We start from the raw sequence: 70,889 nt of genomic DNA on the forward strand, positions 1-70,889 counted from the left end.
CCAGGTAGGCAAGTTCAAATCAAATTTTATTTGAGAACAAGTTCTCATTTACAATTGCGACCTGGCCAAGACAAAGCAAAGCAGTTCGACACATACAACGACAAAGAGTTACACATGGAGTAAAACAAACATACAGTCAATAATACAGTATAAACAAGTCTAAATACGATGTGAGCAAATGAGGTGAGATAAGAGAGGTAAAGGCAAAAAAAAGGCCATGGTGGCAAAGTAAATACAATATAGCAAGTAAAACACTGGAATGGTAGATTTGCAGTGGAAAAATGTGCAAAGTAGAAATAAAAATAATGGGGTGCAAAGGAGCAAAATAAATAAATAAATAAATAAATACAGTAGGGAAAGAGGTAGTTGTTTGGGCTAAATTATAGGTGGGCTATGTACAGGTGCAGTAATCTGTGAGCTGCTCTGACAGCTGGTGCTTAAAGCTAGTAAGGGAGATAAGTGTTTCCAGTTTCAGAGATTTTTGTAGTTCGTTCCAGTCATTAGCAGCAGATAACTGGAAGGAGAGGCGGCCAAAGAAAGAATTGGTTTTGGGGGTGCCCAGAGAGATATACCTGCTGGAGCGCGTGCTACAGGTGGGTGATGCTATGGTGACCAGCGAGCTGAGATAAGGGGGGACTTTACCTAGCAAGGTCTTGTAGATGACATGGAGCCAGTGGGTTTGGCGACGAGTATGAAGCGAGGGCCAGCCAACAGGAACGTACAGGTCGCAATGGTGGGTAGTATATGGGGCTTTGGTGACAAAACGGATTGCACTGTGATAGACTGCATCCAGTTTGTTGAGTAGAGTGTTGGAGGCTATTTTATAGATGACATCACCGAAGTCGAGGATTGGTAGGATGGTCAGTTTTACAAGGGTATGTTTGGCAGCATGAGTGAAGGATGCTTTGTTGCGAAATAGGAAGCCAATTCTAGATTTAACTTTGGATTGGAGATGTTTGATGTGGGTCTGGAAGGAGAGTTTACAGTCTAGCCAGACACCTAGGTATTTGTAGTTGTCCACGTATTCTAAGTCAGAGCCGTCCAGAGTAGTGATGTTGGACAGGCGTGCAGGTGCAGGCAGCGATCGGTTGAAGAGCATGCATTTCGTTTTACTTGTATTTAAGAGCAATTGAAGGCCACGGAAGGAGAGTTGTATGTACATCAACACCATCATCCCAGAAAGCCTAGACCCACTCCAATTTGGATTCCGCCCTAACAGATCCACAGATGATGCAATCTCTATTGCACTTCACACTGCCCTTTTCCACCTGGACAAAAGGAACACGCTATTCATTGACAACAGCTCAGCGTTCAACACCATAGTGCCCTCAAAGTTCATCAATAAGTTAAGGACTAAACACCTCCCTCTGCAACTGGATCCTGGACTTCCCGACGGGCCGCCCCCACGTGGTAAGGATAGGTAACAACACATCCGCCACGCTGATCCTCAACACAGAGGCCCCTCAGGGGTGCGTGCTTAGCACCCTCCTGTACTCCCTGTTCACTCATGACTGCACGGCCAGGCACAACTCCAACACCATCATTAAATGTGCCAATGACACAACAGTGGTAGGCCTGATCACCGACATCAACGAGACAGCCTATAGGGACGAGGTCAGAGACCTGGCCGTGTGGTGCCAGGACAACAACCTTTCCTTCAACATGATTAAGACAAAGGAGATGATTGTGGACTACAGAAAAAAGAGGACGGAGTACTCCCCAATTCTCATCGACAGGGCTGCAGTGGAGCAGGTTGAGAGCTTTAAGTTCATTGGCGTCCACATCAACAACAAACTAACCTGGTCCAAGCACACCATGACAGTCATGAAGAGGGCACGACAAAACCTACTCCCCCTCAGGAGACTGAAAAGATTTGGCATGGGTTGTTACGTGTAAATGAGTGAAGAGGTGTGGAGTCAGGCGCAGAGAGCAAAGGATGTGGGAAAAACAACACGCTTTAATGTTCTGGAAACATAACATGTACAAAAGTGGAAACACAAATGAACAGAAATATAAACGGACAGCGTGAAACCCAAATGCCAACAAAATACACTCAAACAAAGAAACAGGAGAACAAGCCCGCACGAAACAGAAACGGGCTGAACAGACTATATATAACCCTATCCTAACAACCAAACAAGAAACAGGTGATACCAATTAGACAGAACTAAACGAACACAGAACAATGGATCAGCGATAGCTAGTAGACCGGCGACGACGACCGCTGAGCACCACCCGAACAAGAAGGGGAGTCACCTTCGGTAATATTCGTGACATGGGTCCTCAGATTCTCAAAAGGTTTCACATCTGCACCATCGAGAGCATCCTGACTGGTTGCATCACTGCCTGGTATGGCAATTGCTTGGCCTCCGGCCGCAAGGTACTACAGAGGGTAGTGCGTACGGTCCAGTACATCACTGGGGCCAAGCTTCCTGCCGTCCAGGACCTCTATACCAGGCGGCGTAGGCCCTAAAAATTGTCAAAGACTCCAGCCACCCATGTCATAGATGTACATACTACCTCAACTAACTGGTGCCCCCACAGATTGACTTTGTACCGACACCACCCTGTATATATTGTTATTTTTTTTACTGCTGCTCTTTAAATACTTGTGTTTTTTTAAACTGCACTGTTGGTTAGGGGCTCGTAAGTAAGCATTTCACTGTAAGGTCTACTACACCTGTTGTATTCAGCATTTCACTGTAAGGTCTACTACACCTGTTGTATTCAGCATTTCACTGTAAGGTCTACTACACCTGTTGTATTCAGCATTTCACTGTAAGGTCTACTACACCTGTTGTATTGATTTGAGTCTCCTGTGTAGATCCTGGGCTGGCCACGGGTCCCTGGTTTGGTCTGCCTCTCAGAGCCCTCCAAACAGTTGTCTGTGCTGCTGCCCCAGGGCTTGTCTTGCTGTCTGGGTGGTGCTGGTGATGGTGGTGGAATTAATCTCCTGTTGGTGGTAGACCTCCTACTTAGTCTGCTATTGGAGTCAGACATTGGCATTTTTATTAGAGATTCCAATATGATATGATAGAGTACGGCACAATGCTATTCAATAAAACACAAACTATATTTATCCACCTGTTACATCCATCTGCTCTGCCCTCAACCTCATTCATAAACAACACAAAAACACATATTTTGAGATTAGCACTTCAATTTCTTTGGTCTGGGGTAGTGTATGTATTCATTGTATGTATAACTAATCAGGAAGTCCAGATAAAAGTGCTTTACAGTTTACAATAACTTGTCTTTAATACAGTAACTCTCAAATAAAACACATTTCTTTCCTCAGAATCAGTATTCTATATATACAGTATTATACAGTATAACTAATACTGTATAATATATAAAATATATCCCTTTTTTTCCCCCTTTCAAACGAGAGCAACATTTACACACTGGGAATGCGAAAAGCCTCATATATTATTCATACTGTATATATTTGCGTTCGTTTAGCTTGGACTGATTCTGCTCTCGGCATTGGCTAGAGATCAGACTTATTTATCCTAGTCATTGTCATTGTAAATAAACCATTAGCAATGCAGCTGCAGCTGATTATTTTAATTACAGTGTAGAGATTTAATGTGATGCTCAGTGGTATGGGCTGTGGAGAATTATTGTCATGTCCGTGGGGACGAGTCATTAAGACCAAATCTGTTTCTGTGACCTTTCGTAAAAGAGGCCTGGAGTGGCATATGGAAGTGCACTGCCACATTTTGATAGCTTTATCCATGAGAGAGAGAGAGGGAGAAAGACTGTAGAATGTTGTTTTGACAGTATTATACAATAAAACATGTATTAATTATTTGCAGTATATGGCAATGCACTCTTGGTGATTTTTTTTTAATGCATAAACAGTAAGTTATACTGTAAATTCCAAATAAACTTTGGTTTAGCTGTACTTTACTGTAACCCCACAGCATTTGGGCCTCCCTACTGGCACTGCATCTTAGTGCAAGAGGTGTGTTCCTGGCTCCTTAACATATTTTCAGGCTAATAAAGAGGCTAAATTTGTGCCGCCCGTGAGCGAGAGTCCTGTGCCAATTAAACTGATTGGTCGTAGCAGTGTTTCCACACTTAAATGTGTATAGGGGACAGATTGGAGTGGTGGCAAGTGTCACTATTTGCCACGTCCTTTGGCCTGTTTTATCCTGTAATTCATTGCCAGTGTGGGAGCCTTTGTTAATTAAGGCCTCTTGAAGTGAAAGTGGTATTATACCTTTTATACCCCCTAAAATTACGGTAAACTACTGTAAAAAATAATAAAAAATCTCTTCTCCCCCTTAGTTGTTTGTAAGTTACAGTAAAAACAACTGGAAAGGTTTAATGGTGTAGCTAAAGACTCAAAAACAATGTGCTTTATACGATCTTCTTCTTCATTTATCTATAAGTACATATCCTCTTCTCTTCTCAAGTCAGGGGCAAAAAGCTGATTTCCATGGTGTTCATGTTGAGCTGCAGCTCTGCTCTATACTAAACAAAAATATAAACGCAACATGAGTAAAGTGTTGGTTCCATGTTTCATGTGCTGAAAAGAAAAATGAGCTGAAAATAAAAAAAAATTCTATACGCACAAATAGCTTATTTCTCTCCAATTTTGTGAACACATTTGTTTACATCCCTGTTAGTGAGCAATTTCCTTTGGCAAGATAATCCATCTACCTGACAGGTGTGGAATATTAAGAAGCTGTTTAAATAGCATGATCATTACACAGGTGTACCTTGTGCTGAGGACAATCTCTTTGTGAGACGCGATGTGGGTGAAGGTATAATCTCCACATGTCTATTTCCCACCGTGAAGCATGGAGGAGGTGTGATGGTGTGTGGTTCCCACTGTGAAGCATAGAGGAGGAGGTGTGATGGTGTGTGGTTCCCACTGTGAAGCATAGAGGAGGAGGTGTGATGGTGTGTGGTTCCCACTGTGAAGCATGGAGGAGGAGGTGTGATGGTGTGTGGTTCCCACTGTGAAGCATAGAGGAGGAGGTGTGATGATGTGTGGTTCCCACTGTGAAGCATAGAGGAGGTGGTGTGGGGGTGCTTTGCTGGTGACACTGTCTGTGATTTATTTAGAATTCAAGGCACACTTAACCAGCATGGCTACCACAGCATTCTGCAGCGATACACCATCCCATCTGGTTTGGGCTTAGTGGGACTGTCGTTTGTTTTTCAACAGGATAATGACCCAACACACCTCCAGGCTGTGTAAGGGCTATTTAACCAAGAAGGAGAGTGATGGTGCTGCCTCAGATGACCTGTCTTCCACAATCACTCGACCTCAACCCAATTGAGATGGTTTGGGATGAGTCGGACCGCAGAGTGAAGGATGTGTGAACTCCTTGAAGACTGTTGGAAAAGCATTCCAGGTGAAGCTGGTTGAGAGAATGCCAAGAGTGTGCAAAGCTGTCATCAAGGCAAAGGGTGGCTATTTGAAGAATCTCAAATACAAAATATATTTGGATTTGTTTAACACTTTTTTTGGTTACTACATGATTCCATATGTGTTATTTCGCAGTTTTGATGTCTTATCCTACCATGTAGAAAATAGTAAAACTAAAGAAAACCCCTTGAATGGGTAGTTGTTCTAAAACCTTTGACTGGTAGTGTAAATACTGTATTCGATTCTACTGTATTTTAGTCAATGCCACTCCGACATTGCTCATCCTAATATTTATATATTTCTTAATTCCATTATTTTACTTTTAGATGTGTGTGTATTGTTAGATACTAATGCACTGTTTGAGCTAGGAACACAAGCATTTCGCTACACCCACAATAAAATCTGCTAAATATGCATATGTGACCAATAAAATGTGATTTTATTTTATTTGGTAGTAAGTGCCAGGTGCACCGGTGTGATTGTGTCAAGAACTACAATGCTGCTGTTTTTTTTATGCTCAACAGTTTCCCGTGTGTATCAAAAATGGTCCAACACCCAAAGGACTTCCAGCCAACATGACACAACTGTGGGAAGCATTGGAGTCAACATGGGCCAGCATCCCTGTGAAACGCTTTAGACACCTTGTAGAGTCAACATGGGCCAGCATCCCTGTGGAACGCTTTAGACACCTTGTAGAGTCCTTGCCCCGACGAACCGAGGCTGTTCTGAGGGCAAAATGAGGTCCAACTCAATATTAGGATGGTGTTCCGAATGTTTTGTACACTCTAGTGTATATCCAAATTGATTGATATTGTACAGAGATGAGTTATTCTTCTAACAGACTACTTACACATGAAACATATTAGAATCTCATTAAACCAGAGCTCTTGTACATGTACTCTAACAGCACAACTGGCTGTAGGTAGTAGACATCTGCCTTAACTCTTTCTTTCTATTTTTACACCTGAATGACCTCGGCTCAAAATAATTCTGGCATCTCTTCTGCATACCCCCAAGGTTATGTGAGCTACCAGTAGGTATGGAGAGTGGGAGTGGACACACGGTTTGGTTTTTGTCGGCAAAATTAGAGCTACTGCTCGTGTCTTCTGTGTTGATATTTCTTTAACAGAATGTTCCTTCACTGTGTGGACACAGCCGTTGTCTGAGCTCTGTTTACCAATGACCTCGTTTGATGGCACTGCTGAAAATATACAACATCCATACATATGTTTATAATGCCAATAACAGTCTGCTCTTTCAAATGAATTATATAAATCCCCCAAAAATTTTGCAACATATTTTATTCAACATACTGTATGTAGGTGAGGTATACTTGTTTGTTTTAGGTAGTTTGTGCACTACAGAATCAAAGGTTTGGTCTGTTTTGGGGTTTGACAGAATCAGATTCATTCCCACTTGATTTGAAAATCAACAGGTTTGGTCTGTTTTGCTGGGTTCTGATCTTTCAAGTTTGCTGGGTTCTGTCTGTGCACTGATACAAATATTAAGATCTCTACAGAATCAGACAGGTTTGGTCTGTTTTGCTGGGTTCTGATCTCTACAGAATCAGACAGGTTTGGTCTGTTTTGCTGGGTTCTGATCTCTACAGAATCAGACAATCAGAATCAGACAGGTTTTGTGTTTTCAGACAGGTTTTGGGTTCTGATCTCTACAGAATGTTTTCTGTTTGCTGGGTTCTTCAGCTGAAGGTTTGGTCTGTTTTGCTGGGTTCTAGGTCCAGCAGCAGAGCCAGGAAGTTCCTGTTAGGGTAAATGGCTCTTTTCTGGATTACTTTCTGAAGAGCACAATGGAGGGGGATGTGACAATACATCATGAGGTACGCCAACACCAAGCTAGACGATCTGCTCATACCCATAATGCAATGGACGAGAATCTTCCCTGGAGAGGAGAGAAGAGGAGAGAGGAGAATTGTTTGTTTTATATATTTATCCTTTATTTATCCAGGCGGGTCAATTAAGAACTAATTGTTATTTAGAATGACGGCCTGAGAAGTGGCCAGAAAAGATGAAAAGAGAGAAGAAAGTGATGGAGAGGGATTAGTGAGTGGCCACCATGTTATTAATATCATACATGACTGCCTGCCTCAAACTGTGGCCTTTCTGTTCCTTTCAGAGATCTAAAAATAGTTTCCATAATTCATTGCCTTTGATCATTTAAGTTGCCTTTGCAGAGAGAGAGAGAGGCCTAGGCTGCTTGGCTGTCACATCATTCCAATGTTGCCTGTCCTCTGGTGGTGAGGCTCTCTGAGAGGATCCATGGTTAGACTTTATAAAGTTCTGCAAGGTAAGATTTCTTATTCTTCTTTGTGTGGATTGGAAGTAGTTACTGTATAACTAACTATTCAATGTGCTTTACAGGGACAGGCTTGGGTACTGTGGGAATGGGTTGAGGTCAGTGCTTTACAGGGACAGGCTTGGGTACTCTGGGAATGGGTTGAGGTCGGTGCTATACAGGGACAGAGTGGTGTACTGTGGGAATGGGTTGAGGTCAGTGCTTTACAGGGACAGGCTTGGGTACTGTGGGAATGGGTTGAGGTCGGTCCTATACAGGGACAGAGTGGTGTACTCTGGGAAGGAGTTGAGGTCAGTGCTATATAGGGACAGAGTGGTGTACTCTGGGAAGGAGTTGAGGTCAGTGCTATTCAGGGACAGAGTGGTGTACTGTGGGAATGGGTTGAGTCGGTGCTATACAGGGACAGAGTGGTGTACTCTGGGAAGGAGTTGAGGTCAGTGCTATATAGGGACAGAGTGGTGTACTGTGGGAATGGGTTGAGGTCAGTGCTATATAGGGACAGAGTGGTGTACTGTGGGAATGGGTTGAGTCGGTGCTATACAGGGACAGAGTGGTGTACTCTGGGAATGGGTTGAGGTCAGTGCTATATAGGGACAGAGTGGTGTACTGTGGGAAGGAGTTGAGGTCAGTGCTATATAGGGACAGAGTGGTGTACTGTGGGAAGGAGTTGAGGTCAGTGCTATATAGGGACAGAGTGGTGTATTCTGGGAAGGAGTTGAGGTCGGTGCTATACAGGGACAGAGTGGTGTACTCTGGGAAGGAGTTGAGGTCAGTGCTATACAGGGACAGAGTGGTGTACTGTGGGAATAGGTTGACGTCAGTGCTATACAGGGACAGAGTGGTGTACTGTGGGAAGGAGTTGAGGTCGGTGCTATACAGGGACAGAGTGTTGTACTGTGGGAATAAGTTGAGGTCAGTGCTATATAGGGACAGAGTGGTGTACTGTGGGAATAGGTTGAGGTCAGTGCTATATAGGGACAGAGTGGTGTACTGTGGGAAGGAGTTGAGGTCGGTGCTATACAGGGACAGAGTGGTGTACTGTGGGAATAGGTTGAGGTCAGTGCTATACAGGGACAGAGTGGTGTACTGTGGGAAGGAGTTGAGGTCGGTGCTATACAGGGACAGAGTGTTGTACTGTGGGAATGGGTTGAGGTCAGTGCTATATAGGGACAGAGTGGTGTATTCTGGGAATGGGTTGAGATCAGTGCTATATAGGGACAGAGTGGTGTACTGTGGGAAGGAGTTGAGGTCGGTGCTATACAGGGACAGAGTGTTGTACTGTGGGAAGGGGTTGAGGTCAGTGCTATATAGGGACAGAGTGGTGTACTGTGGGAAGGAGTTGAGGTCGGTGCTATACAGGGACAGAGTGGTGTACTCTGGGAAGGAGTTGAGGTTAGTGCTATACAGGGACAGAGTGTTGTACTGTGGGAATGGGTTGAGGTCAGTGCTATATAGGGACAGAGTGGTGTATTCTGGGAAGGAGTTGAGGTCGGTGCTATACAGGGACAGAGTGGTGTACTCTGGGAATGGGTTGAGGTCGGTGATACTGTATATAGGGACAGAGTGGTGTACTGTGGGAATGGGTTGAGGTCGGTCCTATACAGGGACAGAGTGGTGTACTCTGGGAATGAGTTAAGGTCGGTGATACTGTATTTAGGGACAGAGTGGTGTACTCTGGGAATGAGTTAAGGTCGGTGATACTGTATATAGGGACAGAGTGGTGTACTCTGGGAAGGAGTTGAGGTTGGTGCTTTTGTAAAGACCAAATGTCAGCCTAACAGATGAAATGTGTCAACTTCAAATTATCTTTTTTGCTGTTCATGCATGTAAAGATATTCTATATAAAATTACAGAACCCAAAATATAAGCTTGTTTAACACCAATGTTTGTAAACATTGGAAATGTAAACAAACAAACAGGGCCAGGCAAAACACTTTGTTATAGTTTCAACTGCTGATTGGCCCTACTTGACTTAGAATAGGAGTCTTACCATCTGGTTGTTTCAATGCTTTGTGAATGAAATCAGCTGCGGGCTTGAAGTAAACATCCAGATCAAAGTGAGTCGAGTCCTCTGCTGGAATACCATAATAAACAAAGCTGTTGCCATAAAATCTGTGGTCCCCTATGCTGCCTCGCTTGGCATGAGCAGCGTTTAAAACATGAGTGACGCCTAACTTCTGTAAGGTACTCCTGTTTTGGGCAATTGCCCTGGTAAGACAAAGAGAGAGAAGGTGGTGAGACTGAACTATTGTAAATGTAGTGCAGCACTAGCTATATTAGTTTGTCAAATCGTTTTCAACTCGTCAGAAACTGTACCAACGATAAACAATACTTCTGTTGAATTACATTAATGTTTGCAGTAGCCTGTGATATGACCTTGGGTTATACTTGATCTGTTTACTGTGACATCGACATAGAATTTATCATAACCGTATGAGTATTTGTATCTACAAATGCTTGAACTATAAACTAAGTGTAATGCGGTTTAGATGAATAATTATTCAAATGAATACTTACACATTTCCTATGAATATGTTCGGCCAAACCTCATTTATCTGGGTCAACCGCAACGTGCAAGAATCCAAAATCTTTTCCAAGTCCTTCACAGACAGGTACTCTTCTCTGGATTCTTTTTTGGTCTTCCGGAATGCCATTATTCCAATTCCAAATTCCCCTCAAATTACAAATGAATGACTAGGCTACTACTCAATGTTTTCAGTGTGTTAAAGCAGCAGTACACTCTATACTCCCACTTCAGCTGATAGGTGTGAGCTGGCGTTTGTTTACCCTCACTGGGACAGTTACCCAATATGGAGCGCTCAGGCTACGCGTGTAAGTCAGGCAGGATCACAAACTGGCGGCTGTGACTGTGTCCTTTCACACCACCCCGGGTGTGTGTCCGAGAATGGCACCCGATTGCCTATGACTACTTTTGATCAGAAACCTATGGGCCCTTGGGGCGGCAGCGTAGCCTAGTGGTTAGAGCGTTGGACTAGTAACCGGAAGGTTGCAAGTTCAAACCCCCGAGCTGACAAGGTACAAATCTGTCGTTCTGCCCCTGAACAGGCAAGTTAACCCACTGTTCCTAGGCCGTCATTGAAAATAAGAATTTGTTCTTAACTGACTTGCCTAGTTAAATAAAGGTTAAATAAAGGTCAAATAAATAAAAATTGGTCAGAAGTAAAGCAGTATACTTCTGGGTGTCGTTTGGGACAAAGATCCTTAATTCAATAAACCACAAACAGAGAGGGAGCACCTGACAGACATGTTAAGCATGTGTTTCTACAGTATACTGTAGAGTAGATTTTAAATAATTTTATTCGTCCACTTTCATGTCCAACCGAAATTTGACTTCCACTTGATCCCAACCTCTGAAAGACACACACATATTAGAGAGGTTGGAGCCGCCACACTGGGTGCCCGTGGAGCAGTTGTTGTGGGGGTTTTAAATGGCAATGGATTTTGATACCCCCCCTCCGGTTACAGTTTGCATCCAACCAGATTTTTCCCGTAAGATCCAGGATTCGAAATGGCAACTCTCCGTTTGCTGGCTCACGTCCTTATCCACTAGACTACCTGCTGCCAATCAATTTATAACATGTGTTTTTCTGGATTTTTTTGGTTGTTATTCTGTCTCTCACTGTTCAAATAAACCTACCATTAAAATTATAGACTGATCAATTCTTTGTCAGTGGGCAAACGTACAAAATCAGCAGGGGATCAAATACCTTTTTCCCCCTCACTGTACCTGCACAAGTTTGTCCACTTCAAAGTCATTCTAGCATCCAAATCCAATCCATTTGATGAATGGAAACACATCCGTTATAAAACACACACAAAAAATGACATTCGGCCATTGTCATTAGGCCTACACTCTTGTTGCCCAAATTAGTTGGTGCATCTTGCTGACAAATTGACCTTTTTGTAAAAAGAAAACACCTGAAAAGGGGCTGAAATATGGGACCGTCCCGGGTGCAATAAGTCCAAGTAACACATTGGAATAGTTTAGAAAAAGGTATGTTATTTATATTTAAGTAGCATTAGATTAATTAATTAATTAATGTACGTGCAAAAACATTGATATTGAAACAAACAATTCTAAAAATCAACGTGCAATAAAGTATGCTGGAAAATATGATAATGGTTCAACTCTGGTTATTAACCCCAACACTGAGGTTCTTTTACAACACTGAGTGTTAATGTAACATTTTACAGTGTTAATTTACCTATTGAATAACCTCTAGAAATGTTACACTGAAAACAATCTAGTTAACACTGGCCAATGTCCTGTGTGTTATGAAAGGGACACATCTGCAGGCTTCCGGAACCTTTCAAGAACCTAATAGAATGAAGAAGAATTCTAAACGGAACCCCACACGTTTAACTCAAAGGTTCTTTATCAGGCAAGAGTTCTCCACTATCAGGCAAGAGTTCTCCACTATCAGGCAAGAGTTCTCCACTATCAGGCAAGAGTTCTCCACTATCAGGCAAGAGTTCTCCACTATCAGGCAAGAGTTCTCTACTATCAGGCAAGAGTTCTCCACTATCAGGCAAGAGTTCTCTACTATCAGGCAAGAGTTCTCTACTATCAGGCAAGAGTTCTCCACTATCAGGCAAGAGTTCTCTACTATCAGGCAAGAGTTCTCTACTATCAGGCAAGAGTTCTCTACTATCAGGCAAGAGTTCTCTACTATCAGGCAAGAGCTCTCTACTATCAGGCAAGAGTTCTCTACTATCAGGCAAGAGTTCTCCACTATCAGGCAAGAGTTCTCTACTATCAGGCAAGAGTTCTCCACTATCAGGCAAGAGTTCTCCACTATCAGGCAAGAGTTCTCTACTATCAGGCAAGAGTTCTCCACTATCAGGCAAGAGTTCTCTACTATCAGGCAAGAGTTCTCCACTATCAGGCAAGAGTTCTCCACTATCAGGCAAGAGTTCTCTACTATCAGGCAAGAGTTCTCCACTATCAGGCAAGAGTTCTCTACTATCAGGCAAGAGTTCTCCACTATCAGGCAAGAGTTCTCCAAGGAACCATACGAGCTGAGGAAGAATCATTTAACAACTATGACTTTTTAAAGTGTACTTACGACATACAAATCAAATACAAGTGTATTTGTCATATGCACAGGATACAGTGTAGTGTAATATACAGTACAATGAAATGCTTACTTGCAGGCTCTTCTGTCAAACAATGCAACAGCTGTACATGATATTCAATAGAACACATTTAGAAAGACAAGAACACACATACAGTCTGGTATAAATGGTTCTCATGAGACATCAGCTATCTTTCCTTTTCATTTTCTGGTGTTGTAGGATGGTAATTAGCCTAGTTGAGGCTTTAGGCCTATGTATAGTAACAAGAACAGGTGCTGTTCCTTCGCCTCAGTCTAAAATTAAGATTACCTGATTGATGTCTGTTTGTGTAATTGAACTTAGACCTATGTCTTAAATCTTACATGTGTCTTGCAACTTTACATAGAGCTAATGTTGGCTACAGTGACTCACCTCATTTAAATCTATTCTACATTATGCAACCTGGACTCAGGCTTCGATGTAACAAAGTAAATGTAAATCCACCAAAGTTGGTATGTGATATGTTACATCTCGTATGGTATGTATTAATTTGTGGGTGTCATCAACCATTTTGTAAATGTTACAAATTACAATTAGTATATGTTACAAACTGCAATTCATTCAATATATTATGAATTGTAATTCTTACAAATAGTTACAAAATAGCTAATTCCAATTGGTTGTGGCTAATATTAGCCAGTTGGCTAACGTTAGCTAGGCTAGGGGTTAAGGTTAGGAGTTGGGTTAAAGAGTTAGGAGTAAAAAAAAGTAGTAAGTAGTTGCTAATTAGCTTAAATGCTAAAGTTTTCCGTGATGAGATTCAAACACCAAATACACAACCTTTGGGTTGCTCGACATATCTTTCTGTTTTATGTATACATACCAAACATAACATACTGTAGCAACCCGCACAGACAGCGAGCGGTGTGTTATGTGTTAGGCTATTAGTGGGTTGTGTTGTACTTACCAGTGTTCTTGGGTCCGACATGCCAATCAACCTGCTATCTGCCAATCACAGGAATGCCTGGAATGTTCTGATGCCGGGCATCCTGGTGGTTGGCGGAGTGGCGTGGAGGGGGTTGGGCAGGGTGAGGGAGCATTGGAAGTTAAGACCAGGTTTAGCCATTTATCTCTCTCTTATGTCTGAGTTTCACAAGAGAAGGTCACGGTTGGCTTATCTTTCATTTATTTGGCGTGGGCTACGGCCAAACAGTAGCCTGTGTAAAGTTGGGTTAATAAACCGTCAATTCGTAAACTCTGTATTTACTATGTTACGTCTAGTTTCTGAGACCAGGCTGACATGACGTTAGGTTACTTCACTGGTCATGAACAATACATTGTTTCAGTGTGAGTACATGCGGTGCTGTCTTTGCATACCGATACTGTCATTTCACCAGTAGAGGTCAGTGTAGTGGCTATAAATTCAGCAATGAGCGACGCTCGACTCAGTACGAGAAAACTACCTGGTGCTCGGCTCCTTCCAGTGTTGTCAACCGCAAAGCGGACGAAATGATTAGCTTCAATCGTCTTATCACACTAAATGTAAATATAGTTTCGTCAGACTCATGTGAGATGCCGTATAGTCATTTTTTACTCTCCGCGGCAACTCATTAAAAGTTGAGTCTGAATTCCGGTGAGTATTTTACTGTTATTATTGCTAACTAGCTAACATATCAGGCTAACGTTAGCATACCAGCAAGCTGATAACGTTATGACCGGAATGTACACGTTGTTGCTGATAGCTAATGTATTCTGAGCATTGAAATGTGTTTTTGTATAGTTAACTATCCACACAGCAAGATAATTGGGCTTTTGGTAGTATATATCAGTCAGATGTGTATGGCTAACTAGCTAGCTACTGTTAGCTAACTAACCCCTCTGCCTGGCCTGCTGGAGACAGACAGTAGGCTGTTGCCAGAAATGTCACCACCCTTCTCTGTCTGTCTGGTTGTTTTAGTATTAATGACCGACTGTGCTATTAGCACCCAATACTAGTTTTCTGTATTGCGTTTGAATGTTTTGCAAGGAGGTGAGTAGAGACATGACATTGAACAGTTTTTCTTGCCAGGGGACACTGACTTCTAAGTAGTCTGATTTTTAACTAGGCTTTACTACACAATTACTCGGTATATACAGAGGTTTGTCTGACAGTGTACTGTAGGCTAGACTTAAGGTTAGTCCTTAGAAGTTTCGGCCGAAAACTGCTTTGAATTACTACAATTTTAACCAGACTGGAAGAAATGGAGAAGATTGTTTTGAAACTGTGTGAAGTCAGTGCCTCGTGTAGAAATATTGTATACTAGACAGGGAACCAGACAGTATTGCTGAAATGCTGATTCAGTGAAAAATGGCGAATGCCTAGTTCTCTGTAGCTTGTGTAATGAGTGGCAGTGTTTTCTCTTTTGAAATGGTACTGGCTCCTCCAATCGATATGGGGACTTTGTCTATTCCACACACTGCATATCTTTTCATGTGATATGCATGTTACCTGTGACAGACTTAAAGAGCGACTGCCCTTTTTAAAAAGCTTTTCTCGTTTCGAAAATGGCCTATGTGGCATCGTTACGAGTTAGAAACATTTTATTCTAGTGTCAAAATGTACTACAAAGTGTAAAGTCAGTCTGGTCCAAAACAGAGATTTGCAAGATGATCGGGAATAGAATGTTATGTCACGGAATGAAGGGTACAGTACGTTTTCCTTGTGTTTATTTCAATCCAGCTGGAAGCACCCAAGTAATGAATTCAGAGCGCAGCTGCACTCGACCCGATCCTTTTTCATTTACATTTTAGTCATTTAGCGAGTTACAGGAGCAATTAGGGTTAAGTGCCTTGCTCAAGGGCACATCGACAGATCTTTTTTCCCCCCTCTCTCCACTTAGTCGATTCTATAGATGGGTTTGCTGAAACCGCCACGAACCCCATGCTTCAATGGGACAGACGTCCGTGTTGTGATTCTGCTATGCTAATATGGCAAAAAAAATCGCTAACTAACAACTGTAACATTTATATTTGATAAACAAGTGCTCATTGTGCAGCTGTATGTTGACGATGTTTATTGAATACAGTATAAATCAACCCGTCTGTTTTGTTCCATAGATGCATATGGCACGATTCCATAGATGGTCTTGTTGCTGAACAACCCAACCCGCATTGGGTTCAATAGCTCCAAATTTCAATGACTTAACCTCAAATTAACTATACATTTTAGAAATTCCTATACAAATATTGAAAGCCTTTAATGAGACAACTAAAAAATGTGCAACATTAAAATATTTCTTGTGTAATTTGAAGGTCCCGAAATATCCCCAGAGATGAGGTAACCAACTTTGCCAAGGTCAAACACCAGCCTGCTGAAGCTAATTGGTGAAATAATTTGTTTAGCTCATCCCACCTGTGAGAGACCCACATCAAACCACACCCCAGACACAAACTCATGTTTGAATTCAGTCACGGCCACTAGCATTTCTTAACGAATCAAATATAAAATGATGTTTGAATTCAGTCACGGCCACGAGCATTTCTTAACGAATCAAATATAAAATGAGGTTTGAATTCAGTCACGGCCACGAGCATTTCTTAACGAATCAAATATAAAATGAGGTTTGAATTCAGTCACGGCCACGAGCATTTCTTAACGAATCAAATATAAAATGAGGTTTGAATTCAGTCACGGCCACGAGCATTTCTTAACAAATCAAATATAAAATGAGGTCAAATCAGGAATGCAGTCGCCCTTTTTAAGATCATGTTTGATTTGGTTTTGGAGTCTAGATTAATCTTGTCGTTTTTTTTGTTGGTTTGTCTTCTACAGTTTACAGAGTGAAGGGGAGATGTCTAGTAGTACCCAGCTGAGCATCCAGCATTGGACCACCAAGCACGTAGCCAAGTGGCTGAAGGACGAGGGCTTCTGCCACTATGTAGACCTGCTGTGCAACAAGCACCGCCTGGATGGCATGTCTTTACTCACCCTGAGTGAATACGACCTCCGCTCTCCCCCTCTGGAACTCAAGGTGCTGGGGGACATCAAGAGGCTGATGGTGTCCCTCCGCAAGCTGCAGAAACACAACCTGGACATCCTGGAGGAGCTGGGGGTCCCGTTCGACGGACACTCTCCTCAGGGTGGGGACTGGCACTGCAACGGAGACTCCAGTAGAGAGTGCGATAACTCGAACACAGACACGGCACCGGTTGGAGAGCAGTATCTTCAGTATAGGAATGGGAAGTACAAGCACGGAGGGAGCGGGAGGCTGGACCCTGAGTACTGGAAGACTGCGCTTAGTGCCGTCTATGTGGTGTTTGTGTTCGGATTTACCTCTTTCGTTATGGTGATTGTGCACGAGAGGGTGCCGGACATGCGCACTTACCCGCCCTTGCCAGACATTTTCTTAGACAGGTGGGTTGCTCATGCTGTTCCCCCACATCCTAAGCATTGTATGTACATTTAGACTGACTTGATCTTGTGACTTCTCAGCAAACACCGATTTGTTAAACTTAACGGAGGATGCTTTGGTGACGACATGTTACAAGGAACCAAATACGAGCAAACGGACTGAAACCGGCAGGAACTCATCTGAATTTCATTAATATAAACTCTTTTTCATAGCAAAATGTTTTCAGTTTGGAGTAAATTCGCTTCCGTTGCTGAATGTATTCATTTAGTCTGTGTCTGACTAATGAATACAACCCTGACTAGGCTTTCAGAGCAACAGTGAAGGTTTGTCTTCATAATGAAGTTAAACATGATGGTGCACCTGCAGGGGAGGGGGGGGAATCAGTCTGGATGGACATTGTGATACTTGCCCTACTTTCTGATAGCAACTGTCTATTATAAGCCTGACATGGGGTGTGTCCCAAATTGCTCCCATGAAGTGTACTACTACTCTATGGGCCCTGGTTGAAAGTAGTGCACTATATAGGAATGTGGTGCCATTCGAGACGCAACTATTGCCTGTTCTGAATCTCGATGGCATGTCCTGCCATCAAGTGCTCTTGGATCGTCTGATCTTCTGTTCACAATGACTTCCAATTGGGACAGTAGTTAACGCTGTTCTGCCATAATGAATGTCTGGCTTGTTCTCACCGAGTGCTGAGTCTGACTTACTCATGGTGTGATAATGTGTCGGATTACTGTTGGAGAAATGACTAAGCAGTAATTAGGCTAAATGTAGCTCCGTATGTTTATGGTCGAGCAGGACTAGAGGTTGACGTCGAGACGCGGCATAGTGTGAAATAGCAAAAGGGTTAGCCTTTTGTGAGAACTTCATGCAGGTCTGTCAGGTATTATCCCAGTTGAGCTGGATGACGCTATGCATCCTTTAAGTGGGATATAAATCTACGAGGCTGTTACGTTTGTTCCAGTCAAGTAATGTTGAATATAGGTTAATACTGGTCATTAGGTTATTAGCGATTAGGCTTGAGTGACACTTTTAAAAAAAAGTGTCACTCAAAAAAAAAGAAAGTTTGCTAAGCCTGGGAGAATAACCCACAGTGCTCCGTAGCAGACAGCTTGAAGATCAGCCTATAACCATTTTTCTTTCTTTTTAACAGTGTACCTAGAATACCATGGGCCTTTGCCATGGCAGAGGCATGTGGAGTCATCCTGTGTAATATCTGGCTGCTAGTTCTGCTGCTGCACAAACACAGGTAGAGTACTGGTTACTGGTCCACAGGAAAACATGTTCATCGCACAGCCTAGACATTTTTTATTTTTTTATTTTAAGCTAGTATCTAGAATTTCTCCTCGACTAGAATAGAGGAATTATGTAGAATAGAAGTGTGTAGTCCAGCAGTTTAAGTTTCTCCTCCAAGGAACCTGTTTCGTGTATTCAATCTATTCCAGAGCTACCACACCTGATTCAACTTGTCAACTAATCATTAGGCTTTTATCTACTTGAATCAGGTGAGCTAGTTTTTAAGGCTACAGCAAAAGTGTGAAACTTCCAAGGGTCCCTGAGGAGAGGTTTGAAAACCTTTTGGCCTAGTTATTGAAGTTGTGGTAGTACGTGCTATGTTAATGTGTGTAATGTTTGCTCTGCTGAAGGTCCATTCTACTGCGGCGGCTGTGCAGCCTCATGGGGACCGTGTTCATGCTGCGTTGCGTCACCATGTTTGTGACCTCCCTGTCAGTACCAGGGCAGCACCTGCAGTGCTCAGGAAAGGTACCACCGCTCTACTAGCTAAACCAAAACTGTGTAGAAATGATGACGGAACTACATTTACAGTCTTTTCATTCTGTCCAGCTTGATAAGTCATCTATAGTCACTTTTCATTCTGTCCAGCTTGATAAGTCACCTATAGTCACTTTTCATTCTGTCCAGCTTGCTAACAGTAATCGAAATGAAAGCTAGACAGTCACAGAATCGCAAATTCTAAAAGTGATTTTGATGCTGAGCAAATGTAACCAATTTTAAGTTTGGCCCTCTGGAACCACCTCCCCCGCTGTCCACAGGCTATAGTTGGCAATTTACACTTCTCACAACAGGCTAGAATATCAATCGTGACTCTTTCCTTCTCTTTCCCCCTAGGTGTATGGTGATATGTGGGCCAAACTGCATCGAGCTCTGGTCATATGGAGTGGATTTGGAATGTCCCTCACAGGGGTCCATACATGTGGGGACTACATGTTCAGCGGTCACACGGTGGTCATCACCATGCTCAACTTCTTTGTGACAGAATGTAATTGTTCCATGTCATTTATTGTTACTGTCTCCTTGGTGCAGACTATAAGATGTCATTGACTGTAGTGGGAAGAACGTCTGTGTCCATCAGCTATAACTACATGAAGACCAGACCACTGACAGCTTTAAACTGTTGTAACAATCTACAGGATCACTTGAAGTTGTCATTCAATTCCTGATTGGAACAGAACTGAAACTGAAAACCATTCTAACACATTGTTCAATGTTCTGCTTGTATGTCTTCACTAACAGACACCCCGCGGGGCTGGAACTTCATCCACACCTTGTCCTGGGTCCTGAACTTGTTTGGCATCTTCTTTATCCTGGCGGCCCATGAACACTATTCCATCGACGTCTTCATCGCCTTCTACATCACAACCAGGCTGTTCCTGTACTACCACACGCTGGCTAACACCAGGGCCTACCAGCAGAGTCGCAGGGCCCGCATCTGGTTCCCCATGTTCTCCTTCTTCGAATGCAACGTCAACGGCCCCGTGCCCAACGAGTACGGCTGGCCCTTCTCTAAACCCGCCATGATCCGGAGCATGATTGGGTACTAGGTCGGTAGCGTACGCTGGTCCGCGATGCAGCCACGACGACGTTGATCTCTTCTAACACACTAACGCTGTTTACTCTGAGCCCCGTCGTGCTATTTTGCTGCTGTGCTGCCTTCAAGGAGTTGCCAACTGTGGTTGTGTGATATTGACTTTATATTCCAATAGCTGCAGAGACTGTAAACTGAGATGGCTTTGTAGGATCCTATCGGTGCCACAGTGAGACAGGGTACGGGGAGACTTGATTACTCCTATTCGGTGACTTGGTGGTTGGCTGGCGTTTGTCCCACGGCAGCCTGTTGAAAGGGATTAAACTAAGTATGTGTCCAAAATGACACCCTACTCATTTTATAGTGCATTACTTTAGACCAGAGCTCTATGGCCTCTCGTCAAAAATAATGCACTACATAGGGAATAGGGTGCCATTTAGGATAAATGCTAAAGACTAATCCTCTCCACTTCCTCTCATTTGAAAAGGGATTGAGATTTTTGAAGATATATCCCACACCTTTTGCCATGATCAATAACCAGGTTACAGATGTGATGTAAGTGCTTTAGTCACCTCCTCGTCTCTTGTTATGCCTTACTGTTTATGGCATGACAGCGAACTCCACAGAGGAGTTGGCTACAGCACAAACTGACCTGCTACTGCCAGGCTAGCATTTCCACGCTTTTAACGGCTCTTAACTTGCAGTCTTGAGTGAATGTCGAAGGTAATAGCAAGCTAGAGGTTTGGGGGGGAGAAACGTGAAAGCAGAATTCTCAGGCAGCCTATTGTAACCAAAAAATGTTTATTTTTTAAGTCTAATAGAATTTGTTAATCTAAAGTTCAACAGTATTATAGTAAAAAAAACATTTAGATATTCATTTAAAAAACATTCATTTAGATATCCTGAGAAATTAGGGTATATTATTGTGGTGTTCATCTGGACTTTGGCTCTAATACAGTTATGGCCCACCTTTTTTTTTTTTTTTTTTAAGCAATTTTCAAAATTTCAGATACTGTTCCTGAATTTCTGTGTAACAATATCTAAGTTCCAGATGTTGTTACTTGTTTATCTTTATTACTTTAGGTAGTGTGAAAAGCTTCTGCATTCCTTCACACTACTGTGGGGTTTGGCTGTACTACTGTATTATTGAATTCGTCATGTTGACATGAACTACACTACATGACCAAAAGTATGTGGACACCTACTTGTCGAACATCTCATTCCAAAATCATGGGTGTTAATATGGAGTTTTCTGCCCCTTTGCTGTCATAACAGCCTCTATTCTTCTCTGAAGGCTTTCCGCTAGATGTAGGAACATTGCTGCTGGGACTTACTTCCATTCAGCCACAAGCATTTAGAGGTCGGGCATTGATGTTAAGCAATTAAGCCGGGCTCGCCATTGGTGTTTCAGTTCATCCCAAAGCTGTTCGATGGGGTTGAGGTCAGGCCTCTGTGTAGGCCAGTCGAGATCTTCCACACCGATCTAAACAAACCATTTCTATATGGACGTCACTTTGTGGACGGGGGGGCAGTGTCATGCTGAAACAGGAAAGGGCCTTCCACAAACTGTTGCCACAAAGTTGGAAGAACAGAATTGTGTCTTATGTCATTGTATGCTGTAACGTTAAGATTTCCCTTCACTGGAACTAAGAGGCCTAGCCCGAACCATGAAAAACAGCCCCAGACCTCGGTAGTGAGTGTTGCAACCGAGGACAGATTTGTTATTTTTTTTGTACGCGCTTCAGCACTCGGCGGTCCCGTTCTGTGAGCTTGTGTGGCCTACCACTTTGCGGCTGAGCCGTTGTTGCTCCTAGATGTTTCCACTTCACAATAACAGCACTTACAGTTCACCAGGGCAGCTCTAGCAGGACAGAAATATAACGAACTGGCTTGTTGGGAAGGTGGCATCTGAGCTAATCAATAAGGCCAGTCCACTGCCAATGTTTGACTATGGAGTTTGCGTGGCTGTGTTCGATTAAATTTTTATACACCTGTCAGCAACGAGTGTTGAAGAGGTGTCCACATACGTGTGTGTGTAATGTATTTGGTTGTCTTTATAATATTTGTATTGTTCAGTTCTTACCTTTTTTCCGAACTACACCTTGCCGTAAACGGGGCTGTTACCAAGGAGATCGCAAAAAGCAGCCAAAACTATGGAATGGAAAATGGTGAACAATCGTTTTTAAATATCATTCCATTTGCCAATAACTTTAGGTGTTTATAGTAACATTGTCTTTTTATAAGAAATGCATATCTCAGATGTTGCGTACTTGCTTGTAATTTAGTAAATGCCTATGCTTCGCGATAACATACAAGGATGTAAATTCTTATAAAATAATAGTTTTACTTCTTCCACAGATCCCTTGGTCTGTCTTAATTTATTTAATTTTGTATATGTCAATAGAATTGTTTTGTTTTTATTAAATATTTGATATACATAGAGGATATTGCAATATACACTTGAACAGGAATATGTTTACAGTTGTGAGGAAATATATTTGTTTAAAACACAATGTGCTTTTATGTATAGGGTTGATTTTCAGAATCACCCTCTCACCCAAATCATTAAAACAAATTCGAACCAACACAAACCCCCGCCCCACACAGTCACTCAAACAGATCTGAAACGACCATTAATGGTATTGGTTACTACAACCCACTTTTGTAAGACAATTTAAGTATTACTTTACTGGGCAAAGATGTCAGTTCAACATCTAATTTTTAAATGTATCATACATTTTATTAAATTCACGCAAGTTGACAACTCAATGTAAAAAAATATATAGAGATTTGAACCATGCCATTGGATATCAGTGAAAAAAAGGACACATTTTCCAAATTATTTTTTTTGTTGAGAATCGAATCAATTTTCCACCATGCTTCATCGTCATCACATTTGTTTCTACGTCATAGATTGTTTTTTTTAAACATATTTTTGTAAGTAATACTTATGTTTATTCAACCGGTTTGTGTCCAGTGGGTTAAGTCTCATCTCCATCCCATGTTTTATTTGGAATTTCAGCTGTGGAATAGTTACTAGATCCCTTACATGCTGTGAGTCTGTTTATTTCCCCCCCCCCCCCCCCCCTAATAAAGTGATGCATTGAACTTCTGGCTTGACTAATGCCAGCTTGTCCTAACTGCAAAACTATCATTTGCTGCTAAGATGTGTTTTTTTTTTTGAGAGAGATATGTACAGGAGAATTGTGGCTTTTCTCTTATGTATTTGTTCTTGTCACTTTTAACCCCCTATAAAAAATGGTTTCTAATCCTTATCACTGGTGTGGCTATAATGGTATGTTTACATACCTCCAAGATGCAGTAATTAGCTGCCATTTTGTAATGGAAATGTAGCAATCACACAAAGTGTGGTTGTATTGGGTAAACAGATTAATGTCTTTGCCATCATTAAACAGTTGACATCAATGATGTGATTTGGATGTGATTCTTCAGAAGAGAAGGGTTTGAGTGTAGTGTGACATTGTCCCTGTATGCTGATCTTGTTGCAGTTTCCCTACAAATGTTTAAATGTAGTATTTGGGGAGGGGAAGCTGATCCTAAATCTTTAACTAGTCAAAAGTCACCCGTGGGCACTGTGGGCAAGAATGTAATTCAGTTAGCTACATGGTTAGAGGACATGGTGACACATCTGCACGGGATAGAGCCAGAGTGCAGTGGGATTTAAGCGGATTCTGGGAATCGGCTCAGAGCTATCCTGAGCAGTTTACATATTGGAAATCCCGTCCAGTTGACGGCCATGGTTCCCACTGTCTGAGGTCCAGTGTCTAATCATGGATTTAACCTACTACTGAGTTTACATGCCAGGTCGGTCTGCTATGGAAAACCAGCATGTTTGTTCAGCCTTATCTTATTAGCTTAGTTAGTACCACTTCAGGTCAAGTCCTCTGATGCTCCTGATTCAGTGTTTACTGTTTTTAGTTAGCTAGACCACCTGTTTCTGTTGTGACCACCAAAAGCTTTTCCCAACCCATTCTTCTTCAACCACAAGCCCTCCGCAGCACAGTGATCAGCTCCAGCAAACGTTTATTTCATCACAGCTCAGTTTAGTATAATTCCTTATCATGCAGAATTCTTCTAGTTAAGGTTTCTGACAGCCCCGGTTATAGTTGCTAATCTAGATGTCAACAAAATGCTAACCTGAAACTGTGCAGAAAAAAAAGATGACTGCTAGATATATTACCAGGATGTGTACTCTGAGCATGTGCTGACCAACTGGCAAGTGTCTTCACTGACATTTTCAACCTGTCCCTGACCGAGTCTATAATACCAACATGTTTCAAGCAGACCACCATAGTCCCTGTGCCCAAGAATACTAAGGTAACCTGCCAAAATGACTACCAACCTGTAGCACTCACGTTGATAGCCATGAAGTGCTTTGAAAGGCTGGTCATGGCTCACATCAACACCATTATCCCAGAAACCCTAGACCCACTCCAATTTGCATACCGCCCCAACAGATCCACAGGTGATGCAATTTCTATTGCACTCTACACTGCCCTTTCCCACCTGGACAAAAGGAACACCTATGTGAGAATGCTATTCATTGATTACAGCTCAGCGTTCAACACCATAGTACCCTCAAAGCTCATCACTAAGCTAAGGACCCTGGGACTAAACACCTCCCTCTGCAACTGGATCCTGGACTTCCTGATGGGCTGCCCCGAGGTGTAAAAAGGAGGTAACAACACATCCTCCACGCTGATCCTCAACACGTGGGCCCCTCGGGTGTGTGCTCAGTCCCCTCCTGTACTCCCTGTTCACTCATGACTGCATGGCCAGGCACGACTCCAACACCAAGTTAGCCGATGACACAACAGTGGTAGTAGGCCTGATCTCCGACAACGACGAGACAGCCTATACGGAGGAGGTCAGAGACCTGGCCATGTGGTGCCAGGATGACAAGCTTCAAAGGAGATGATTGTGGACTACAGGACCGAGCACGCCCCAATTCTCATCGATGGAGCAGGTTGAGTGCTTCAATTTCCTTGGTGTCCACATCACCAACAAACTATCATGGTCCAAACAAACCAAGACAGTAGTTAAGAGGGCGCGACAAAGCCTATTCCCCCTCAGGAGACTGAAAAGATTTGGCGTGGGTCCTTAGATCCTCAAAACGTTCTACAGCTGTACTATCGAGAGCATGGTTGCATCACTGCCTGGTTTGGTACTGCTCAGCTTCCGACCGCAAGGCACTACAGAGGGTAGTGAGTACAGCCCTATACATCACTGGGGACAAGCTTCTAGGTCCAAAAGGCTTCTACCCCCTAGACAAAAGACTCCTGAACAACTAATCAAATTGCTACCCAGACTATTTGCATTGTTGTCTCCCCCCTCCTCCTTTTAAGCTGCTGCTACTCTCTGTTTATTATATATGCATAGTCACCTACAACTCTACCTACATGTACATATTACCTCAATTATCTCGACGAACCTGTGCCCCCGCATATTGACCCCCTGTATAGCCTGTCCTGTTATTTTTACTGCTGCTCTGACATTTATTTTTATTTTTACTTCTCTATTTTTTTAACTTAACGTATTTCGTCTTAAAACTGCATTGTTGGTTTAGGGCTTGATAGTGAGCATGTCACTCACTATAAGGTCTACCTACACATGTTGTATTCGGCGCATGTGACAAATACAATTTGATTTGTGATTAGCTGACTGCTAGACCTATCGTGTAAGGTAAAGCACCGTGGTTTCTATGGTGATAAAGACATCTTCTAGTTGCCAGATATATTATTTGTAAAGACAATTGTATTAAGTAAATTAATACACAAATATTAAAGTATTTCAGTCTTGTATTAACAAAATGATTAAATATGGACATAGAAATACTCAAATAAACCCAGAACTCAGTCATCCTACTTTGATTTAGACAGGCGAAAAAACGAACACCTATATTTATAGGGTCCTGCGATCCTGGGGTCATGAGAGGTTGTTTTGCTTTCGCTGTTTCTCCTTCATCGCCCTCCAGCTGGATAGGACTGTCGCGAGTCGGTGTTAGAAACTGCTTGAAAACAACGAACCAACTATCTACACCAACGCAAAAAAATCCAGTAAGTAATTGCCATAGTTTTGTTCTTTCTAATTAGATACCTTGCTTGCCAGCTAACTAGCTAAACGTTAGCTAGGTAGGGGACATGGCCGGGATCCAGCGCTGAGAAATCTGTAGCCAGATAGCTACCGGTTACATGGATAGCTAAACTAGCTAACGTTAGTCCATTGTCAAGGGTAAATACATGTCCCGATCTTTGACACATTAACTACAGTATAACTAATTACATTTTGACTTCGAGGTGGAAATATGATGTACCATTGCCTAGCTACGTTTTCTTATTGTCTAGTTCAAGTTGAGAGAACAGATTGCTGCTGTGAGCAAATCCCTGTCTGTGATGTTAATGGCTTGTTAACTTGCTCGCCGGCTTGCTATTTTGCTAACGGCTACTAGCTCGCTAACTTGACTTTCATTGAACCAGCCGCCAGTCACATTGATATTGCATATTGTAACGATCTATTGTTGCTAACTAGCTAGGCAAGCAAACAACTTGAGACTTGGCAGGGGCTTTGACGTGCTAATATCGACGTCAAGATGGCTGCTGGCAGATAACCTTGTTCTTCAAAGCTTTACGTGTGTAGAGATGGTTGTGTAGGCCTGGCTATATCCCTTATAATGTGTTCACAGTCCTACGAGAAGATGATCCGTACATTCCCTATTATCTGATCAGTTACTTGGTGGTGGAGTACACTGCTACTAGTCAATAAATGGCGAGCATGTTAGGACTATCCCTTTGTGGCAATACCATCTTTGTCCTACATTTGCTGCAATAGGCTACATGCGGAACTCGGTCAGTAGTACTATGATAGCATCATTTGTCATCTGCCATTTTCCTTCTTGTCACAGGTAGAATGGCTGTTCCTCCATCATATGGTGACCTTGGTAAATCTGCAAAGGACATCTTCAACAAAGGATACGGTAAATGTCTTTGAAACTGGTTGGTTTACCCCTGTAGGAATAATGAGCAGGACACTCATTAATGTAACAAGGGTATCTTCTGACAACTTAAACGTTCACATCACTTTTGTTTGGCCTCTCTTGAGCCCTTGTAAGGGAATGTTTCCGTCAATGCACAGAACACATTTCACACCGACGTGACATTTTACAAGGAAGTTAACGTAACACCCGGACATTCAATTTGTTCAAGGCACGTCACAATTGGGCAGAATGGATTAGTATTCTCCATGTAGTAGTCCATTTGGCAAGTATTTCACTGTTAAGTAGATGCTAATCAAAACAAGGTTAACGCCACTACCTTAATATGTAATGGAACGTGGTGTTCTGAATGTTATGGTTTGTTCTTGTTTTAGGCTTTGGATTGGTGAAACTTGATGTCAAGACTAAGTCTTCAAGTGGAGTGGTGAGGTTTAGCTTTTCAATCCTACCAGGGTTACTGTACATTCTGGTCCTCCATAGCAAGATATAGGCTTACTAAGTCTGTCATTGTTGTTATTTAGGAATTCAAAACCTCTGGCTCATCCAACACTGACACCAGCAAAGTCAATGGCAACCTGGAGACCAAGTACAAATGGGCTGAATACGGCCTGACGTTTACAGAGAAGTGGACCACAGACAACACTCTGGGGACTGAGATCACCGTTGAAGACCAGGTAGAGAGGAGAAACCAGTCTATACTGTAGTTTGTGAACTTTTTATTCAGTTATGCTTAAGTTTTTTTTCTTCCATAGATCACCAAAGGGCTGAAACTTACGTTCGACACCCAATTCTCACCAAATTCTGGGTAAGGTTTGTGGCTTTTTTAATTTCAAGCACAACTAAATGTTTCTCATCAGACTTTTGGAACCCTGAAATGGATATCATTTATTGTGCACGTTCAGCACTGCGTAATCCACCACCCATCCTCCTTTATTGAAAAGAATCAGTGATGACTGAACGAGAACAACAGAAATATCAGACTGATGTTTATTCCTCCTATTTTCCTCCTCTATTCTCCTTCTAACAGCAAGAAGAGCGGTAAGGTGAAGACTGCGTATAAGCGTGAATACGTCAACTTGGGCGTGGATGTGGACTTTGACTTTGCCGGCCCGGCCATCCATGGTGCGGCGGTGGCCGGATACGAGGGATGGCTGGCCGGCTACCAGATGACCTTTGACACGGCCAAGTCCAAAATGACCCAGAGCAACTTTGCTGTTGGCTACAAAACGGGAGATTTCCAGCTGCACACCAATGTGTAAGTTTCATATGGATTGTATTGTTGGAGGACTTGTGTAAGTTTCTTATGGATTGTATTGTTGGAGGACTTGTGTAAGTTTCTTATGGATTGTATTGTTGGAGGACTTGTGTCTCAGCAGTGAAGTGAAAAGTACTATGGTCTTAACAAGTTACATACGATTTTAATAAGTTCTAGGTGGATTTGAGCGTTTCAGTTCATCTTTAATTGAGTTATTATTAAACATAAAAGAGCTCTTCATCAGACAATGATAACACAATGTATGGTCTGTTTATGTCCTATATCCCAGTAATGATGGCACAGAGTTTGGAGGGTCCATTTACCAGAAGGTGAATGACAAGCTGGAGACTGCTGTGAACCTGGCCTGGACAGCAGGCAGCAACAGCACGCGCTTTGGCATCGCTGCCAAGTATCAGCTGGACTCCAGTGCCTCCATATCTGTGAGTGCTGCTCTTTTGGTTGTCTTGTTTATCAGCCTGATGGCTGTTTAGTATTCAGAGACTGGTTCTGCAGGATGAGTAGTTTATTCAATGGGAACGGGTTGTGTCAAATGAGATGTTTTAGGAAGTAACTGGAGAATAAAGTGACGTTCTTATGCAATGCCAATATTTATCATAACCCGTTGTATTCCATTGTTAATTGTGTGTGTTTGTTATATTTTCCAGGCTAAAGTTAACAATGCCAGCTTGGTGGGAGTGGGCTATACCCAGACGCTGCGACCAGGTAAGAACCGGCTCTCGCTACTTTGCACTGCCGGCCATCACCAAAGTGGATTGTTGTAGCAGGTTATTCAGGTTATTTATTTTTCCTGTTCTGCAGGTATGAAACTTGTCCTGTCTGCCCTGGTGGATGGCAAGAGCATCAACGCCGGTGGCCACAAGCTGGGACTGGGCCTGGAGCTAGAGGCATAAGTATCTAGCTATCCTTTCTAGTGAAGTCTTCATGTGTTAATATTTGAGGGAATATTAGAAGAATTTGGCCTTATTTATTTCCAACCCAACAACCAGTAAGGGATGTCTCAAAGGAAAGCGATGAATCTAATCTAAAACAACAACAACATAGCCCTCAGTTCTGTCAGTTAGATGGAACCCTGACCTATCAGCCACTGTCATTTCCTTTCAGTTGGTAGGTAGTCATCCTGTGTGTCCTATGAACAGTAGCCCAGTACTACTAAGCCTGTGATGTATTGGTTTGTAGTCAGTCATCCTGTGTGTCCTATGAACAGTAGCCCAGTACTACTAAGCCTGTTATGTATTACTGTACCACTAGTGAAATACATCCTCCTTCTCAAAGAGCGTGTTTATTCTGCATGTTTTACGTTTGTTTTATTGTTTTGGCCTGGACAATCCATGGAGGGTTATATTAAGATGTATACTTTGATTTAATTCTATATATAATAACAATGTTATTATGTTGTCATTATGTGACAATCCTGAACTGTTGTTTTGCACACTAGCAAATTATATTATACCTTAATTTATATCCTTTCTTTCCCTGTTTCATTTGCACATAGAGTAGCCTTCGGTTAGCAACGCTTTGCCTGTTGTCAGGACGGCTCCTACTCAGAATGTTCATCGCGTATTCTAGAGACCTTAAACCTCTATTCTAATGGGTGTTGATCTATTTAGCTAATATTCTTGAGGACATGTTAATTAATTATGCTTACTGCTTCGCCACCCATTCTGCAGTCTTTTTACAGACCCACATGATCTTGACCTGTTTCCTAGTTGAACATGGTAATATAAATTGCAAGACATTTGCCAAATGGGATTTTCTGGGTGTCATTAGAAAGGAAAAAGGGGAAAGTATTATAACTGAGCGAATCCTTCACCTCCCCTTCCCCTAGCTGTGTATAAATGATATGACTGGGAAACCAAGTCCACTTGTCTGTCTACCTTTACAATAAAGTCTTTAAACAAGTCAGTCGTTAGTTCTTGGATAAGTCATGGCGCCTTCACACGGTTGGACAACCATGAAACTGTACACGACAAGTCACTTGTTTTACATCTCAACCATAATGAACATTTAAAACAACCGTAACCGTGAAAGTATGGCTCGCCTGAGTACAATATGTGTAGAACTGTAAACATTACACATTACTTTGGTCCTTTCTAGGGCCATCAAGTTTGATTTAATCGCAGGGTTTGCTGTGAATTATCACAACTTCAGAATTTGCTCAAATTAAGATGTGATTTAAGATTTTTCATTTAAAAAAATAATAAAAGAATGTTGACCTCTTAATTTTATCTAAAGTAACGGTTGGCAAAATGATGTAAATTGAGAAAGCAGACACTCGACTTGTTTTCAGTATATTTTTGAATGCCTTCAGACAATATATTTTAAAAAATGCACAAAAATTACAAAGTTACCTGATTAACTCTGACAGTCCTAGTTCTTTCATTTAAACCTTTTCAGGTCACATATATTCAAGGGCAGCATTACATGGATTTAATGACCTATAAACAACCATTTTAAAAGTCAGCACTTGGCAAGTACTATCTGATTATCGTAATGTAAAGCTACTTCTCAGTAATTGGGTACTACAGTTTACCACAGTACAGACCAGTGTTGGCCAATCATACCCCAAAGCTACTTGTCACTACTTCGATACTACAGTACAAACCAGTGTTGGCCAATCATACCCCAAAGCTACTTGTCACTACTTCGATACTACAGTACAAACCAGTGTTGGCCAATCATACCCCAAAGCTACTTGTCACTACTTCGATACTACAGTACAAACCAGTGTTGGCCAATCATACCCCAAAGCTACTTGTCACTACTTCGATACTACAGTACAGACCAGTGTTGGCCAATCTTCCATTTAGTACTATAGTTTTAAGACTTATAACTCTACATAGTGTTAGAGTTTGAAGGCCAGTGTCACGCCGTCTCCCACAGTGAGCATGCTGATGTTGATCCTGACATCCCGGTACAACTTCTTGTTCAGCTTGTCAATGGCCTGGGTGTCAATGTCATCAGCTGCAGGGTTCAGCACCTTCCCACTCCACAGAACCTAAAGCACAGAGCATCATCAGCGTTCTAATGTGTGTGTGTACCACCTTCCCACTCCACAGAACCTAAAGCACAGAGCAGCATCAGCGTTCTAATGTGTGTGTGTACCACCTTCCCACTCCACAGAACCTAAAGCACAGAGCAGCATCAGCGTTCTAATGTGTGTGTGTACCACCTTCCCACTCCACAGAACCTAAAGCACAGAGCAGCATCAGCGTTCTAATGTGTGTGTGTACCACCTTCCCACTCCACAGAACCTAAAGCACAGAGCAGCATCAGCGTTCTAATGTGTGTGTGTACCACCTTCCCACTCCACAGAACCTAAAGCACAGAGCAGCATCAGCGTTCTAATGTGTGTGTGTGTATATATTACCATTCAAAAGTTTGGGGTAACTTAAATGTCCTTGATTTTTGAAAGAAAAGCAATAAAAAGCCTAATCGAACCCACAAACGCTGATGCTCCAGATACTCAAATAGTCTAAAGAAGGCCAGTTTTATTGCTTCTTTAATCAGTGCAACAGTTTTCAGCTGTGCTAACAATTTCAAGAGTTTTCTAATAATCAATTAGCCTTTTAAAATGATAAACTTGGATTAGCTAACATAGTAGTGATGGTTGCTGATAATGGGCCTCTGTAGATATTCCATTAAAAATCAGCAGTTTCCAGCTACAATAGTCATTTACAACATTAAATGTCTACACTGTATTTCACTGAACAAAAAAATGTGCTTTTCTTTCAAAAACAAGGACATTTCTAAGTGACCCCAAACTTTAGAACAGTAGTGTGTGTGTGTGTGTGTGTATATATATATATATATATATATATACACACACACCTTTTAGTTGCTTACGGCTGTCCATGTGATTTTAGATTAGGCTTCAGTCCTCATATTGAAACACTCACGTTATCAATGGCAATAATGCCTCCTTTCCTCACTAGCTGGAGGGATTTTTCATAGTAGTTGTCATAGTTTGCTTTGTCTGCATCGATGAAGACGAAGTCAAATGTCTCGGCCTCGCCATTGGCCAAGAGGTCATCTGAGGAAGAGGAGTGAGTGTGAATACATTTGTTCATTGTCTTGTTTTGTAATGGATCTGTTATAAACATGTTATTACTATACCTAGAGTTTTCAATGCTGGCTGGATGCGTAGATCTATTTTATGTTCCACTCCAGCCTGTAAAGAGAGCACAGAAGTAGGCCTGGGGGTTGAGTTATGCATGGTTACGCAGGACTTTTTCTGACAAAAAAATGTTGTACTCTGTTTACAATGTCAACAAGAAGGGTCTTTTCTGGAAGGTGGTAGGTGAGTATTGATAAGAACTTCTGTTATCAGGGGAGACCGTTAGTAATGGATCCTCTGACATGCTCTCTCGATGATGGATCAGATTACTTTCACATTCCCATCAATCTATCACACAATCGCAGCCAGTCTCTCAAAAGCTTGAATTGATTTTGAGGGACTGAGTCTGAGTTGATAATTTTTTTTTTGTAAAGTCCAGAATATCAGCAGTGTGCTGTACATCTACAGGTTCACAGTTATGGGATTAATGATGCATTTAAAGGTATTTTTTTCATAACAGAGTTTTGTGCTTGATATCTTGACTCCATAAAAACAACAACCATAACGAGCTGCACACCCATCAAGGTGCAGCTAGTTCTTAGCCCAGTGAGACAGCTTTTCTGATGCCATGCAAATGTTATTAATATTTATTGTTATTTTTTTTAATGATTTAACCAGGTAGGCTAGTTGAGAACAAGTAGAGATACTGTGCAAGTAGAGACTCTGGAGTGCAAAATAAATAAATAACAGTATGGGGATGAGGTAGTTGGATGGGCTATTTACAGATGGGCTATGTACAGGTGCAGTGATCTGTGAGCTGCTCTGACAGCTGATGCTTAAAGTTAGTGAGGAAGATATGAGTCTCCAGCTTTAGTGATTTTTGTAGTTTGTTCCAGTCATTGGCAGCAGAGAACTGGAAGGAAAGGTGGCCAAAGGGGGAGTTGGCTTTGGGGATGACCAGTGAAATATACCTGCTGGAACACGTGCTACGGGTGGGTGTTGCTGTGGTGACCAGTGAGCTGAGATAAGGTGGGGCTTTTCCTAGCAAAGACTTATAGATGACCTGGAGCCAGTGGGTTTGGCGACGAATATGAAGCGAGGGCCAGCCAGCGAGAGCATACAGGTCGCACTGGTGGGTAGTATATGGCACTGTGATAGACTACATCCAATTTGCTGAGTAGAGTGCTGGAGGCTATTTTGTAAATGACATCGTCGAGGATCGGTAGGATAGTCAGTTTTACGAGGGTATGTTTGGCAGCATGAGTGAAGGATGCTTTGTTGCGAAATAGGAAGCTGATTCTCAATTTAACTTTGGATTGGAGATGCTTAATGTTAGTCTGGAAGGAGAGTTTACAGTCTAACCAGACACCTAGGTATTTGTAGTTGTCCACATATTCTAAGTCAGAACCGCCCGGAGTAGTGATGCTGGACGGGCGGGCAGGTGTGGGCAGCGATTGGTTGAAGAGCAGGCATTTAGTTTTACTTGCAAATGTAGCTTGAGTACCAGTCTGTTTGTTTCATCATGCCAACTATAACCATCATGCCAACTATTACCACCATGCCAACTATAACCATCATGCCAACTATAACCACCATGCCAACTATAACCATCATGCCAACTATAACCATCATGCCAACTATAACCATCATGCCAACTATTACCATCATGCCAACTATTACCATCATGCCAACTATAACCATCATGCCAACTATTACCATCATGCCAACTATAACCATCATGCCAACTATAATTACTATCATGCCAACTATTACCATCATGCCAACTATAACCGTCATGCCAACTATAGCCGTCATGCCAACTATAACCGTCATGCAACTATAACCATCATGCCAACTATTACATTTACATTTACATTTAAGTCATTTAGCAGACGCTCTTATCCAGAGCGACTTATTACCATCATGCCATCATCAACTAAACTAATAGTTGGCATGACGGTTATAGTTGGCATGATGGTAATAGTTGGCATGATGGTAATTATAATTGGCATGATGGTAATTATAGTTGGCATGATGGTTATAGTTGGCATGATAGTAACTATTACCATCATGCCAACTACTACCATCATGCCAACTACTACCATCATGCCAACTATAACCATCATGCCAACTATTACCATCATGCCAACTATTACCATCATGCCAACTATTACCATCATGCCAACTATAACCATCATGCCAACTATTACCATCATGCCAACTATAACCATCATGCCAACTATAACCATCATGCCAACTATTACAGCAAGAGCACAAACAGATCTGGGACCAGGCTAATGTGAATATAATAGTTTCCGAATGTAATTTGTTACCTGGGGATCTTGACAAGGCTATCCCTTACAAATACACCCATGTCTGGCCTGCACACGCCAGAATCACTACAATGGTGTGAGAGATGACATGTAGTCAATCAAATGATTCTGCCCGCTGAAATGCCTGTCTAAAAAGAGTTACGTCAACAGTAGGTCACGTAGCACTGGTGTGTCAGAGAAAGCAAACGTAAATCCACATATCACCTCTTTCCAGAAGGGTTTCCCGATGTTGGGGTATTCGTCTTTGATGTCACAGGCCACCATCTTCCCGTCGTCTGGCAGAACCAGCGCTATGCTCAGAGTGTTGTACCCTGTGTATACTCCTACAGGGAAGACAAATAAAACTCGTATACAGTAAATGTTTTACATGAAACCAGTATTTGTTTTTGCGAGCCAATATGGACTAGATTTACACTGTTATTGGTGGTAAAAGCAACATGAAATAAAATCCTACAGAAACTAGTGAGAAGAGATTATTACGTGTGATAAAGAGTATAATGTGAATAATGTTTACCGATTTCTATAGCTTTCTTGGTTTTGATGAGTCTTGCCAGGTTAGCCATCAGCTGAGACTGCTCAGCGGCAACCATGATGAAGTTCCACGAATCATCCATAGTCCTCTGGAAGACAGAACAGAAGAAAGGAGATGTTCATTCTTGGTTTTTCTCCAGAAATAGAAAAGTTACCATGATAAACAGCCCGTTTACTAAGTGTACATTTATATTTACAAGTCTCAGACCCAGACACTTGTGAACAGAGGGTGTGTGCTCAGTCCCCTCCTGTACTCCTTGTTCACTCACGACTGCATGGCCAGGCACGACTCCAACACCATCATTAAGTTTGCCGATGACACAACAGTGGTAGGCCTGATCACCGACATTAATGAGACTATGACTCCTCCTATAGGGAGGAGGTCAGAGGATAGTGCGTACAGCCCAGTACATCACCGTGGCCAAACTTCCTGCCATCCAGGACCTCTATACCAGGCAATGTCATGGCAAGGAAGGTTCTAAAAATTGCCAAAGACTCCAGTCATAGACTGTTCTCTCTCCTACCGCACGATACTGCCAAGTCTAGGTCCAAAAGGTTTCTTAACAGCTTCTACCCCCAAGCCATAAGACTCATGAACAGCTAATCAAATGGCTACCCGGACTATTTGCATTGTGCAGTCGCAAAAACCATCAAGCGCTATGATGAAACTGGCTCTCATGAGGACCGCTACAGGAAAGGAAGACCCAGAGTTAACTCTGCTGCAGAGGATAAGTTCATTACAGTTACCAGCCTCGGAAATTGCAGCCCAAATAAATGCATCACAGAGTTCAAGTAACAGACACATCTCAACATCAACTGTTCAGAGGAGACTGGTTGAATCAGGCCTTCATGGTCGATTTGCTGCAACGAAACCACTACTGAAGGACACCAATAATAAGAAGAGACTTGAAAGGGCCAAAACACACGAGCAATGGACATTAGACTGGTGGAAATCTGTCCTTTGGTCTGAGATGAGTCCAAATATGAGATTTTTGGTTCCAACCGCCGTGTCCCCGCAAGGTAGGTGAACGGATGATCTCTGCATGTGTAGTCCCCACCATGAAGCATGGAGGAGGTGTGATGGTACAGTGGGGCAAAAAAGTATTTAGTCAACCAACAATTGTGCAAGTTCTCCCACTTAAAAAGATGAGAGAGGCCTGTAATGTTCATCATAGGTACACTTCAACTATGACAGACAAAATTAGAAGAAAAAAAATCCTGAAAATCACATTGTAGGATTTTTAATGAATTTATTTGCAAATTATGGTGGAAAATAAGTATTTGGTCACCTACAAACAAGCAAGATTTCTGACTCTCACAGACCTGCAACTTGTTCTTTAAGAGGCTCCTCTGTCCTCCACTCGTTACCTGTATTAATGGCGCCTGTTTGAACTTGTTATCAGTACCTCAAACAGTCACACTCCAAACTCCACTATGGGCAAGACCAAAGAGCTGTCAAAGGACACCAGAAACAAAATTGTAGACCTGCACCAGGCTGGGAAGACTGAATCTGCAATAAGTAAGCAGCTTGGTTTGAAGAAATCAACTGTGGGAGCAATTATTAGGAAATGGAAGACATACAAGACCACTGATAATCTCCCTTGATCTGGGGCTCCACGCAAGATCTCACCCCGTGGGGTCAAAATGATCACAAGAACGGTGAGCAAAAATCCCAGAACCAACACGTGGGGAGCTAGTGAATGACCTGCAGAGAGCTGGGACCAAAGTAACAAAGCCTACCATCAGTAACACACTACGCCGCCAGGGACTCAAATCCTGGAGTGCCAGACGTGTCCCCCTGCTTAAGCCAGTACATGTCTAGGCCCGTCTGAAGTTTGCTAGAGAGCATTTGGATGATCCAGAAGAAGATTGGGAGAATGTCATATGGTCAGATGAAACCAAAATATAACTTTTTGGTAAAAACTCAACTCGTCGTGTTTGGAGGACAAAGAATGCTGAGTTGCATCCAAAGAACACCATACCTACCGTGAAGCATGGGGGTGAAAACATCATGCTTCGGGGCTGTTTTTCTGCAAAGGGACCAGGATGACCATGTATCGTGAGATTTTGAGTGAAAACCTCCTTCCATCAGCAAGGGCATTGAAGATGAAACGTGGCTGGGTCTTTCAGCATGACAATGATCCCAAACACACCGCCCGGGCAACGAAGGAGTGGCTTCGTAAGAAGCATTTCAAGGTCCTGGAGTGGCCTAGCCCAACCCCATAGAAAATCTTTGGAGGGAGTTGAAAGTCCGTGTTGCCCAGCAACAGCCCCCAAAAATCGCTGCTCTAGAGGAGATCTGCATGGAGGAATGGGCCAAAATACCAGCAACAGTGTGTGAAAACCTTGTGAAGACTTACAGAAAACGTTTAGACCTCTGTCATTGCCAACAAAGGGTTTATAACAAAGTATTGAGATAAGTATTTGGTAAATATTTTTCACCATAATTTGCAAATAAATTCATAAAAAAATCCTACATTGTGAATTTCTGGATTTCTTTACTACATGATTCCATGTGTTATTTCATAGTTTATGTCTTCATTAATACTCTACAATGTAGAAAATAGTTTTTTTTAAATAAAGAAAAATCCTTGAATGAATAGGTGTGTCCAAACTTTTGACTGGTACTGTACATATTGCATCAATTGCCTCAACTAACCTGTGCCCCCACACATTGACTCTGTACCGATACCCCCTATATATAGCATCACTCCTGTTATTTTATTGTTGCTCTTTAATTATTTGTTATTTGTCTATTTTCTTCTTTTTTTTTTTACTTCAGTTTATTTTTGTAAATACTTTCTTAACATTTATTTTTCTTAACTTCATAGTTGGTTAAGGGCTTGTGAAGTAAACATTTCACTGTAAAGTGTTGTTGTATTCGGCTCATGTGACATATAAAATTAGATGTGATTTGTACAACATAATAAATGGTGCCCCCTTGTGGCAAAAGACAGACACTATGGACTTTGGACAGTTTATACTGTTTGGCAAATATATGAACATATTTGATAATGAAGACACGTGTAAACCCGGACCTTCTTACCAATCGGAGTTTTTTCAGGGCCGGATGCTCCCTCATTGAATGATTGAGGACATACTGCATCAAATGGTTATCTTTTGCCCCAGAGTGACTCTTGAAGATGTCCATGGAAAATGTGGATCGTCTTTTGCCTGGAGGGAGCAATCATGTCAATTGATGAGTAATCTCAAGATGGCTATAGGGTACAGATACTGTGGTTTAAGTGTTTGATCATTTAACAATAATGGGAAACAATACACGATGACTCTCTCTGTCATATTTGACTGTTCAACGTCATCTTGACATGTGATGAAATTGATAAGGCGGCACGTTGATTCTAACCCCCCCCCCCCCCCTTACCAATGTAATAACCAGCCACAAAGACAACTCCAAGTGTAGCCGAGCCGATCAATGCTTCTCTGGACACACTGTGAAAAGACATTGTAACAATGTTTCTCCTCGCTTAAACATGGACCGATCAAGGACTTCTTTACCGTGTAACAAGTTCTTTCCTTGTTTGCTATACGTAACCGCGAAGCTGTAATATAGTGGCGCACCCTAAATATAATGCATACACATGAACGGACAATATATTCAAATTGCGCGTATATTACAATGTTCTAGGTCAAATTAATAATACGTGCACGTGACCGCTCATGTGCTAAAACCACCCCAAACGGCTGTATAATGCCCATAACCACAAGTGGTCTGCAATTTAACACCATTTTACTTTGAGCAAGATACTGTTGAATTGTTAACTAATCCATTCAGACACTGATATTTTGTACCATTATATCTTATTGCTGCAAAATTATCAGAATGATTTGTACAAAGTTCCTCATCAACATGAAGAAATAACCCGATCTTCACATGACGGAGCACCAAAAGTAATGCATACAGTAGCCTACTTACCGCGTATAAAGAGATTAATTCGACGAACTATGAATCTGCGTGGTGCCAGTTATGTTGTACCGTTATGTGATTCACTGTATAAAAATGGCCTCTGGAGAACAAGGAGGGATGGAGGGAGGGTCTCTGAACCCTGAATCATGAATAATCAATTTAACACTTGCTTCACCAAACCTAGATAACGCCATTGCTTTATCATGTGCTCATAACCATGGAAGTTTTACATAAAGACCTAGCTGTGTGGTGCGTCACCAGACACACTGTAAAATAGTTTGCCAAAGTGTGAGGCTTCTGTGTCTCTGTAAAGTATTGTATTGTATTATGACAGTTCCCCCTATCTTATTCCATTTCTGGTTTGTGGAACATACAGTACCATGGACCCTGCTGTTACAGAAACAACAATGTGGATCATTGGTTGTCATCACAACACAGAGGAGAACAAGGACAGTCGGTTTGAGCAGTGTGTTTACTTTGAACTCGATGTAAAACTCGCCTGACAATAGTTCCAGAAGGAATATGTGAATAGGTCTTGTCCAAAACATTAGCCCTATAGCGTATTTGCAAGGCCATGTCTCTCAAAAAAAAAATCATATAATTCTAGACTACTATAATTTTGCAATGTCATTGTTGAATTGCAAATTCTATAATCTTAATGACTACAGTCAGTGTCCCGGGTATGTAGTATTTACTTTTCTACCACAGCACAGTCGGAAACCATGGAAACCACGGACTGTTGTTTACCTGTTGATGTCATTTCCGATACCTTACGAGGGTAATGACACGGTCACCCTCCAGTTGATTCTGTATCGTAGAAAATCCAGGTCAACCCTACTATCACCCCCGTGTTCGTCTGGGCTGTTTGTGGCCGTCTGAAATATCTCTTTAGACCATCCATGACGCATGTAACGTGAACATGAACAAAATAAATAGCTGAGGGGGATGACCAACATGTGATGCATACTTTCGTACAGAGAGGGGCGCTGTTGTCATGTCAATGTTCAGTATACTGTATTGTGGGAGATATATATCCACTGGGCCATTGGTCTGCTACTTTCACCTAACAAAAATGTAATGTTATTGCATCTACAATAGTAATGTAATTGCATCTACAATAGTAATGTTATTGCATCTATCTCTTGCATTTCATCTGGTTGAGTTATTTTCTATCATATTAAAAAGCAGTAGGATTTTTCACTAGGCTACACAATGAAGTCCTTGTCAACAATGTAACATAGACCAACTCTCTGCCTCTATGGTATTTTGACCCAGTTACATACAGTATGTGTTGGTGTGGTGATCAGCAGGCCAGTGGGAGCTGATATCTCTGATCTGTAGCTGAAGTGAATAGCAGTCTTCTCCTCAGGGCCTTTTAGTTCCACAGCCATGCCGTGTGATAGTGTGGTGACAGCATGTTCCCAGCGTGGCTCTGCATGGAGAGACGGCTGGAGGATGGTGGGCGTCATCACAGGGCCCTGTGTAGGATCCTAATAGTGCCAGACACACACCATAGCTACATCCCAAATGGCATCCTATTCCCTATGTAGTGCATCACTTTTGACCAGGGCCCATAGGGCTCGATCTGGTCAAAAGTAGTGCACTATGTAGGGAATAGGGTGCTATTTGGAATGCACACATCCCATATCAGCGGTTAATCCAGTCATGAGGGGACGACTCCCTTTCATCAGCTGCTCTGAGACACATGAGCACAAGGTCAAGAGCAGCTGGCGTTATGTCAGAGACAAATGGTGTAGATAATTAACTTCAGGGGAAAGAGGGAGAGGAGAGAGGAGGGGAGAGGGAATGAGAGATGAGGAGGAGGGAGGGGAGAGGGAATGAGAGAGGAGGAGCAGAGAGAGGGGAGAGGGAATGAGAGAGGAGGAGCAGAGAGAGGGGGTAAGAGAGGAGGGGAGAGGAAATGAGAGAGGAGGGGAGAGAGGGGAGAGGGAATGAGAGGGGAGAGAGGAGGAGCGGGAATGAGAGGAGGAGCAGAGAGAGGAGGAGGAGCATAGAGAGGGGATGAGAGAGGGGGTGAGAGGGAATGAGAGAGGAGGGGAGAGGGAATGAGAGAGGAGGAGAGAGGGGATGAGAGAGGAGGGGAGAGGGAATGAGAGAGGAGGGGAGAGAGGAGGGGAGAGGAGCAGCATAGAGAGGGGATGAGAGAGGAGGGGGGAGGGAATGAGAGAGGAGGAGAGAGGGGAGAGGAGGAGCAGAGAGAGGGGATGAGAGAGGAGGAGAGAGAGGGGAGAGGGAATGAGAGAGGAGGAGCATAGAGAGGGGGTGAGAGGGAATGAGAGAGGAGGGGAGAGGGAATGAGAGAGGGGAGAGAGGGGATGAGAGAGGAGGGGAGAGGGAATGAGAGAGGAGGGGAGAGGGAATGAGAGAGGAGGGGAGAGAAAAGGAGAGAGGAGGAGAGAGAGGAGGGAGAAAGGAGCAGCATAGAGAGGGGATGAGAGAGGAGGGGGAGGGAATGAGAGAGGAGGAGAGAGAGAGGGGAGAGGGAATGAGAGAGGAGGAGCAGAGAGAGGGGATGAGAGAGGAGGGGGAGGGAATGAGAGAGGAGGATAGAGAGGGGAGTGGGAATGAGAGAGGAGGAGCAGAGAGAGGGGATGAGAGAGGAGGAGCAGAGAGGAGGGGGAGGGAATGAGAGAGGAGGAGAGAGAGGGGAGAGGGATTGAGAGAGGAGGAGCAGAGAGGGGATGAGAGGAGGTGGGAGGGAAAGAGAGAGGAGGGGAGAGGGAATGAGAGAGGAGGAGCAGAGAGAGGGGACGAGAGAGGGGACGAGAGGGAATGAGAGAGGTGGAGCAGAGAGAGGGGATGAGAGAGGAGGGGGAGGGAATGAGAGAGGGGGAGCAGAGAGAGGGAATGAGAGAGGAGGAGCAGAGAGAGGAGGGGGAGGGAATGAGAGAGGAGGAGCAGAGAGAGGGGATGAGAGAGGAGGGGAGAGGGAATGAGAGAGGAGCAGAGAGAGGATGAGAGAGGAGGGGAGAGGGAATGAGAGAGGAGGAGCAGAGAGAGGGGATGAGAGAGGAGGGGGAGGGAATGAGAGAGGAGGAGCAGAGAGAGGGGATGAGAGAGGAGGGGAGAGGGAATGAGAGAGGAGGAGCAGAGAGAGGGGATGAGAGAGGGGGAGAGGGAATGAGAGAGGAGGAGCAGAGAGAGGGGAGAGGGAATGAGAGAGGAGGGGAGAGGGGGAGAGAGAGAGGAGACACAGAAAATGTCAGTGCCTCCATGACTATGTCATTACATAATCTAAAATCATTATTGACTGCATTAGTTCATGATATGCCTCAGTTTTAAGAGCTTTGGGTGATGATATGCCTCAGTTTTGACAAGCACAGGGCAGAATAAACTCAGGATAACACAGTGACTAACCAATTATATTATTATTTTTCGTCCCCGGGAGAAAGGTCAGGGCAAGCAGCTGCCAGGTGTGCCACTAGAGGGGTGCAAATAGCACCAATTAATTTACTGAGAGAGAGAGAGAGAGAGAGAGAGAGAGAGAGAGAGAGAGAGAGAGAGAGAGAGAGAGAGAGAGAGAGAGAGAGAGAGAGAGAGAATAATGCATGCAGAGCAGAATTAGGCCGATACCCACTAATTATCAAAATCCAGAAAAGAGCCGTTAAATTCTACAACCACCTAAAAGGAAGCAATTCACAAACCTTCCATAACAAAGCCATCACCTACAGAGAGATGAACCTGGAGAAGAGTCCCCTAAGCAAGCTGGTCCTGGGGCTCTGTTCACAAACACAAACACACCCTACAGAGCCCCAGGACAACAGCACAATTAGACCCAACCAAATCATGAGAAAACAAAAAGATAATTACTTAACACATTGGAAAGAATTAACAAAAAAACAGAGCAAACTAGAATGCTATTTGGCCCTACACAGAGAGTACACAGCGGCAGAATACCTGACCACTGTGACTGACCCAAAATTAAGGAAAGCTTTGACTATGTACAGACTCAGTGAGCATAGCCTTGCTATTGAGAAAGGCCGCCGTAGGCAGACATGGCTCTCAAGAGAAGACAGGCTATGTGCTCACTGCCCACAAAATGAGGTGGAAACTGAGCTGCACTTCCTAACCTCCTGCCCAATGTATGACCATATTAGAGAGACATATTTCCCCCAGATTACACAGATCCACAAAGAATTCGAAAACAAATCCAATTTTGAAAAACTCCCATATCTTTTGGGTGAAATTCCACAGTGTGCCATCACAGCAGCAAGATTTGTGACCTGTTGCCACGAGAAAAGGGCAACCAGTGAAGAACAAACACCATTGTAAATACAACCCATATTCATGCTTATTTATTTTATCTTGTGTCCTTTAACTATTTGTACATTGTATATATATACATAATATGACATTTGTAATGTCTTTACTGTTTTGAAACTTCTGTATGTGTAATGTTTACTGTTAATTTTTTGTTGTTTTTCACTTTATATATTCACTTTGTATGTTGTCTACCTCACTTGCTTTGGCAATGTTAACACATGTTTCCCATGCCAATAAAGCCCTTGAATTGAATTGAATTGAATTGAATTGAATTGAGAGAGAGAGAGAGAGAGAGAGAGAGAGAGAGTTCCCAATCTAAAATACGAATCACGTGAAGTGTTACACAGTTCCAGAATCTGTCTCTCTGAGTGTCTACAGGTTCCATCCTGTCCAGATGAACTGTGAATACAGAATCTGTCTGTCTGAGTGTCTACAGGTTCCATCCTGTCCAGATGAACTGTGAATACAGAATCTGTCTGTCTGAGTGTCTACAGGTTCCATCCTGTCCAGATGAACTGTGAATACAGAATCTGTCTGTCCCATGGGGACCAAACATGGGAGCTCACAGCCACAGCTGGCCCACTGAGGTGAGGAAAAGTCTGGAGGAGTCTGCCAAGGGGCACCCCTCACCCCTGGTAAGGGAGTAAAGGCAATATCACACCATCACACAACAAATCCAGATGGGATGCATTACTCCTCCGTATATCTGGGAAATTACTGTGGTGTGAAGGATATCATTATGAATGCCTTCCTATTTCTCTGAGCTCTATAGTCTTAGGCTACTGTGAAGGATATCATTATGAATGCCTTCCTATTCCTCTGAGCTCTACAGTCTTAGGCTACTGTGAAGGATATCATCATGCATACCTTTCTATTCCTCTGAGCTCTACAGTCTTAGGCTACTGTGAAGGATATCATCATGAATACCTTTCTATTCCTCTGAGCTCTACAGTCTTAGGCTACTGTGAAGGATATCATGAATACCTTTCTATTCCTCTAAGCTCTACAGTCTTAGGCTACTGTGAAGGATATCATCATGAATACCTTTCTATTCCTCTGAGCTCTACAGTATTAGGCTACAACCTGATGCTGTTATGACTTACTGGACTTGACATATTCCTTTCAGCTCCTAGCGCAGTGAAGAGCCTCACCGGCTGTTGGGGTGGCAGGTAGCCTAGTGGTTAGAGCCAGGTAGCCTAGTGGTTAGAGGCAGGTAGCCTAGTGGTTAGAGGCAGGTAGCCTAGTGGTTAGAGCAGGTAGCCTAGTGGTTAGAGGCAGGTAGCCTAGTGGTTAGAGGCAGGTAGCCTAGTGGTTAGAGGCAGGTAGCCTAGTGGTTAGAGGCAGGTAGCTTAGTGGTTAGAGGCAGGTAGCCTAGTGATTAGAGCAGGTAGCCTAGTGGTTAGAGCAGGTAGCCTAGTGGTTAGAGGCAGGTAGCCTAGTGGTTAGAGGCAGGTAGCCTAGTGGTTAGAGGCATGTAGCCTAGTGGTTAGAGGCAGGTAGCCTAGTGGTTAGAGGCAGGTAGCCTAGTGGTTAGAGGCAGGTAGCCTAGTGGTTAGAGGCAAGTAGCCTAGTGGTTAGAACGTTGGGCCAGTAACTGAAAGGTTGCCAGATCGAATCCCCGACCTGACAAGGTGAAAATCTGTTGCTCTGCCACTGAACAAGGCATTTAGCCCACTGTTCCTAGGCTGTCATTGTAAATAAGAATTTATTTTTTAACTGACTTGCCTAGTTAAATAAAGGTTAAGTAAAAAAAAAAATATATATAGTGTATCTCCACCTAACTTAATGTTGTGGTATCCCGGGAGGTACTTGCTGCAACGTTGGCTCCGTCTGCTGGGAGTACACGAGCTGAGCACCCTGGCACGGATGGCTCCAAGTGGAGCTAATTAGGGGAAAGTGCCAACCAGCTGTGGAGGCCACATAAAAGGAGCAGTGTGGCACACCGCGGGAGAGACTGACAGAGAGCCAAACCTATGGGATTTTCTTTGTTATGTTTATTTTATGGCCTAGTAAAGTCATGTTTGCTGACTAAAACCTCCTGGTCTCTGTGTTAGTCACTGCACACTCAACCCAACAGCCCACAGTTCACCGCAATATGTTAAGAAAGTTACAAATAAATTCAGGAAGACTATATTGACCGGTACGGTATGTAGTTTAGCTGACAGCATGGGTAAATCATAACCAACAAGTCTAGTGTGCTTTTGTTGAAATGCTATGTATCTATAGATTGGGTGTGGTATACTTCCTCATTCATACCAGAGAGGTTATACCCTATCGTCGGCTACCCAAACAGCAACCTGTTCTCACTGGTCAAACGTAGTGCACTATGTCGGTAATAGGGTGACATTTGGGAAACAACCCTTTTCCTGAGGACCAGTTAGGTATATATATTTTATTTTTATTTAACTAGCCAAGTCAGTTAAGAACAAATTCTTATCTTCAATGAAGGCCTAGGAACAGTGGGTTAACTGCCTTGTTCAGGGGCAGAACGACAGAATTGTACCTTGTCAGCTCGGGGGTTTGAACTTGCAACCTTCCGTTACTAGTACAACGCTATAACCACTCGGCTACCCTGCCGCCCCATATAAAAATACCCTTCAAATACCTCCATATCACCCAGCTCTCACTGTGAAATGTTAGCTTGTCAGAATACCCTTCAAATATCTCTTTATCACCCAGGTCTCACTGTGAACTGTTAGCTTGTCAGACAACTCCGTTTCTCTCAACTCTTCAATTTGACTTTGGCAGGAGTCTTTCTCCTTTGATTGACAGATGAGCGAGCAATAGGGCTTCATCCAAAAGTGCAGTCTTCGATTTGACAGCCCTTTTCAAGCTAAATATACTCATACCGCATCGTCTTGACAAGAGAGTGAAGTGAGAGACAAAACCTAATGTTGAGGAGGTTGATAGTCTATTATTCTGCTTCATTCTTTTTAGCCAGTCAAATCCATACATATTATTTGATATATTCCATAACATAATATGTAATATTACAAATAAACAATATCTGTATTTATTATGGATCCCCATTAGTTCCTGTCAAGGCAGCAACTACTCTTCCTGGGGTTTATTATGGATCCCCATTAGTTCCTGCCAAGGCAGCAGCTACTCTTCCTGGGGTTTATTATGGATCCCCATTAGTTCCTGTCAAGGCAGCAACTACTCTTCCTGGGGTTTATTATGGATCCCCATTAGTTCCTGCCAAGGCAGCAGCTACTCTTCCTGGGGTTTATTATGGATCCCCATTAGTTCCTTTCAAGGCAGCAACTACTCTTCCTGGGGTTTATTATGGATCCCCATTAGTTCCTGTCAAGGCAGCAGCTACTCTTCCTGGGGTTTATTATGGATCCCCATTAGTTCCTGTCAAGGCAGCAGCTACTCTTCCTGGGGTTTATTATGGATCCCCATTAGTTCCTTTCAAGGCAGCAACTACTCTTCCTGGGGTTTATTATGGATCCCCATCAGTTCCTGCCAAGGCAGCAGCTACTCTTCCTGGGGTTTATTATGGATCCCCATTAGTTCCTGCCAAGGCAGCAGCTACTCTTCCTGGGGTTTATTATGGATCCCCATTAGTTCCTGTCAAGGCAGCAACTACTCTTCCTGGGGTTTATTATGGATCCCCATCAGTTCCTGCCAAGGCAGCAGCTACTCTTCCTGGGGTTTATTATGGATCCCCATTAGTTCCTGTCAAGGCAGCAACTACTCTTCCTGGGGTTTATTATGGATCCCCATTAGTTCCTTTCAAGGCAGCAGCTACTCTTCCTGGGGTTTATTATGGATCCCCATCAGTTCCTGCCAAGGCAGCAGCTACTCTTCCTGGGGTTTATTATGGATCCCCATTAGTTCCTGTCAAGGCAGCAACTACTCTTCCTGGGGTTTATTATGGATCCCCATTAGTTCCTGCCAAGGCAGCAGCTACTCTTCCTGGGGTTTATTATGGATCCCCATTAGTTCCTGCCAAGGCAGCAGCTACTCTTCCTGGGGTTTATTATGGATCCCCATTAGTTCCTGCCAAGGCAGCAGCTACTCTTCCTGGGGTTTATTATGGATCCCCATTAGTTCCTTTCGAGGCAGCAGCTACTCTTCCTGGGGTTTATTATGGATCCCCATTAGTTCCTGCTGAGGCAGCAGCTACTCTTCCTGGGGTTTATTATGGATCCCCATTAGTTCCTGCTGAGGCAGCAGCTACTCTTCCTGGGGTTTATTATGGATCCCCATTAGTTCCTGCAGAGGCAGCAGCTACTCTTCCTGGGGTTTATTATGGATCCCCATTAGTTCCTGCCAAGGCAGCAGCTACTCTTCCTGGGGTTTATTATGGATCCCCATTAGTTCCTCTCGAGGCAGCAGCTACTCTTCCTGGGGTTTATTATGGATCCCCATTAGTTCCTGCCGAGGCAGCAGCTACTCTCCCTGGGATCCAGCAACAGGTTTGAAGACCAGATAAATATAATGGCCCTTTAAAAGCCATTCAAGCTTTATTTGTCAATTATTCATCTGTAATCTGACATGTGTTTTGCCGTCAGCAACGCCGTTCTGTTTATTTAGTTACTTCTGCCGTCTACATTTGGAGAGGGTTAATTCAAATTAACTAATTAATTTAATGAATTAAAATGTGATTGTACTTACATTCCGTTCCCCCATTTAGCTAATAAAAAAGCATAAATGATTCATGCCATATACCATTTACATAATTCCTAATTAAATCGCAACTCGATGGGGTGGAATTTATTAATTGTGAAAATGCATGTGCCGCCATCATAATACACAAATGAATATATTTGGTTTTGATTGGCACATTGCTTGCTCAGCTGTAGTCGGAGATGTTAGGTGTAGTTATGGGGTAGGACTAACAACAACCGATCTGTACGTTTAGGTGGGATGTTGGGGGGCTCACATCACAGTGATGGCTACAATATGCATTTGCCTTTAAGAACTTTAATGTAGATTCTCTTTTATTGAACTTGTCACATGCTTGGGGTAATCAGTTTGAACACTGTTGAAGATGAGAGATCATTTATTTCCATCCTCCGGATGGACTGAGCAGCCAGAGCTGCAGGCCTATACGGCTGCTCTGATGATGGGGGTTCGGAGACCTTTCCTACAGTCCACCGAACACATTAAGAATCCACATCCTGATGGAAATGTCTACGGTCGTCGGTTTAATAAAGATAAGCAGTGGCTGCAAGAAAGTGTCTTAGTGTCATGTAATTTTCAGAGTAATTCACCCAAAAAATGTTATTTAGAATTGTGCTTGACTTTCAGGTCAACTTCTGTCTTTGTCCACAGGTGAATCAGGAGAATCTCAGGTTGTATAACTTATGGTGACTTATTCCCTTTATAGTAAACTTTTGACAGAAGTAGTGCACTATATAGGGAATAGGGTGCCATTTGGGATGGGATGGTCTTTCACCATTCGACAAAACAAAGAAGTCCTCTCCACTAATGGCCCCTCAGGGGTCACGAGAAAGCCGTGACTATCTATTGGTCCGGTGTCACCCACTTTCTGTGACTTCCCCTAATTCTCATTACCGTGTACATCGTGGTCTTATCAGTGAGAGCAATATGCCTCGTGTTACCCAGGGTGGAACTATGGGTGGATAGTGTGTGTGTGTGTGTGTGTGTGTGTGTCTGGTGTGTGTGTGTGTGTGTGTGTGTGTCTGGTGTGTGTGTGTGTGTGTGTGTGTGTGTGTGTGTGTGTGTGTGTGTGTGTGTCTGGTGTGTGTGTGTCTGGTGTGTGTGTGTCTGTGTGTGTGTGTGTGTGTGTGTGTGTGTGTGTGGTGTGTGTGTGTGTGTGTGTGTGTGTGTGTGTGTGTGTGTGTGTGTGTGTGTGTGTGTGTGTGTGTGTGTGTGTGTGTGTGTGTGTGTGTGTGTGTGTGTGTGTGTGTGTGTGTGTGTGTGTGTGTGTGTGTGTGTGTGTGTGTGTGTGTGTGTGTGTGTGTGTGTGTGTGTGTGTGTGTGTGTGTGTGTGTGTGGTGTGGTGTGTGTGTGTGTGTGTGTGTGTGTGTGTGTGTGTGTGTGTGTGTGTGTGTGTGTGTGTGTGTGTGTGTGTGTGTGGTGTGTGTGTGTGTGTGTGTGTGTGTGTGTGTGTGTGTGTGTGTGTGTGTGTGTGTGTGTGTGTGTGTGTGTGTGTGTGTGTGTGTGTGTGTGTGTGTGTGTGTGTGTGTGTGTGGTGTGGTGTGTGTGTGTGTGTGTGTGTGTGTGGTGTGGTGTGTGTGTGTGTGTGTGTGTGTGTGTGTGTGTGTGTGTGTGTGTGTGTGTGTGTGTGTGTGTGTGTGTGTGTGTGTGTGTGTGTGTGTGTGTGTGTGTGTGTGTGTGTGTGTGTGTGTGTGTGTGTGTGTGTGTGTGGTGTGTCTGGTGGGTGGTGTCTAACTTAGGAATGTTTGCAGATGAATCAGAACATTGGATCTAGTTCATTTCATAAAGAGTAGCAGCTCCAAAAATAAAGAGCTAGCCCCTTCTGCTATTAACCATATCACAGAGATATGTCTCTACCAATGATGATACTCAATCACCTTTCCCCCTCCAGTCCCCCCTAGCTTCCAGAGCCGCTAGCTAGCTGCTATCTCTTCCTTTCAATGATATGTTTCTCTGCTCTTTTAGACAACGAGTAATAAAGCTATAAATTGCGCATCCCGCTGCAGGTATAGAGGTTTTGTCTCCGAGCTGCTGTTGGAACTGCCATAAACCACCCACAAAGTCAAAGATAAGGATTTACAGCTATTTAACATTCACCTTGTCCCCTAAATCACAGTGATAAGGTAATGAAGTGATGACTATAGGTTCTGTGCTCTCTGGATATTGATGTTTCTAACAGAGAGGCCCCACGGGCAGCAATGTTTTTATTGAGTACCCTATTGGCTTACAGTTTACCCCGTACTCGGATAGTTCTTTGATTCAGACAGAATTTTATGTACACAAATACGCAATGTCTTGATCTATTGACCCCAGATTTGATTTCAGAATTGTTATTTCCAAAATGCTTTTTAAAACTCCATTTAGGTTACATTTGTATAAACCTCAGAGTAGACAAAGCTCAAGTCAAGTTGTTGTTAGCATTAGCTTTTTTCAACTCTCATCTTTACAACCCATCGGTGGCATTCATTCCATTGTAGCCACTCTGAATTCAGCCAGGTCAAGGCGGAACCTGGTCTCAGAGCATTATATATTATTCTGTACGTAAATCCGAGACACTTCATTTAGTATATGTTACATAAGATAGGTGGTTGGAGGGTGGGTGGTTGGTGGGTAGACGTATAACGCGAAGCCCTAGCCACCCATAGGTTGGAATCTTATCACTCCTAAACTTTTTTGTTGTTGTTACCTTTATTTAACTTGGCAAGTAATTTAACAACAAATTCTTATTTTCAATGATGGCATAGGAACAGTGGGTTATCGGCCTTGTTCAGGGGCAGAACAACAGATTTTTACTTTGTCAGCTCTGGGATTAGATCACAGCAACCTTTCAGTTACTAGTCCAATTCTCTAACCACTAGGCTACCTGCCACCCCAACTTAACCTTAACCTTAACCCTAACCCCTAGCCTAACTAATGTTAGCAAGCTAGCTAGTATTAGCCACCTAGCTAACATTAGCCACCTAGCTAGCATTAGCCACCTAGCTAACATTAGCCACCTAGCTAGCACTCATAACATACATTTAGCAAATGCATAACATATTGTATGTTTTGCAAATTCTTAACAAGTAATTAGAATTGTAATTCATAACATAGCATTCATAATGGGTAATGCACATCTACATCCACAAATTAATAATACATACAATACGAAACGTAACATTTCACACTTTTGGTTTGGGTTATGGTTAAGTTTAGGAGTTAGGATAAAGGGTTAAGGTTAAGTTTTGGAGTTAGGATAAAGGGTTAAGGTTAAGTTCAGGAGTTAGGATAAAGGGTTAAGGTTAAGTTTAGGAGTTAGGATAAAGGGTTAAGGTTAAGTTTAGGAGTTAGGATAAAGGATTAAGGTTAAGTTTTGGAGTTAGGATAAAGGGTTAAGGTTAAGTTCAGGAGTTAGGATAAAGGGTTAAGGTTAAGTTCAGGAGTTAGGATAAAGGGTTAAGGTTAAGTTCAGGAGTTAGGATAAAGGGTTAAGGTTAAGTTCAGGAGTTAGGATAAAGGGTTAAGGTTAAGTTTTGGAGTTAGGATAAAGGGTTAAGGTTAAGTTTAGGAGTTAGGATAAAGGATTAAGGTTAAGTTTAGGAGTTAGGATAAAGGGTTAAGGTTAAGTTTAGGAGTTAGGATAAAGGGTTAAGGTTAAGTTCAGGAGTTAGGATAAAGGGTTAAGGTTAAGTTCAGGAGTTAGGATAAAGGGTTAAGGTTAAGTTCAGGAGTTAGGATAAAGGGTTAAGGTTAAGTTCAGGAGTTAGGATAAAGGGTTAAGGTTAAGTTTAGGAGTTAGGATAAAGGGTTAAGGTTAAGTTCAGGAGTTAGGATAAAGGGTTAAGGTTAAGTTCAGGAGTTAGGATAAAGGGTTAAGGTTAAGTTCAGGAGTTAGGTTAAAGGGTTAAGGTTAAGTTTAGGAGTTAGGATAAAGGGTTAAGGTTAAAAGTTCAGGAGTTAGGTTAAAGGGTTAAGGTTAAGTTTAGGAGTTAGGATAAAGGGTTAAGTTAAGTTTTGGAGTTAGGATAAAGGGTTAAGGTTAAGTTTAGGAGTTAGGATAAAGGGTTAAGGTTAAGTTTAGGAGTTAGGATAAAGGGTTAAGGTTAAGTTCAGGAGTTAGGATAAAGGGTTAAGGTTAAGTTCAGGAGTTAGGATAAAGGGTTAAGGTTAAGTTCAGGAGTTAGGATAAAGGGTTAAGGTTAAGTTTAGGAGTTAGGATAAAGGGTTAAGGTTAAGTTCAGGAGTTAGGATAAAGGGTTAAGGTTAAGTTCAGGAGTTAGGATAAAGGGTTAAGGTTAAGTTCAGGAGTTAGGTTAAAGGGTTAAGGTTAAGTTTAGGAGTTAGGATAAAGGGTTAAGGTTAAAAGTTCAGGAGTTAGGTTAAAGGGTTAAGGTTAAGTTTAGGAGTTAGGATAAAGGGTTAAGGTTAAGTTTTGGAGTTAGGATAAAGGGTTAAGGTTAAGTTTAGGAGTTAGGATAAAGGGTTAAGGTTAAGTTTAGGAGTTAGGATAAAGGGTTAAGGTTAAGTTCAGGAGTTAGGTTAAAGGGTTAAGGTTAAGTTTAGGAGTTAGGATAAAGGGTTAAGGTTAAGTTTAGGAGTTAGGATAAAGGATTAAGGTTATGTTTAGGAGTTAGGATAAAGGGTTAAGGTTAAGTTTAGGAGTTAGGATAAAGGGTTAAGGTTACGTTTAGGAGTTAGGATAAAGGGTTAAGGTTAAGTTTAGGAGTTAGGATAAAGGGTTAAGGTTAAGTTTAGGAGTTAGGTTAAAGGGTTAAGGTTAAGGTTAGCTAATGGTTTAGTTAAAAGGGTTCAAGTTAAGGTTAGGGTCAGGGGAAGGGTTAGCAAACATTCTAAGTAGTTGCAAAGTCGCTAAAAATGTAGCTGAAAAGGTGCTATTTAGCTAAAATGCTAAAGTTGTACATGAGGACATTCGAATTCGCAACATTTGGGTTGCTAGACGTTCGCGTTATACATCTATCTATCCACACCAACCAACCACCCTCCTTTCACTTTTGCCTAAAGTAACCATCTGTCTTATGTAACCACACCAAACATAACATATACTAAATGGAGTGTCTCGGATTTACGTACAGAATAATACGAAATGCTATGAGACCAGGTTGTAAGGTGAGGTCAGATCCGAAAGATTGTTTTTCTAAACAGTGGTTGGGAATCTGCCTGTGCTGTTTTGGTTGTTGAAACCGATCCCATTGGGCAAAACTGGTTGAAATGACATCATTATAACCGGAAAATTACGTCTGATAATTGTAACCAGCTATAACCAATTTAGCTGTTGGGAGATGACTTGAAATGCTGGATGCTAATCAACAATACAGCTACCAGTGCTGTAAAGTACTTTAAATAGCTGGATAGTAGATATAGCTGAACTGTATTCATCGTATTACAAGAGGTATCGTCTGTCCTGTAGATGTAACATGTTAAGAATTACATTTTTTAACATTATTGTGTTCTCAGAAACATATTTCTCTAGAAAAATCAGTGATATTTATATTAAATTGACCACATAATCCTAATCGGCTTGTTAAACCACCCATTGTTTTGTTGCCTATTCTCTCAAAAAAATGCCTTTTTTATGCCCAGCATGTTCCAGTTTAGACAAAGATGAGTTTGGCCTAGGGCAAGTTAGTCTCTCACTTCAGCATGAAATCATTAGTGTTGATTGAGAGAACACAAAGCAGAAGGACCCCATTTAATGACTCAGTGGCATTTAGCTTGACGATCAGTGTGTGTGTGTGTGTGTGTGTGTGTGTGTGTAACACCACTGCCTACCAACCCACCCATCATCTCACTATTAACTGACAAAGCAGACGGTTATGTAATGCTACTTATTGCCACATTGGTGGGTTGAATGTCTATATCACCAGCCACGTTGGTGGGTTGAATGTCTATATCATCCTAATAAAAAGGGATGAAGGCCTATATTAATCTTTTATTTAATCTTTACTAATAAAAACAACTATTTTTAAAGAGAGACCAGAACCAAGACAGCAGCATCAACCCATGAGTTTCAGACAATCAACCAGACAAAGATTAATAAATGTAAAAAGCAGCGAAGAACATGTGAAGAACACGTGAAGAACACGTGAAGAACATGTGAAGAACATGCGAAGAACATGTGAAGAACACGTGAAGAACACGTGAAGAACACGTGAAGAACATGTGAAGAACATGTGAAGAACACGTGAAGAACACGTGAAGAACATGTGAAGAACATGCGAAGAACATGCGAAGAACACGACATAAGTCCCAAAAAAACTGAGTGCAACACTTCGAAAAGCAGGTCCATCATACCCCCAGCCTTATCCATGGGTGTTTTGTTAATTTGTCTTTGAGAACTATCCATTTCATTTCCATATCACTGAATGAGACTTAGAGGCTGTACTAGTATGTCATATCAACTCATCATTAATACTCACATGATTACAATGAATAAACACATTACATTGACGGGTTTTACAGGATCGGTGTCCCTCCACCGGGACGGTTGAGCTAATGTGATTAGCATGACATTGTAAGTAATTAGAACATTTCCCAGGACATAGTGTTAGGTGGAGAGGCACAGGGGAACACAAGAGCAGACTCAAATGAGGAAACTGGATGAATAAATCAAAGTATTTATTACAAAAACAGGGAGAGATGAAGTGCAGGCCAGAGGAAGCTCAGGTGGGTTGTAGCAAACCAGATACGGAGGCTGAGGTTGGAGTGAACGGGATTGGAACAGGGTAAGCAGGTCCGGAGGTGAATCCAAGGGATTAGTAGTGTGCCGAAACCACAACAGGGTAGCGTGGTGTGGAACAGGAGACAGGGACCAGAGTCAGGGCGGCGAAATGAGCAGAGATTACGTTCTGACAGAGTGGAAGTGGCAGGACTGAGTATTTGTAGAGGTCTTGATTGTGGAATGGGTTGCAGCTGGTGGGGATCTGCTCTGACTTCAGCACACCTGTCTCCAACCACACAATCACACAAACAGAGAGGGAGAGGGAGAGAGAGAGAGCATGTACTGGGGGAGTGGCTGTGGGTCAAGGAGACACCGGATGAACACCAGAGGGTGTAGCAGGAGCAGATGTGACACAGACATAACTGATATGGGCAGAAAGCTTAAATTCTTGTTAATCTAACTGCATTGTCCAATTTACAGTAGCTATTTCAGTGAAAAAATGCCATGCTATTGTTTGAGGAGAGTGCACAACAACAAAAAACTTGTGTCACGGCAACTGGTTTGATACATTCATCTAATAATGTACTTACATGGTTCAATCTGAAACTTTTCACACCCACTGCTGCCATCTAGTGGCCACCATCTAAATTGCACCTAAACTGCAAATATTGCATTATGGCCTTTCTCTTGCATTTCAAAGATGATGGATATATACAAAAACCAAGTATTTTTTTCTTTGTATTATATTTTACCAGATCTAATGTGTTATATTCTCCTACATTAATTTCACATTTCCACAAACCTCAAAGTGTTTCCTTTCAAATGGTATCAAGAATATGCATATCCTTGCTCCAGGTCCTGAGCTACAGACACTTAGATTTGGGTATGTCATTTTAGGAGAACATTTAAAAAAAAGTTTCTAATCCTTAATTAAGAGGTAAAAAATAAGGCCCAGATTCAATCAGATCAAGTTTTAACCGGCAATAGCGCTGGAGGTGGAACGGTGCTGGAGGTGGAACGGTGCTGGAGGTGGAACGGTGCTGGAGGAGGAATGGTGCTGGAGGTGGAACGGTGTTGGAGGTGGAACGGTGCTGGAGGTGGAACGGTGCTGGAGGTGGAACGGTGCTGGAGGTGGAACGGTGTTGGAGGTGGAACGGTGCTGGAGGTGGAACGGTGCTGGAGGTGGAATGGTGCTGGAGGTGGAACGGTGCTGGAGGTGGCGGTGTATGAACTCTTATTGTATAAGAGTTCATACAATAAGTTTTGTAGGGATTTATATGTTGATGTAAAGAATATTTTCTGGTCTGTGGTGTGTAAAGAGGAGCAACCAGACGCTGCAGGTCTGTGGTGTGTAAAGAGGAGCAACCAGACGCTGCAGGTCTGTGGTGTGTAAAGAGGAGCAACCAGACGCTGCAGGTCTGTGGTGTGTAAAGAGGAGCAACCAGACGCTGCACTTGACGCATTTATGAAACTACTTATTCTAGTTACTAATAAACATGAACCCATTAAGAAAATGATTGTAAAAACTGTTAAATCCCCTTGGATTGATGAGGAATTGAACAATTGCATGGTTGAGAGGGATGAGGCAAATGGTATGGCAATTAAGTCTGATTGGCAAACCTACTACAAATCATGTGACTAAACTAAAGCAAAAGAAACTACACAATAAAAAACAAAAAAACAAACAAAGATAAATTATATAAAGAATGACAGTGAAAAGCTTTGGGACATCTTAAATGTGCATGTCATTATTTCTATAAAGCCCATACTTTCTCTTTCTGAACTGTTAACGTAATTATTATTTTATATTTACTATGGATCCCCATTAGCTGTTGCCAAAGCAGCAGCTACTTTTCCTGGGGTCCAGCAAATTAAGGCAGTTTATGCAATTTTAAAAACGTTACAATACATTCACAGATTTCACAACACACTGTGTGTCCTCAGGCCCCTATTCCACCAATACCATATACAGCGCCTTGCAAAAGTATTCATCCCCTTTGCATTTTTCCTATTTTGTTGCATTTCAACCAGTAATTTAAATACATTTTTATTTGGATTTCATGTAATGGACAAACACAAAGTAAAATAAATTGGTGAAGTGAAATGAAAAAAAGAACTTGCTTCAAATATTTGAAGAAAAAAAAACGACTGAAAAGTGGTGTGTGCAAATATTCACCCACTTTGCTATGAAGCCCCTAAATAAGTTCTGGTGCAACCAATTACCTTCAGAAGTAACATAATTAGTTAAATAAAGTTTACATGTGTGCAATCTAAGTGTCACATGATCTCAGTATATATATATACACCTATTCTGAAAGGCCCCAGAGTCTGCAACACCACTAAGCAAGTGGCACCACCAAGCAAGCGGCACCATGAAGAACAAGGAGCTCTCCAAACAGGTCAGGGACAAAGTTGTGGAGAAGTACAGATCGGGGTTGTGTTATAAAAAAATAACCAAAACTTTGAACATCCCACGGAGCACCAAAAAATACATTATTAAAAAATGTAAAGAATATGGCGCCACAACAAACCTGCCAAGAGAGTGCCGCCCACCAAAACTCACGGACCAGGCATGGAGGGCATTAATCAGAGAGGCAGCAAAGAGACCAAAGATAACCCTGCAGGAGCTGCAAAGCTCCACAATGGAGATCGGAGTATCTGTCCATAGGACCTCTGTCACCGCCGTCGAATGACGTAGACCAAAGCACAGCGTGGTGAGTGTACATATTCCTTTTTATTAGGATGACGCCGACAAAAACAATAAACAATACAAAAACAACCGTGAAGCTTAAGGGCTATGTGCCACAAACAAAGTTAACTACCCACAAAGACAGGTGGGAAAAAGGGCTGCCTAAGTATGGTTCCCAATCAGAGACAACGATAGACAACGATGTCCCTGATTGAGAACCATACCTGGCCAAAACAAAGAAATACAAAACATAGAAAATAGAACATAGAATGCCCACCCCACATCAAATCCCTGACCTAACCAAATAGAGAAATAAAACGGCTCTGGAAAGGTCAGGGCGTGACAACCACTTTAAGTCGTACACTCCACAGAGCTGGGCTTTATGGAAGATTGGCCAGAAAAAAGCCATTGCTCAAAGAAAAACTAAGCAAACACATTTGGTGTTCGCCAAAAGGCATGTGGGAGACTCCCCAAACATATGGAAGAAGGTACTCTGTTCAGATGAGACTAAAATTGAGCTTTTTGGCCATCAAGGAAAACTCTGTCTGGCGAAAACCCAACACCTCGCATCACCCCAAGAACACCATCCCCACAGTGAAGCATGGTGGATGCAGCATCATGCTGTGGGGATGTTTTTCATCGGCAGGCACCAGGAAACTGGTCAGAATTGAAGGACTGATGGATGGCGCTAAATACAGGGAAATTCTCGAGGTAAAGCTGTTTCAGTCTTCCAGAGATTTGAGACTGGGACGGAGGTTCACCTTCCAGCAGGACAATGACCCTAAGCGTACTACTAAAGCAACACTTGAGTGGTTTAAGGGGAAACATTTAAATGTCTTGGAATGGCCTAGTCAAAACCCAGACCTCAATCCAATTGAGAATCTGTGGTATGACTTAAAGATTACTGTACACCAGGGGAACCCATCCAACTTGAATGAGCTGAAGCAATTTTGACTTGAAAAATGGGCAAAAATCCCAGGGGCTGTACCATGCTTATAGAGACATACCCCAAAAGACTTGCAACTGTAATTGTTGCAAAAGGTGGCTCTACAAAATATTGACCCTGGGAGGGGGTAAATAGTTATGCACGCTCAAGTTCTCTGTTTCTTTGTCTTATTTCTTGTTTGTTTCACAATATCAAATATTTTGCATCTTCATAGTGGTAGGCATGTTGTGTAATTCAAATTATACAAACCCTTCAAAAATCTATTTACATTCCAGGTTGTAAGGCAATAAAATAGGAAAAATGCCAAGGGAGTGAATACTTTCGCAAGCCACTGTATCTACAGTACTAAATCCACGTGTATTTATTGTGTGTGTTTGTATGTGTCTGTGCCAATGTTTGTGTTGCTTCACAATCCATCCTGTTCCATAAGGTGTTTTATTATCTGTTTTTTAAATCTGATTTTACTGCTTGATCGATAATGTCAAAAGCTGCAATAATGTCAAAACAAGACGATATTGCCACTCCACAATCATTTTATCATCACTTTTTCTCAGCCAATCATCAGTCATTTGTGTAAGTGCTGTGCTAGTTGAGCATCCTTCCCTATAAGCATGCTGAAATTCTGTGAAATAGCATTGTATCTAGTCGAACACCATTTTTTCCCCCCAGAAGTGTACTAAAGGTTGGTAACAGGCTGATTGGTCGTCTATTTGAGAAGTAAAGGGGGCTTTACTATTCTTGGGTAGTGGAATGACTTTAGCTTCCCTCCAGGCCAGAGGGAACACACTCTCTAGTAGGCTTAAATTGAAGATGTGGCAAATAGGAGTGGCAATATCGTCTGCTATTATCCTCAGTAATTTTCCATCCAGATTGTCAGACCCGGTGGTTTGTCATTGTTGATAGACAACAATACTTCTTTTCATCTCTTCCACACTGACTTTACGGAATTCAAAAGTACAATTCTTGTCTTTCATAATATGGTCAGATATACTTGGATGTGTAGTGTCAGCATTTGTTGTTGGCATGTCATCCCTGAGTTTGCTTATCTTGCCAATGGAAAAGTCATTAAAGTAGTTTGCAATATCAGTGGGCTTTGTGATGAATGAGCCATCTGATTCAATGAATGATGGCGCCAAGTTGGCTTTTTTTCCCAAAATGTCATTTAAACATAGTGGTGTGTCATTTTTTTACCCTTAAGACAACACAAGGTTTAAGGGGCACATTTGACAGATCTTTTACCTAGTCAGCTGGGAATTCAAACCACTAACCTTTCAGTTACTGGCCCAACACTCTTTACCACTAGGCTACCTGCTACCCCTGTGTGAGTCTTTGTTATTTCACTTTACAAATGTGGCCAGTGTGTACACATCTTTCCATGTGGTTCCTGCCTTCTTCGTCTCACAAGGCCGTAGTAATGTGTAACTTCTCACGAATCCTGGCTAGATTACAGGATATGGTTAGGTCAGCTCTCTGAACCAGCTCTGTGTTCTCTCAACAGAAGATTGGTGTCTACTTGGGCTCCTGAGTGGCGCAGCGGTCTAAGGCTACAGTGCTAGAGGTCTCACTACAGACGGCCTGGTTCAAATCGAAGCTGTCTCACAACCAGCTGTGTTTGGGCGGTGCGCAATTGGCCCAGTGTTGTCTGGGGTAGGCTATCATTGTAAATCAGAATTTGATCTTAACTGACTTGCCTAGTTCAATGAATAAAAGTGTTAAATAAGAGACACATTATGTTTGTATGTAGGTTAACAAAACAGATGATACTGCAAAATCCTCAGGTGTTTTCAAAGATTTCTGTTTTTCATTAATCAAGACTATTGCCGTGCGTCTCCATACAGGAAGTGTATAAACCGTTTCTTTAATCAGTTCTTTGCGTTTAATTTGTGTCTTTATTTAACTAGGCAAGTCAGTTAAGAACAAACTCTTATTTTCAATGACAGCCTAGGAACAGTGGGGTTTAACTGCCTGTTCAGGGGAAGAACGACAGATTTGTACCTTGTCAGCTCGGGGGTTTGAACTTGCAACCTACCGGTTACTAGTCCAACACTCTAACCACTAGGCTACCCTGCGATTTATGACCACCTAGACAGGTGTAAAAGAGCACGCATGACAATCAAGTCCTCTTAAGTGTCAAATCACAGATGAACAAAACAATAGTCAAGACTAAGGCCTAAGCATTTGAGTTGCACACAACACGCCAAGAACAAGTTATTGCAGGCTATATTTTACCTGAAAACACCATATATTATATAAATCTGTCTTTATTCTGTACATCGATGAGAAACAGTAGGTTTTAATGTAATTGCATGGGGCAGCGAATCTTCCCTAATGCTTGGATTTAAAGGGCTTTGAAAGATGCCGTTTCCCCCTGTTAGCTTATGTGAAGTCGATTTCCTTTACTGTATGAATCATAGGCGGAGTCATTACTAAGCTAGTAAGGAGGCTGCAAATTTTTTCAGCTTTTTGTTAAAAATCGCACAAAATTTCAACGTCCTGCTACTCATGCCAGGAATATGGTATATGCATATGATTAGTATGTGTGGATATAAAACACTCTGAAGTCTCTAAAACTGGTTAAATCATGTCTGTGACTATAACGGAACGTGTGTAGGAGGCAAAATCCCAAGGAAAACTGTTCACAAAAAACACACAAAAAATATCCCTCCGCCAGTCTCTGCATTGTCTATGGCAAGGGAAAATAGATAGCGTCCAGTTTACAATGCCTACAGCTTCCACACGATATCGCCAGTACTGGCAATTGGCCTGAAGTTTATCCTTGGTTAGATGAGGAGTAGGCACTTCCTGTCTTCGGGTACACCAGAGGAAGTTATGAAAGGGAGAAAATGGACCATGATTTCAAGACTTGCTGCTATCGAATACAGATCGCCCCGTGATCAATTTGATCGATTATTAACGTTTACTAATACCTAAAATTGGATTACAAAAGTAGTTTGAAGTGTTTTGTCAAAGTTTATAGGCAACTTTTTTAATTAAAAAAAATGACATTGCGTTTTTGAAAGCAGTTTTTTCCTGATCAGACGGGCTTCATAAATGGACATTTTGGGTATACATGGACGGATTTAATCGAAAAAAAGACCCAATTGTGATGTTTATGGGACATATTGGAGTGCCAACAAAGAAGCTCGTCAAAGGTAATGAGTGTTTTATATTTTATTTCTGCATTTTGTGTAGCGCCGGCTACGCTAATTATTCTGTTTACGTCCCCTTTGGGTATTTCGGGCGTTGCATGCTATCAGATAATAGCTTCTCATGCTTTCGCCGAAAAGCATTTTAAAAATCTGACATGTTGGCTAGATTCACAACGAGTGTAGCTTTAATTGAGTACCCTGCATGTGTGTTTTAATGGCTCTTTCATTATGAATCACAGGCGGAGTCATTACTAAGCTTGACTCTTTCATTATGAATCACAGGCGGAGTCATTACTAAGATAGCATTCATTTTAATGAAAGAGTCTAACTTCTTCTCTACCTCAGAGCCTCTGGTAGAATACACTGTACGTCCTACAGAGAGAAGACAGGCAGTAACCTGTTACTTCATTCATCCCACTAATGTAAAACATTCTCGGTAGGGAAAAGAAATAGCCTACAACAGATTCTCTACATCAGTCTACATCATTAAGCTTTCAATATTTTAAATCTGCTTTGTGTGATAATACATACACGGAGGAAAGTTAAATTGGGCCTAGTAGGTGATAAATGCGATTGGAAAATCTTGCACTTATCTAAAAGAGTGATAAGAAGAGCGAATGAAATGCATTAATACAAATGTACTGGCTACACCCACATAGAAGCCAAAATACCTTCACATGACGTGTTAAAAAAAAAACACTTTAAATTAGATCGTTGATAACGGATGACTTTACTCCAGATTGTTCTCCCTTAGAATACATTTCTCTCTCACGCACCATCTCAGACACTGTATTGACTCTCCAAATGAAAAGACATTAATGTAGATAATGGCCATTTTGAATTCTCATTAGTCATTGGGGTTTCACTGCCAATCTGGAGATATATTATTAACAGTGGTGATCACGGCTAGTTATTAACGGGAGAAATAAAATAGAAAATAAATCCAATCCTGAAAGAGGAATACCTGCTGTTCATCTTGTTGGGGACCATTGGGTTGTCTGTTTAACATTTTGTATTTAGTCGTTTGTGTCCACTTCCTGATAATGCATTTATTCTGAATAATGTTCTAGAGATAATATAGTCAACACTACTAAATGGAAAGCCACTTTTAAAAGCGGTTGCCTCTCACATCCAACCATTCATTAAACATGCTGTAGTACGCTTAATTGTCTACATTTTCAACTATATATTATAGACACTTTTAAATCAATGTGCATTGGTACAGTTTCAATTCTATGATCTTGTTTAAGAGAAGTCCTTTACAAAAAAAAAAAGTTAATTTTTAATTGAACCTTTATTTAACAAGGCAAAGTCAGTTAAAGAACATATTCTTATTTACAATGACGCCCTATATACAAACAGTAGTTAAGTTAAAAATAATTAGTGGTTCATTTTACAACACCACAACCTCTACACGTGAAGTCCTCGCCAAGATTCTGTCGTAGTGGTGCATAACGTCATGAGCATATGGGACATGAAAAGATGGTGATGGTGATGAAGTTTCCCATTGTGACACACAAGGCTGACATCACAAATCACATGCAAAGGCTGTCGAGCCTCAGCCCTTTATCCTACGCGTCCAAAACGGCACCCTGTTACCTATTTAGTGGACTACTTTTGATCTAGAGTGGGGTTTTGGGGCCTATGAGGCTCTGGTCTAAAGTAGTGCCCTAAATAGTGATAGGGAGTGTCAAAATGTGTTCGTTTACAGCCGGGAAAGTTCTGGCTGGATTTTTTTAAGGCGGTTCTGTCAGCAACATCCTTGCACTCCCGACTTAAGAGTGACTGTTACGGACCACTGATGACAAACGATGTTGACACTGAGCTCAGCTCAGTGATTAATTGTGTTGTAGAGTTTACTGGAGGACTGAGGCCAAAACACACAAAGAGGAATAGTCCTGTTTGACATAGTACTGTAATCCAAAACACACAGAGAGGAATAGCCCTGTTTGAGACACAGTACTGTAATCCAAAACACACAAAGGAATAGCCCTGTTTGAGACACAGTACTGTAATCCAAAACACAGAGAGGAATAGCCCTGTTTGAGACACAGTACCGTAATCCAAAACACACAGAGAGGAATAGCCCTGTTTGACACATAGTACTGTTATCCAAAACACACAGAGAGGAATAGCCCTGTTTGAGACACAGTACTGTAATCCAAAACACACAGAGGAATAGCTCTGTTTGACACAGTACTGTAATCCAAAACACACAGAGAGGAATAGCTCTGTTTGACACAGTACTGTAATCCAAAACACACAGAGGAATAGCTCTGTTTGACACAGTACTGTAATCCAAAACACACAGAGGAATAGCTTTGTTTGACATAGTACTATAATCCAAAACACACACATTGATTCTGTTGCCCCAGGCAAGCTCAATCAAACAAAAAGCGTTTGAAAGAAAATAAATACTATTTGAACCCAGGTCTGGCACTAGTCATAGTAACAGCTGATGACTGGGTTCAGCAGGGAGTTACCGCTGTTACAATAAATCAGTGAACACAGTGTCATCATACAGAGATCCTGAATTATCATTCAAAGTGTCCTCACCGGGGATTTGCAGTTCAATCTTCTTTCTATATCAACATGTCTATCAGAAACTGATTTCTCCTGTATTCATACACTTTGGACTTCAACGTCAATCTCAGCTTTGTATAATCAAGGAAAACTATTATATTTATCATAGTGATTGAGGAGAAACATTAAAAGGGAATAATATGCCCCATCAACATTAGACAACTATACAGAAAACCCTCAAACTGCTGAGAAAGTAGTGTGTTGGCATCAGAATGATCGGCGTACCCCAAATCCAGAGATCGTGAGTTCAAATCACAGGTGTGGTCATATTGTCACAACGCCTGGAGTGGTGGGTGCGGAGTCAAACGAAGAGAGCAGAGGATACGGGGAAAACCAGACTTTATTTCGATTTCCAATGCCAACGTCCAAAACAACAGGTGAAAATGATCACAAAAATGTCCAACCCAACACAGGGCAGAAACGGACAGGAACACAACACGCACAACCTGACTAACAGAAAACAAGCCCGCACAAAAACAGGCGGGCCTAACAGGCGTAAATACTGAAACTGAATCAAAGAACAAAATAAGAGACCGGTGCAACCAATAAGACCAAACAAACAGAAAAGTAAAAGGGGATCGGTGGCAGCTAGTAGACCGGCAACGACGACCTCCGAGCGCCGTCCGAACAGGCAGAGGAGCCACCTTCGGTGGGAGTCCTGACACATATTGAAAAGTCAATACTAAGTTATCATGTTGTTGATTTAAAGATTTTTACACTATTTTAGCTGAATAAACTTACCTTAAAACACCCATACAATTTAATTACTTCCCTTACCCTACCCCCCCCCAAAAAAAACATGTTCAATTTGCAGTTGCAAAAATTGAAATAACTGTTTCCACATGTTGAGTTGAACATTTCACATGTAAAAACAAAAGAGACACGTGAGGTCAGTTGTTCCCAATGTTTTCAATATAGAGTTCACGTGTTAATAGTTGTTCCCAATGTTTTCAATATAGAGTTCACGTGTTAATAGTTGTTCCCAATGTTTTCAATATAGAGTTCACGTGTTAATAGTTGTTCCCAATGTTTTCAATATAGAGTTCACGTGTTAATAGTTGTTCCCAATGTATTCAATATAGAGTTCACGTGTTAATAGTTGTTCCCAATGTTTTCAATATAGAGTTCACATGTTAATAGTTGTTCCCAATGTTTTCAATATAGAGTTCACGTGTTAATAGTTGTTCCCAATGTTTTCAATATAGAGTTCACGTGTTAATAGTTGTTCCCAATGTTTTCAATATAGAGTTCACGTGTTAATAGTTGTTCCCAATGTTTTCAATATAGAGTTCACGTGTTAATAGTTGTTCCCAATGTTTTCAATATAGAGTTCACGTGTTAATAGTTGTTCCCAATGTTTTCAATATAGAGTTCACGTGTTAATAGTTGTTCCCAATGTTTTCAATATAGAGTTCACGTGTTAATAGTTGTTCCCAATGTTTTCAATATAGAGTTCACGTGTTAATAGTTGTTCCCAATGTTTTCAATATAGAGTTCACGTGTTAATAGTTGTTCCCAATGTTTTCAATATAGAGTTCACGTGTTAATAGTTGTTCCCAATGTTTTCAATATAGAGTTCACGTGTTAATAGTTGTTCCCAATGTATTCAATATAGAGTTCACGTGTTAATAACACCATCTATTCACAGGTGAGGAGAATAACGTGTTTTCAACTCGCATGCGAATTGCAGAATTTTCGGTATCATGTGAAAAACTCTCAGATGTGGGATTCAGTGGCGGTCGGTGCTGTTTAAGATTATGGAGGACGGTTTTATTTTTCATGAGCATGGCCTTGTTTCTAATATAGTATATTGGATGACTGTCATTCATATTCCATTCACCCAGTTCAATGTAACATGGATAGGTTTAGGCTACTACATGATACCCATCATGAGCTTGCTACAACCTAGCCTATGAAGGAATGATTACAAGGTAGGTGCACAGATCGAGAGACAAATTGGAGAAATTTGAGTAATCAAGGTAGCAGACAGTGACACATTCAATACCGCCTTGCACACTCTTGCCTGAATCTAGCTGATCTAGGGTGTAATCATTAGTCCAACAGTTGCAAACAAGAGTTTGTATTGGACAAATTCAGGTAGGTTTATCACCATTTCATTCCGTTTTGCTTCCGTTTTTAAGAAACGTTTTCAATAGAATCGTTGGAATGAATACACCCCTAATCACTCACACTCACAGTTCACTTTCATCAATCAATCAAATGTATTAATAAAGCCCATTTTTACGTCAGCAGATGTCACAAAGTGCTGTACAGTAACCCAGCCTAAAACACAAAACAACAAGCAATAACAGATGTAGAAGTGACTTGGAAAAACTCCCTAGAAAGGCCGGAACCTTTAAAGAAACCTAGAGAGGAACCAGGCTCTGAGGGGTGGCCAGTCCTCTTCTGGCTGTGCCGTGTAGAGAGGAACCAGGCTCTGTGGGGTGGCCAGTCCTCTTCTGGCTGTGCCGGGTGGAGAGGAACCAGGCTCTGTGGGTTGGCCAGTCCTCTTCTGGCTGTGCCGTGTAGAGAGGAACCAGGCTCTGTGGGTTGGCCAGTCCTCTTCTGGCTGTGCCGTGTAGAGAGGAACCAGGCTCTGTGGGGTGGCCAGTCCTCTTCTGGCTGTGCAGGATGGAGATTATACGAGTACATGGCCAAGATGTTCAAACATTCATAGATGACCAGCAGGGTCAAATAATAATCACAGTGGTTGTAGAGGGTGCAACAGGTCAGTGGCTCAGGAGTAAATGTCAGTTGGCTTTTCATAGCCACTTTCATAGCAGCCACATACAAACAGTATCATCATTTTGTTTGATGTTGTTGCCTCACTTCATTGCACAACATAGCAACTGTCTGTGACCAGGCGAAAAATCCTTTCCAAGCCAAACCTTCATGCCATAACCGCTAACCACTACACACAGCCTACATCGTTGGCGCCATTTTTAGCTAACATCACAGTCAACATAGCTACTAGATCTAACTCGTTAGTAAACCCGCTACAATCATGCAGTACAGTGTACAGTCAGCGAGAAGGTTTAGCAGTTACACCGGCGGGTCCCGGTGGCAATAAATTAATAAAACCAAAGGCTTACCTTGACTTGGAAGAGTTCCAGTGTTGGATAGTCTTGGCCATCTAGTTAACATAGCATCCCTCTCTGTTGGATAGCCATAGCCAGCTAGCTAACATAGCATCCCTCTCTGTTGGATAGCCATAGCCAGCTAGCTAACATAGCATCCCTCTCTGTTGGATAGCCATAGCCAGCTAGCTAACATAGCATCCCTCTCTGTTGGATAGCCATAGCCAGCTAGCTAACATAGCATCCCTCTCTGTTGGATAGCCATAGCCAGCTAGCTAACATAGCATCCCTCTCTGTTGGATAGCCATAGCCAGCTAGCTAACATAGCATCCCTCTCTGTTTGAGCCGGGTGTTTGAGTAGGCTAAACTAGCTAGCTGCAATAAGTAGCTACAGTAAGTAAGTGAAATAAATACAACAAAATATATCTGTTTCTCTCTCTCTCTGCTGCTTCTCCTTAATTTTTAAAGAAATTAATTTTTTCAAAACTGTTTAACCATTGTCTTTATCTCTTTGAGTCAACTACTCACCACATTTTATATACTGCAGTGCTAGCTAGCTGTGGCTTATGCTTTCAGTACTAGATTCATTCTCTGATCCTTTGATTGGGTGGACAACACGTCAGTTCATGCTACAAGAACTCTGATAGGTTGGAAGACATCCTCTGGGAAGTCACCATGGAAGGGGATGAGAAGTCTTGTATGGAAGTCAATGCATTCAGATGAGGATAGAGGCTAGCCGTCCTCCTGCTACACCATGGTGCTACCCTACAGAGTGCTGCTGAGGCTACTGTAGATCTTCATAGCAAAACAGTGTGTTTTAATCAGTTATTTGGTGACGTGAATATATTTAATATAGTTTATCAAAAAATATAACTTTTTTTTGTGTTTCACAATTTGAATTTTTATGAAATTCACTGAGTAAATGGTCCTCCCCTTCCTCCTCTGAGGAGTCGCTACTGACGGAATTGCATTTCTATATGTGAAAAACTCTCACGTGAAAATGTTACTTTTACTTTCACATGTATAAATCTAACTTTCTCATGTGAAATTCAAATGGGCACTTTCACATGTGAAAATCTTTCAAATGTTGTCACCTGTAGTTTCATGTTATCACATGTTGCTTTTACATAAGTCATGAAACACGTGATCACATGTGAAATTCATGTGGTTTTTCCTTAAGGGGTGCTAGTCTTCCGTCCATTCTTCACTATACACTGATCTGCATTCTTCAGTGCCAGTAGCCAACGATAGTTCTCTTGATATCTTTCCAACCATTTCTTGCCCTGTGTTACACTATGTTTAGTTTGAATACAATAACGTTTGATTTAATTGAATGATATATTGTTTCAGAATACTGCTTTTATTCCCAGCATGCACCTCAGAACTAAAGAACACTGCTGACATATGTCAACAATGAAATACTCAACACTTAAACCCATCAAAATGGTGGATCCGAAGCCAAGCATAATCTTCAAGGCAAAGGATCAAACTGCAATCGGGAACAAGGGAGAGAACTTTCCCACACTCCTGTTCCTCCATAAAGACGGATAATATTGACACATTTTTTCAAATGACCCAAACATCATGTAGCCCTTTCATTTCAGCAGACGGTTTCATCTCTGTCTGGAGTATTTGCTGTCATATCATGTCTGAAACACTCCTCTGGCTTTGACAGTACATTGTCTTTTGATGAGCCATAAAAGGCTTGGTTTGATGGACGATGACTTGGGGCATCTCTCTTTGTTGTGGGCTGGTGATGATGAAGTGAGATGTGATGAGAAGACAGCGTGAATGGAGGATGTCAGAGATTTTCTGTGTGTGTGTGTGTGTGTGTGTGTGTGTGTGTGTGTGTCATGTGAATGGCAGGTGTTATTATTAGTCTGTGATCATTCTGAAAGGATAACAAAGTAAACACAGAAAACAGATTCAATTTTACCGTAATGTCTGTAATAATAACGCAAAAATGTAAAATGTTGGTCCCATGTTTCATGAGCTGAAATAAAAGATCCCAGAAATGTTTCATATGCACAAAAAGCTTATTTCTCTAAAATGTTGTGCACAAATGTGTTTACATCTCTGTTAGTGAGAATTGCTCCTTCGACAAGATAATCCATCCACCTGACATAGGTCATATATCAAGAAGCTGACTGAACGGCATGATCATTACACAGGTGCACCTTGTGCTGCGGACAATAATAGGTCACTCTAACATGAGTAGTTTTGTCACACACCACCACAGTGTCACAGATGTCTCAAGTTTTAAGGGAGTGTGCAATTGGCATGTTGACTGCAGGAATGTCCACCAGAGCTGTTGCCAGAGAATTGAATGTTAATTTCCCGACCATTAGCCGCCTCCAACATCATTTTAGAGACTGTTTCATTCCGGAACCTATTTGCCAGAATCAGGTACCTCTCCCGGCATGAAACATCATTTTAACTGTTTGCAATGTAAAAGAAATTGAGTTAATTCGAGTTCCCCCCTCTGTAAGTATCATGCCCCCTTAAAACAAACTGGATATTCTAAGAATTCAACCCCGTTTATGATTTACGCAACATTGTAGCCTAGAGACCAACTTGTGGCAGTTGCTGTGGTGTGAGAGAGAAGCTTGCCTGTATCTCTCACAGAACCAGAATGTGATTCACTTTCTAGGATCTCTCTCCCTAGTCTGATAGACATGAGCCTGCAACTCTCATCTCTCCTGCGTTGCACTTGATCATTTATTTCCTTATAGAATCATAGCCATGGGTAGAATGTTGTCAGCGAACAGCATGCAGCCAAAACAGGCCTTTCGCAATATTTCAAACACAATTGTGGAATAGCACAGGTTGGAAAGCAAATGGCTCCTGCTGAAACAAATACATATCTGTCTGTAGGCTAGCTGATCAACTTCCAAATAGGCCTAACATCCAAATAGGCCTATGGAGCGAACAGCATTGTTTTTACAAACTAAAACGAAAGAGAGGCTTTTGGAACATCGGCCATCGCTGGTGAGTGAGCTGCAAATCGTTGGGTGAGTCAGTGGAACTGGAAAGCATTTTTTGGACTATACACCTGGTCCAGGTTGGATTCAAGACCAGATCGATAATTTTTTTTTTTTTTATCCCACATTTAAATCAAATCAAAATCAAATCAAATGTATTTATATAGCCCTTCGTACATCAGCTGATATCTCAAAGTGCTGTACAGAAACACAGCCTAAAACCCCAAACAGCAAGCAATGTAGGTGTAGAAGCATGGTGGCTAGGAAAAAAATCCCTGGAAAGGCCAAAACCTAGGAAGAAACCTAGAGAGGAACCAGGCTATGAGGGGTGGTCAGTCCTCTTCTGGCTGTGCCGGGTGGAGATTATAACAGAGCATGGCCAAGATGTTCAAACATTCATAAATGACCAGCAGGGTCAAATAATAATAATCACAGTAGTTGTTGAGGGTGCAGCAAGTCAGCACCTCAAGAGTAAATGTCAGTTGGCTTTTCATAGCCGATCATTGAGAGTATCTCTACCACTCCTGCCGTCTCTAGAGAGTTGAAAACAGCAGGTCTGGGACAGGTAGCACGTCCGGTGAACAGGTCAGGGTTCCATAGCCGCAGGCAGAACAGTTGAAACTGGAACAGCAGCACGGCCAGGTGGACTGGGGACAGCAAGGAGTCATCATGCCAGGTAGTCCTGAGGCATGGTCCTAGGGCTCAGGTCCTCCAAGAGAGAGAGAAAGAAAGTGAATTAGACAGAGCATACTTAAATTCACAC

The 70,889-nt window shown here is 42.1% G+C and overlaps 4 protein-coding genes across 8 annotated transcripts; 2 read left to right on the forward strand and 2 right to left on the reverse strand.

Moving 5' to 3' along the window:
* Positions 1-7,082: 7,082 nt before the first annotated feature.
* On the reverse strand, positions 7,083-10,608 carry LOC115144461 (dual specificity protein phosphatase 13A-like). Its single transcript, XM_029685517.2, has 3 exons — positions 10,214-10,608; positions 9,687-9,904; positions 7,083-7,282 (listed from the first exon to the last, which is right to left on the reverse strand). Exons 1-3 carry the CDS (start codon positions 10,348-10,350, stop codon positions 7,083-7,085), a joined length of 555 nt encoding a protein of 184 aa, XP_029541377.2. The 5' UTR covers positions 10,351-10,608.
* Positions 10,609-14,215: 3,607 nt separating this feature from the next.
* LOC115144462 (sphingomyelin synthase-related protein 1-like) lies at positions 14,216-23,419 on the forward strand. Its single transcript, XM_029685518.2, has 6 exons — positions 14,216-14,405; positions 16,584-17,165; positions 18,320-18,415; positions 18,813-18,930; positions 19,297-19,447; positions 19,702-23,419. The coding sequence occupies exons 2-6, from the start codon at positions 16,603-16,605 to the stop codon at positions 20,007-20,009; spliced, it is 1,236 nt and encodes a 411-aa protein (XP_029541378.1). The 5' UTR covers positions 14,216-14,405; positions 16,584-16,602; the 3' UTR covers positions 20,010-23,419.
* Positions 23,420-25,952: 2,533 nt separating this feature from the next.
* LOC115144463 (voltage-dependent anion-selective channel protein 2) lies at positions 25,953-30,179 on the forward strand. The gene is made up of 9 exons (XM_065002676.1): positions 25,953-26,070; positions 26,916-26,987; positions 27,380-27,429; positions 27,527-27,679; positions 27,758-27,810; positions 28,033-28,260; positions 28,550-28,700; positions 28,926-28,983; positions 29,080-30,179. Exons 2-9 carry the CDS (start codon positions 26,921-26,923, stop codon positions 29,169-29,171), a joined length of 852 nt encoding a protein of 283 aa, XP_064858748.1. The 5' UTR covers positions 25,953-26,070; positions 26,916-26,920; the 3' UTR covers positions 29,172-30,179.
* A 374-nt stretch (positions 30,180-30,553) lies between these two features.
* comtd1 (catechol-O-methyltransferase domain containing 1) lies at positions 30,554-39,968 on the reverse strand. Of its 5 annotated transcripts, XM_029685523.2 has the most exons (8): positions 39,134-39,240; positions 38,582-38,649; positions 38,246-38,373; positions 35,183-35,288; positions 34,873-34,991; positions 32,395-32,449; positions 32,178-32,311; positions 30,554-31,276 (listed from the first exon to the last, which is right to left on the reverse strand). In XM_029685523.2, exons 3-8 carry the CDS (start codon positions 38,348-38,350, stop codon positions 31,124-31,126), a joined length of 672 nt encoding a protein of 223 aa, XP_029541383.1. In that variant the 5' UTR covers positions 38,351-38,373; positions 38,582-38,649; positions 39,134-39,240; the 3' UTR covers positions 30,554-31,123. The 5 variants fall into 5 exon arrangements, with proteins under 5 accessions (XP_029541383.1, XP_029541382.1, XP_029541384.1 ...); XM_029685522.2 differs by lacking the exons at positions 38,582-38,649; positions 39,134-39,240 and adding an exon at positions 39,872-39,968; XM_029685524.2 differs by lacking the exon at positions 38,582-38,649.
* Between the last annotated feature and the right edge of the window lie 30,921 nt (positions 39,969-70,889).

Source organism: Oncorhynchus nerka, linkage group LG16 (genome assembly GCF_034236695.1).
Source record: "Oncorhynchus nerka isolate Pitt River linkage group LG16, Oner_Uvic_2.0, whole genome shotgun sequence".
NCBI classification, from domain to species: domain Eukaryota; kingdom Metazoa; phylum Chordata; class Actinopteri; order Salmoniformes; family Salmonidae; genus Oncorhynchus; species Oncorhynchus nerka.

What these genes read in the sequence shown, in the direction of transcription:
- LOC115144462 (XM_029685518.2), top strand. Translation starts at nt 16,603, where the DNA reads ATGTCTAGTAGTACCCAGCTGAGCATCCAGCATTGGACCACCAAGCAC. An exon ending in ACCTGCAGTGCTCAGGAAAG is followed by an intron (nt 18,931 to 19,296) that starts GTACCACCGCTC and finishes CTTTCCCCCTAG; the next exon opens with GTGTATGGTGATATGTGGGC. An exon ending in CAACTTCTTTGTGACAGAAT is followed by an intron (nt 19,448 to 19,701) that starts GTAATTGTTCCA and finishes CTTCACTAACAG; the next exon opens with ACACCCCGCGGGGCTGGAAC.
- LOC115144461 (XM_029685517.2), bottom strand. Translation starts at nt 10,350, where the DNA reads ATGGCATTCCGGAAGACCAAAAAAGAATCCAGAGAAGAGTACCTGTCT. An exon ending in AACATATTCATAGGAAATGT is followed by an intron (nt 9,905 to 10,213) that starts GTAAGTATTCAT and finishes TTGTCTTACCAG; the next exon opens with GGCAATTGCCCAAAACAGGA. An exon ending in AGCATTGAAACAACCAGATG is followed by an intron (nt 7,283 to 9,686) that starts GTAAGACTCCTA and finishes TCTCCTCTCCAG; the next exon opens with GGAAGATTCTCGTCCATTGC.
- comtd1 (XM_029685520.2), bottom strand. Translation starts at nt 38,663, where the DNA reads ATGTCTTTTCACAGTGTGTCCAGAGAAGCATTGATCGGCTCGGCTACA. An exon ending in GCCAGCATTGAAAACTCTAG is followed by an intron (nt 32,312 to 32,394) that starts GTATAGTAATAA and finishes CCTCTTCCTCAG; the next exon opens with ATGACCTCTTGGCCAATGGC. An exon ending in GCATTATTGCCATTGATAAC is followed by an intron (nt 31,277 to 32,177) that starts GTGAGTGTTTCA and finishes TCTGTGCTTTAG; the next exon opens with GTTCTGTGGAGTGGGAAGGT.
- LOC115144463 (XM_065002676.1), top strand. Translation starts at nt 26,921, where the DNA reads ATGGCTGTTCCTCCATCATATGGTGACCTTGGTAAATCTGCAAAGGAC. An exon ending in CAATTCTCACCAAATTCTGG is followed by an intron (nt 27,811 to 28,032) that starts GTAAGGTTTGTG and finishes TCCTTCTAACAG; the next exon opens with CAAGAAGAGCGGTAAGGTGA. An exon ending in TACCCAGACGCTGCGACCAG is followed by an intron (nt 28,984 to 29,079) that starts GTAAGAACCGGC and finishes CCTGTTCTGCAG; the next exon opens with GTATGAAACTTGTCCTGTCT.